The sequence below is a fragment of the Ammospiza caudacuta genome, chromosome 20 (genome assembly GCF_027887145.1).
Source record: "Ammospiza caudacuta isolate bAmmCau1 chromosome 20, bAmmCau1.pri, whole genome shotgun sequence".
In the NCBI taxonomy this organism is placed as follows: Eukaryota; Metazoa; Chordata; class Aves; order Passeriformes; family Passerellidae; genus Ammospiza; species Ammospiza caudacuta.
Window position 1 is genome coordinate 11,641,298 of NC_080612.1, and position 68,003 is coordinate 11,709,300.

The window sequence follows — 68,003 nt, forward strand, 5'->3', positions numbered from 1 at the left end:
AGCAAACCCTGGCACCGCACACCCCTGGGCATCGCCCGGCTTCCCTCCTCCTCCTCCTCCTCACACATCCCCGCAGCAGCGCGCCTCGGGGCCGGGGGTGCAGCCAGGAAAGCGGAGCAGAGAGCAGGGACCGGGCCATCCATCCCTGCCGAGTCCCGGGACAGCGCTCCTTCCCCCGGAGCAGCTCCTCGTCCCTTCCCCGCCGACCGCCGCGCTGCTCTCGGTGCTCCGGCCGAGCTGGCGGCTGATTCCCTGCATCCTCTTTCCCTCTTTTGGAAACTGAAGCGATCTCTCACAGGCGCTAATGACGAGCAGGCTCCGGCAGCGGCAGCGCTCCCGCCGAGCCCGGGGCCGGCTGGGGATGGGCCTGGCACGGCCCGGGCGGGACAGGGCATCGCTGCCACCCTGCAGGGCGGGATGGGCACTGGCTGTGGGCAGCCATCCGCCCAGAGCTTCCCCTTTTCCTTTTCCTTTCCCATTCATTTTCCCATTCCCTTTATGTTCCCATTTCCATTTTCCTCTGCCTAGTGAATGGTTTGTTGTCCCTGCAGCACCTTCCACCCTGGTTTTGCTGCGGGTCAGGGATGCTGGTCCAGCAGGATCTGGGCAGTGGGAGACCGTGGGATGCTCTGGGTCAGGGATGCTGGTCCAGCAGGAGCAGAGGGGGCCCGTGGGATGCTCTGGGTCAGGGATGCTGGACCAGCAGGAGCAGAGGGGGCCCGTGGGATGCTCTGGGTCAGGGACGCTCATCCAGCAGGAGCAGTGGGGGCCCGTGGGATGCTCTGGGTCAGGGATGCTGGTCCAGCAGGAGCAGAGGGGGCCCGTGGGATGTTCTCCTGAGGATGCTGGACCACCCCACGGTTCCTCCCGGCAGGCACACTCTGCTTCCAGATTCTGCTTCCGATTCCCAGAGATGTAATTCACTGTCTCTGCTTAGCGTCCCTGATCACTTTGAGAGGGAAGGCTGCGAAGAGAGAAACCAGAGAAGACAGAGCTCGGGAAGCAGCTGAAGGGAAATCGCCTGCGGGGAGCACATTCTCAGCACCATCAGCGCAGCTTATTTACACTCTCGAGGGCTCTCCAGCCCCACAGAGCTGCGAAATTCAAAGCCCGCTGTGGCACTGAGAGCACGAACAGAGAGGGGTTCCCGCAAAGCTGAAATATTTGGCCACAGTTTCCATCGCGAGTGGTGCAAGCACACGCTGGCCCAGCAGAACCGGAGCAGGGCTGTCAGCAGGAGGTGACAGAGGGATCCGTGGGGCTGGCGCTGGGCACAGTGACGGATCTGTGGGGCTGGCACTGGGCACAGTGACGGATCTGTGGGGCTGGCACTGGGCACAGTGACAGGGGACCCGTGGGGCTGGCACTGGGCACAGTGACGGATCTGTGGGGCTAGCACTGGGCACAGTGACGGATCTGTGGGGCTGGCACTGGGCACAGTGACGGATCCGTGGGGCTGGCACTGGGCACAGTGACGGATCTGTGGGGCTGGCACTGGGCACAGTGACGGATCCGTGGGGCTGGCACTGGGCACAGTGACGGATCCGTGGGGCTGGCACTGGGCACAGTGACGGATCTGTGGGGCTAGCACTGGGCACAGTGACGGATCTGTGGGGCTGGCACTGGGCACAGTGACAGAGGGATCCGTGGGGCTGGCAGTGGGCACAGCTGTGGATCTGTGGGGCTGGCAGTGGGCACAGTGACAGGGGATCCGTGGGGCTGGCACTGGGCACAGTGACAGAGGGATCCGTGGGGCTGGCAGTGGGCACAGCTGTGGATCTGTGGGGCTGGCACTGGGCACAGTGACAGGGGATCCGTGGGGCTGGCAGTGGGCACAGCTGTGGATCTGTGGGGCTGGCACTGGGCACAGTGACGGATCCGTGGGGCTGGCACTGGGCACAGTGACAGAGGGATCCGTGGTGCTGGAGGCAGGAGACATTCCCATCCTTCCCAACAATGCGGGAAGCGCCGAGGGAGCAGGAGGGAAGGTCTGAGTTTGAAAGGCAGAGAAGCACAGCCTCGGGAGTGTGGTAAATGGGCCACGGGCTCCCGGTGCCCTAGAAATTCCCCGTGCCTGCACAGCGGGGTGGCTGCTGATGCTATCGCTGTCCCAGCTCCATGACTAAGGGAGCTGCAAGGTATAAATTAAATAACACAACGCTTCACGCCGCCTGTTATGTGGGTTTGTCCCGAGCAGCGCCGCTTTAATTAAGATGGAGAGTTTACAAATCTAACCTTTGTTTATTCTGCTTTGGGGCATATATAATGTAAATATGTGTTTTCAAACACTGTGGCTTTTGAGACTTCCAGTTATAATTCTGGGTAAAGGAAAGCTCGTCAGGTTTGGCACGGGCTTGCCCTTTCTAAACGGAGCTGCTGCGAGTGCATCCCCCGGGGGCTCTCCCAGCTCCCGGCCCCGGCCTCGGGAGGCAGAGGAGGCGAAGGAGGAAAAGGAGGGCGCTGCCCACAGGGAAGTGGGCTCAGCTCCGCTTCCCTCTCGTCTGACTTCGCTGCGAGTCCCGCAGGTTTTGTTCCTGTGTTCCCTCTCGGCGCTCGAGCTGTGAAAACAAGAGCAGAGTTTAGGCGGCTACGTGCTGGTCGGGATTTCTCCGATGAGTCAGTGATACGCTTGGGTAGTTTTCTTAGCCTTTAATTGAAGTGAGTGTGAGCCCTTAACAAAGAGCTCTCCCAAGTCTTCCTTAATAAGCGTTAACAAAAATAACCGAGCGGCCAGGAGGAAAACAGCCAGGGGCGGCAGCGGTGTCCCCTGCCCCGAACGAGGGATCCTGGGGAAATGCCGGGGCAGCACTGGGCTCACAGCAGGGCAGGACAGGGCACGGGGTGGTCTGAGGGTGATCCCGCTGATCCCGCATCACAGCTGGGAAAAACATCTGGGATGAGCAGAGCGAGCCGGGCTGGTGGGGTGCTGCATTGGCAAACACCTTTGGCCCCTTTTCTTGTGCATTTTTCTCCAAAAAACCACCAAAAACTCCAAAAAGGTGTGCGAGGCTGCACAATTAGGATCTTCTGCAGAGCAAGGGCAATATTTTACAATTTCCAGTGATGTGCATCAGCACAGAACTCCACTGTGGAGCAGACAGGGGATCAAACCCGAGCAGGCTCCAGGCTCCCTGAGGCAGACCGACCCTTGGAGCTGCAGGTGCTCCCAAGCAGGCTGGGCCACTGCGGGCAGCCGAGCCCACACGTAGTCACAAACTTCCCTCTGGGGTCACACGGCTGAGAAACTCCTTTTTGTTTCAAACGCAAACACATTTTGACATAACCACTTGACTCTGGCGCTGGAGTTTCAAGGAAAAAAAAGCCGGAGAGGCGTGAAAGAACCGCAGGCATCTCTCGGAACAGAACAAGGACTGTTTTGCAATGCCCTGGGAAGGTGCAGAACCGTGCTGCAGGAGCCAGGTGCCCTGCCCAGCACTGAGCCAACACAGCCATGGCTGAGCCAGGGACCCTGATGTGTGTGTCCCCTCGTCCCTGCTCTGTCCCCATTGTCCCTCCTCCCTGCTGCACCGAGCTGCTGCTTCAGGACCGGCCTCTGCATTATCTGCAACAGGAGACAAGAGAAACCACCCGGGTGTCCCACACGGGAGGAAGTCACAGGGGCCAAATTTAGCCCTGCACGCTGCAGCCAGGGCGCCTCGGCCGCTCCTTCGTGCCGAGGCCTCGGATGCTCAGCAGGGATCCAGGCCTGAGCAAAGAGGATTGACCAGAGCTGCGGGAAAATAAATAATAAAGTGCTGTAAGCCTGCCCTCATCTCCCCAGCGGCAGGGAAGGCGAAGGGAGGTCAGGATTAAAACCCCCCTCCTGTGACAGTGTTAACCCTACCACACTCAGGTGTGGGAGAAATGCTGGGTGTCCCTCAGGTGGCACCTGAGGCAGGGCACAGATGTGCCCCGCATCCTTCCCTGTCCTGGCAGCGCCAGGGAGGTGCAGGGAGCCGTCCCTGGGCCCCGTCCTGCCGCCTGTCAGGGACGTGCTTGGTGTATGTAAACGCGTAATTAACGGTACGTATGTATTTAATTGCTCGTGGCTACGATTTGCATGCATGTGCTGCGCCGACGGTGCCTCAGGTACGGGCGCATCCACTCCGCTGGCCCGGGGGAGGCGGCGGGGCTGCGCAGGGTCACGGCAGCGCCCCGGCCCGGGGGAACGGCCGGGGCCGCGGGAAAGGGCCCGGCCCGGCCCTCCTGGAGCCCGGCCGGGCGGGGTGCGAGGCAGGGCCGGCCGGGGAGGCGGCGGCAGCCCCTGAGGGCTGAGGGCCGGCCCGGGTGGGCTGAGGACCGGCCCGGGTGGGCTGAGGACGATCCCGGCTGTGCCGAGGTGGCGGTGGCGGCGGCGCCGGGCGACCCCCAGGGCGGCCCCGAGTTCACACCCCCCTCCGCCCCCGGCGCTGCCGCCCGCCCGCACCCGCGGGCGAAGCCGCCCCCCGCCGCCCCCGCGGCTCCCTCCCTCCCTGCCGGCGCGGCGGGCGGGGGCGGCGGGCGGGCGGGCGGGGAGGGGAGAAGGGGCGGGCGGGCGGCTCGGCGGCCCCGGGGCCGAGCCGGGGCGGGCGGCGGCGGCGGCCCCGGACACCTCGGCCGCTCCTCCATCTTCTCTCGCCACAGCTCGGCTTCCCCAGCCCGGGACCGGCCCATTGCCAGCCCCGCGGGGGGGGCGGCCGGCCCGCCGCGCCGCCCCGGCCCCGCCGCCCGCGCCGCCGCCTCGCCGCGCCGCCCCGGGCCCGCCGCCCGCCCCGCGGCGAGGGGAGCGGCGGGGGCGGCGCCGCGGCCGCCCGGGCCATCGCCGCCCCGCCGGGACGCCGCGCCGCCGCCTCCCCCCTCTGGGCCGCAGTGGTGCAGCCCGAGGTTAGCGGAAGCGGCCGCTCGGCGCTGCCATGTTGAGCCGCCGCCGCCGCCGCCGCTTTGTTGTCGGCTCCATGTAGCTGCGGCCCGGGGGAGGGAGCGACGGGGGGACCGCCCGCCGCAGCCGCCGCCGCCGCCGCCCGGGGCCGCGCCGCCCCCGCCATGGAGGCCAACTGGACCGCGTTCCTCTTTCAGGTGAGGCCCCGCGGCGGCGGCGCTGCCCGCGCCCCCCCTCTCTCCCTCCCTCCCTCACGGCCGCGGCCCCGCCGGTCCCCGCCGGGCCGGGCTGTCACTCAGCGCGGCCGCCCGGCCCCCGCCCGCCCCCGGCCCGGCCCGGCCCGGCCCGACCCGGCCCGCCGGGCAGCGCCTCACCGGCCCCGCGGCTCCGCTTCTCCCTCCTTCCCTCCTGCACTTTCTCCCTCCGCCGCCGCCCCGCAGCGCGCTCCCTTCCCGCTTTCATTACAAACCACCGATATTCGTATTTGTATTTTATTTTTATTTTTTCCTCCGCAAAACATGAGATCGCGCTTTATTTTTTTTTTTTTTTTTGGTGTTTGCTTGTTTTTCTCTCCCCCCTCGTCTGAAGAGACAAACAACAACAGAAAAAAAAAAAAAAGCCACGAACAAAAAAAAAAAAAAACAACCCCAAGCTTCCACCGGGCTCCAACAAAACCCCGATGGAACAAACGCCGTGTCTGGGAGAATAAATTAATCCCTCTTTAAACAGCCTGACTCAGGGCCGGCTGACGAGGGAGCTTGTTTTCTTTTAAAATAGGACGCGAGCGGGCCGGATTTCTGTAAAAACTGGCGAAATCTAACGGGAATGGGGAGGAATAGGGACGGTGGAGCGTGCAACCCCTCCCTTTGCCAACTGAGTCACAATTTTCCCCCTTTCTGTCGGTGAAAGACTGACTTAAAAACACCGCTGTTTATGTAATTCCGGAGAAAATCCAATGTACCAGAAAAAAAAAATTCTGAAAAAAAACAAATCTTTGCCTGGCTTTTGTGAGCCTCGCGAGCCCTTTCTCACCAGATTGTTTTCTGCCGGATTTTTTTTTTTTTTTTTTTTTTTTTTTTTTTTTTTTGCGCTGGAAAACATAAAATGTGTGATTGCAGCAGCAGCAGCGGAGGGGAAAAAAAAAAAAAAAAAAAAGCGCCCAGCACATCACCTTTCTCAAGGTAAAATAATCCTCTTTGCACGTTCCCGGTGGCGGCCGCTCGCTTCCTCACTGTCCTCCTCGGAATTAAACCCAGACCCAACCCGTGACACGAGTTTGAAAACCTGAGTTGAATGAATAAATCCGCCAAGAGCGAGCACCATTCCTTTAGGGAGGAAAAATTGGTCCCTTGCAAGTAGCGAGGGATGAGTCACTCGCTCGGGTTCTGTGCCTCGGAAAACACGCCGGGAATGTTCCGGGGAGCCGGTACCGGGAGCCGGGCGCTGCGTTTGCCGCCTTTTCCTGGGGGATGCGAGCGATGCCATCGGCTTTGGCTGAGGTCTGGTGAATTATTTCTCACTCTAGTGGGCAGTTGTGATTCGCACGTAGGAAACTTCACGCTAAGAAGTTAATCTCCTTAGTTTAGGGCCATCTCCCTCCGAGCCGGGGCTGCTTTAGTGCCTTGCTGCCTCCCAGCTGAGCGTTTTCCAGGGGAAATTTTTCCTGGGCTGGCAGGACTGTATTGCAGCAGGCTGAGAAATGCCAAGTAATGCTTCAAGTACGTGTCCAGCTCCTCGCTGCTCGTCCGTGCTTTTCTGAAGGTGCTGAGTTTTGAAGTAGTGATGTCACATGCTGATTTAGGAGTCAGCTTTGCTGCTTTTAATTAAGGAGTCAGCAGTTTGCTTTCTGAACGTGCGGCTCGGAAGCATCTTCATAAAACTGTGACGTGGAAATTTTCCTCCGATTTTTTTTTTCTCTCTCTAAAGAATAAAGCTTTCAGAGCTCCTAACAAATGCTGGATATTGTTTCTCGAGTGGTTTTGTTAGAATCAATGATTTGGGATGCGAGCGTGCTGATGCACCCAGCAGAAAGCAGCACTGAGGTAGTCCTGATGTGACTTTCATTTTTCTTCTTCCCATTCTCACAGCAGCACGTCAGCCCCGATCCAGCTGATTAGTTAAAACTAGTTAAAAAACGTGGATTTAAAAGCCTGTCCCCAGTGTCAGTTAAATAACAAATGGAAGTGACTGAATATTCACACTTGTTCTTCCTGGGGGGAGTGTTAAACCAAGTGTGCGTTCCAGCTGGGACAGGATTCCTAAGGGACAGCTTAGTACGTGGAATATAAAGTTGTAATTTTTAGCCAAATGTTTTCAGAGGAGGTTTCAATGTCATAATTTTAGTCCTGTGGCAGTGGGCTGTGGGACTGTAAACCGTTCCTTCCAAATAAAGTTGTTTGATTGTTTTTAGGTGGCATGTTGATGAATTGTATCCCTTTCTAAAGAAACAATCGTGCTACTGAATAAGCAGTTCTTGTTTGGATCTTCTTAGTCCCAAAATGCATAGTTGGAAAGCCGCTTTTAGGATGTGCTCGGGAAGTGAAAGTTGTATCTGTTAATGTGAGGAGGACTCATCCATCAGATGGAGTGTTCAAGATATGACTCATGCTAATTTGTTGCTCTCACATTAAGGCTGAAGCACAAAAATATTTTAGCCTCTGGCATTGGAAGTTCACAATGCCACATCCTACACTCTGGGTCACGAATTGCAGGGTTTTTTTGTTTACTGCCCCCCCAGGAGAGAAGGAATTAGTGACAGAACAAGGGGATTTTGCAGGAGAGCCTGTCCCAGGCCATCAAAATATCTCCGAAATGTTGACTTGACGTTAATGCTGGGTGAAGTAAAGCCGTGGTCGGAGCCTGCATAACTGCGCCTGCCAGAGGCGTGCAGCAGGTGCTGGCTTCCCTTCTCCAACAGGGAGTTAAAAAAAAATGCTGCCTGATCCTTTTTTAAAGGGCTTTAACAGCCCTTGGAAAGTGAGGAGCACAGCTCGGGGCAGAGGGGCTGTGAGGAGCACGCTGCTGCAAATAATGCTGGCTCCCTCAGAACCGAGATAAGCACACTTACATAAGCAGCAGCTCCACAGCCTGTCGCTCGATGAATATACATTGTTTTATGTCCACTGTCTCCATCAGATCTGTAGGAATAAGTGCATCATTACCTTGAAGTGCTGACGATTCTTTGAGGCTTAAAAATATCCGTAAACTGCCTAAGTTTGAACCTTGTCCAAAGGATTTGGGCTCTCCATTATCCGATCTGCTAGCTCTGCCTTTGAAATTGTATCTCTGGAGCTGTCATTGGGTGCTCTGCAGTGTCTTCTGGTGCAGTTTAACAACATTGTTTAATGCCGATTTCAAGTTGTAAAACATTTCAGAATTTTTTAAAGTTAAAATTGTGTTGAAGTGCGCAACTTGCTCAGTATTGTGCTGTGTGTATCATGCAAACTCTTATTTTCATGCAATGTAGAAGTGTCAAAACCTTTTTAAAAATATGGAAAATAAAAGGTTGAAAATGCACATTGTCACTGAAGTCAGAGAAAAGTTTAATGGAGCTGCTGGGGCTTGTGCCATGCCCTGATTTAGCAGCGTCGCCTCCAGGAGAGTTCTGGATGCAGCTCTTCAGCAGTCACTCCCTGGAATAAACCAGCCCCTGGGGCTGTTGTTTGGGGTGGCTGCTGTGGCCAGGCAGGTGTGCTAACATCCAGCCTACCTGTTGCATCCTGAGCTTTGGCACAGAGGGATCTAAAAAGCAGATACAGATGGACAGCCTGGCCAGCTCCTCATGCTTCCCACAGGTTTTGTCTCCTGTCAGTGTCCTGTCAGGAGTCCAGGCTTTCTCCTGTGGACTGTTATCCTGTCAGATAGGCTTGGCGTGTTTGGGAACTTGTATTCCTTCCCATGTGGGTTAGTGTTGGTATCCACCCATGGCTTTTATCCAAAGATCAGCAGCATCACACTCCCAAAAAGTGAGATTGGAGTGATGCAGGAGCTGCCCCACAGCAAGGGAGAGATGCTCTGGGGGGGCTGCAGTCCCTGCTGCGATCCAGGCAGGCAAAGCACCCAGGATACAACTATAGGAAAACAGCCCAAAGTGAGCTTCTAGAAATACTGGCTTGTCCAGAGGACGTGTTGAAATGGATTCCCATGGGAAGAGCATTAGCCTGAGAGTGCTTCCCAGCACTGTCCACCCCAACAGATGTAAAAGTAGACAGGTCAGGGTCGTGCTACTGGCACAGTGTTTCATTCAGCTCTCACAGCTTTGAGTCATGTTACTCTGTGAGGAAAGCCATAGGAAAGGATCCTAGAGGGCTGCAGTACTGATCTGATGGGAATGCAAGTTTCCCCAAACTCGGCTTCAGGCCTGGCACGCTGCGTTACTAACGAGCCTGATTTAAAACTGGTCTGATGAGACCGAGGCACATCTTGAATACAGATGCACTTAAACTGGCTTAAGGTGCTGGAGTGATTTATTTTAATGCTCCATTAGGCTGAATTGGTCTGTGTGGTTTCTAAACCACATTAAAATTGTATCTGCCAGGGTTTTGTCCCAGTCTGACTGGATGAGTTTTAATAACAGTGTTTCTGCCTTAGAATAACCACGCGTGGTGCAGCGCAGCCGTGGCAGGCAGGCTGCAGCTCAGCTGAGCGCTGCTGCCTGCGGGCCCCCCTTCCCTTCCCTGGAGCTGCTGCCACACATTCTGTAGTTCAAAGTTAGTTGGTATTGGCTGCTTTCAGACAGCTTTCAGGGTTTATTCCCAACACTCCGAACCGTGTTCTCCAGCATCTCTAGATGTCTCCCAGTGTGTATCGATCAGCTTCTCTTCCCAGCACAAAGTAGCTGCTGACGAAGAGAAAAAGGCCCTGCCGCTATTCTTGTTAGTTCCAGACGCAGAGAACACAGTGGTCAGTGGACAAATGCATCAGGAACCTGCTAAATATAGAGATGTGGCTTTAGACAGCTCCCGATTCCAGTTGCTTTGGTTTCAGTGCTGGCACAGGGGTATGAACACTGTTTAAATAAGACGCCTTATCGCATCCTGGCTCTCTGTGCCTGCGGTTCAGTTCTCAGTGTGCACTAAGCTCGGCTTAAAGGTGGGGCCTTATTTTGCAACTCCTGTCAGTACCTTCATCCTCTCCAGAGATAGTCCTGATGTGCCATCTGATACGATCATTAGCAAAATGAGTTATCTGTTATGTAAAGATGAAATGCTGTTATTAAAAGATCTGACAAGCACCTAGTTGTCTTCTGTAAAAAGTTGCCCTCCAGAAACTGAATAATTCCTTGATTGTTGTACTGTGTCCTACACCTACCACAGGGTCTGCACAGCCAGGGCATTTACAGCGTGAGCGGTTTATCTTGTCCAAAACCAGCATTATGTAACCTTCCCCTGTTGTTCCTTCCATGGCTTTTGGTCCAGAATGTGCTTCCCTGTAGTTTGTAAATGTTCTCACCGTGCCAGAGCGAGCACCCATCCAGAGAATTTAAGTGTGAATGTTTGGTTTTAGGCACACGAAGCCTCCCATCACCAACAGCAGGCAGCACAGAACAGTTTGTTGCCTCTCCTGAGCTCTGCTGTTGAGCCGCCCGATCAGAAGCCGATTCTGCCCTTACCAATAACGCAGAAACCTCAGCCTGCACCAGAAACATTAAAGGATGCTATTGTTGGGATTAAAAAGGAAAAACCTAAAACCTCCTTTGTGTGCACTTACTGCAGCAAAGCTTTCAGGGACAGCTACCATTTGAGGCGTCACGAGTCCTGCCACACAGGGATAAAGTTAGTGTCACGGCCAAAGAAAACTCCCACCACAATGGTGCCCCTTATCTCGACCATCGCTGGTGACAACAGCCGGAGTTCGCTGGTTTCGACTATCGCAGGCATCCTGTCCACTGTCACTACGTCTTCCTCTGCCACCAACCCCAGCAGCAGCGCCGGCGCCACGGCCATGGCGGTGACGCAGACGGTGAAGAAGCCCAGCAAGCCCGTGAAGAAGAACCACGCCTGTGAGATGTGTGGGAAGGCCTTCAGGGACGTCTACCACCTCAACCGGCACAAGCTGTCCCACTCGGACGAGAAACCCTTCGAATGTCCCATTTGCAATCAGCGCTTCAAGAGAAAGGATCGCATGACCTACCACGTGAGGTCTCACGAAGGTGGCATCACGAAACCCTACACCTGCGGGGTGTGTGGAAAAGGCTTCTCAAGGTACCACCTGGCAAACCCCAGGCGTGCTCCGCTGTTGGCTTTTTGTGAGCGAGAAGGGTTAAGCTGTGGTAGTGAGGAGCTGGGAGAGGCAAACTTCTGAGGAGATTGGTGAGGGGCTAAAGAGCCTTGTCTGCAGTTAGGGTGGGGGAGTCTCCATCTGAGCAAAGTTGGAGTGGCCAGAAGTGGGCACTTTTTTAGGAGTGGTTTGAAATGGTTTCTCGACCTCATCCCGGGCCCATAAGATGTGTGTCTGTGTCACTGGGGGTGGGCACAGAGCCCCTTCAGCACTTTGCCATGGTCTGTGAATGGGGCAGGGCAGAGGAGCTGTCACCTGCTCTTACAGCAGGGTGGAGGGACAGCACAGGGGGAGCTTGCACTGCTGCCAGCCCTGTTTGTACCTGTGCTTGCAACAGAGAAAACTTCAACCTTTAGAGCTGTCGTGCTCTCACCTTTACACAAGGTGTGACCAAACGTGCCTTTGCCAGGTGTGTGAGGAGAACAGGGTTAAGCTTTAAACCACAGGCTGGTTTCGAGCTGTGAGGTGTTGCAGTGGAGCCCCTGGTAGGTGAGGGAAGGGATTTCTCCTGGCTCTCAGAGGGATGGGGCTGCAGGGAGCGAGCAGCTCGGTGTCAGCTCTGCTAGCCAAGCTGTCCTGGCTCTGTGTGTGTAACACTGTGCACTTTTCTCCTGTTCTCTCTTTCTTGCAGGCCTGATCATTTAAGCTGTCACGTTAAACATGTTCACTCAACAGAGAGACCCTTCAAATGCCAAGTAAGGGCTGAAATGGTTTATTAAGAGCAATACCTTATTGTGTCAGTGGTACTCAGGTGAATCTTTCCAGAGCTGTATTTACTCACGGACTTTTGAAAAGGAAGTTTAGGAGTAAAGCCACATTTGCCACCACACCACAGTGCTGGAGTTCTGGTGGAACTTTAAGAAGATACCATGGTTGCTTTTTTAGGAAGATTAGAGGCTTTTTGCTTTCTTGGAGAACAGCATAGTTGCTCTGTTTTACCATATGCTTAACTTAGTAGTGGGATTGTAGCAGCATCCTCAGCTTAGTGCTCATTTCTGGGGTAATGTGTGCAGTGTGTTTCTCAGCATGTTCAAATGAAATGTCTTTCTCAGCACTTCTATTTAAAATGGGTGGGAATGGTTCATTCTGGATCTGTTATTTTGCTGGAAGGGGAAAGCAAGTTGTCCTAAGTTGATGACTGAGACTAGGTGAAATAATTTGATTGCCCTTGAACAATTAACTGTTTTGCTTGGAATATCCATGCTTATTCCAACCCTGTTTCAGGGACTCATTAAATAAAATCCTTGGATAAAAAGAATAGTGTTAGGAAGAGGTTTTCTTTCCTTGTTCTGGGTGGGAACAGAAGTAATTGAGCAGTGTAAGGTACCAAGTTCATATTTGTACAGTAAAATTACATTAGAAACCAACTTTGCCTATTGTAGCTGTTTTCTACAAGCTCCCTCTTGCATTGGTGGTGGGTAAGGCGACCCACTGTTTTCAGAAAGCTCAAGCAGTGTAGAATATGATTTTTGTCCTGATTGTCTCAGAAGCAAATTCCATTCTCAGTCTCTGCTGAGTAGTTTGATTTTTGTTTCTCTATAAATGCAGGTAGAAGTTAAAGTTGTCAATGCACTTAGGATACTGTTAGGAGCTGCCAGGCTCCCAGAGGGCCTGTGGGTGATGCTGTGCTGCTCTGTGTGCCCCTCAAGTGTAACTTTGTCCTCCCTCTAGACGTGCACTGCTGCCTTTGCCACCAAAGACAGACTGCGGACACACATGGTGCGCCATGAAGGAAAGGTATCGTGTAATATCTGTGGTAAACTTCTGAGTGCAGCATATATCACCAGCCACTTAAAGACACACGGGCAGAGCCAAAGTATCAACTGTAATACCTGTAAACAAGGCATCAATAAAAGTAGGTGAACGTTTTACAAACATTTCTAATAACAGTGTGTGTGCGAAGGGAATTGCCTTTGATGACGTTAAACTCGGCTACGTGTCTGTCAGTCTGGGTGGGCACACCTCCTAAAAGTAGATCTGTAGTAACACAATGTGCTTCAGCTCAAGAATTGGCATGTGTGGAGTTGGTTTGCTGCACGGCTGTGCTCTCATCCCTTGGGAATGCCCTGAAGTTCATTACCCATCTCTTGAAAGGAGTTCCCAGATTTTCAGTGCTGCTTCATGAAATGTGCAGGTCTAAAAGCCCAACAGATAGTCTGGAGATTTTAGACTATTTAAGAACTGCTAAGCTTTGCCAGGTTTCAGGTCTGAAGCCTCATCCAAAGCTCATCAAAATAAGGAGAAAGATTTCTCTGCTTTCTCTGAGCTTTGACCCTGGGGCTCAGTGTTTCCTCCCTCAGGCAATAGCTGACAAGAAAAGGATTTAAATCCAGCCCTGATAGGTTTTGGGCATTAATGGCATCTGACTGGTGTTGTGCAGGAGGTCAGATGAGATGTTTGTAATAGCTCCTTCTAGACTTAAACTCTGGACCTCGGAATGTCTAGCAAGCAAATGAAGACTTGACGTTCAAATTTTCCCTATTAAAATACCTGTAACTTAAGTTAACCCTGCATGGTTAGTAATATGAAATGGGTTTTCAGAGGAATAAAGAGGCAGAAGTAAGGAATGTCTTTGGAAACTTTGTCCTTAAAGCCTTTAAACTGTATTAATTTACAACATCTTTGCAGTTCCTGTTACTCCTGGATAATTTGAAGGTACTGGGAATGTCTGAAATGCCTGATTGTTGAGCTTAGTAGGAAATTTGGATGTGAAATATTTTTCAAGGGTAGGGTTACAACTCTGGCTTCCCAGTCCAGTTTGGTGGTGCTAAGCCAGTTCACATGAGGCACTTTGAGCAGTTGTTAGAGGTGGAAATGATGAGCTGTACTGGGGCCAGAGAGTAGTGACAGGCTGATGTAAACTGAAATTTTTAAGTTATACTTGCAATAAAATGTAAAAAGGCTTTTTTTTATTTTTCATTCTTAAGCTGGAACTAAAGTTTAGCAAAAGTGGATTCAGTTTGAGTTCTAGAGACTAATTGGAGTCTTTAATTTCATTCTTCCTTAATACAAAGTAAATAATGACAAGAGAAGTCTGGTTTTGGCACTTAAAGTAGATGTTCTTGACTTACGTTTTCGTTTTTAGCTCTTGGAAAAGTAGTTTTATGGAGCACAGAATTAATGATACTGTTTTAAACACCTCTGTGATTTTGTTCTTGGAATCCTGTGAGATTCCACATGCTCTTTGTAGAAGTTGCCTTTGTGATCTCAGCAAAAAGCAGAGTAACTTTTCAAGGTGAATTTGTGTTCTTACTTGATTGGCATAGCATGCATGAGTGAAGAGACCAGCAACCAGAAACAGCAACAGCAGCAGCAACAGCAGCAACAGCAACAACAGCAGCAGCAGCAGCAGCAGCAACAACAACAGCAGCAACAGCAGCAGCAGCAGCAGCAACAGCAGCAGCAGCAGCAGCACGTAACAAGTTGGCCTGGAAAGCAGGTAGAGACCCTGAGATTGTGGGAAGAGGCCGTCAAAGCCAGGAAGAAAGGTAAACCAAACCAATATTGACTGGCTGGCTTGGTGAGATGGGGTTCACAGTCATACAGGGAGTTTGAGGTGTCAGGAAGGATGTCTTACGTGACAGTTTCATTCTTAGAAGTCATAGCTAAGAGAGAACAGGAGGAAACAGGCCCAGAGAAGGGTGTGTTAAATGACCTGCTCATGATTTACTCCTTGGTGTCTGTGCTTGCCTGCGTCCCTAGAGCCATCAGTTACAGAGGGAGCTTGTGTCTGCTCCAGCAGGAGTGGGGGCTTGGACTTGCATGTGGCTTTTGGCTGTGCTTGTGCTTATTTACCCCGTTCTCCTGTCTGTGCACACACACACACCCACACACACCCACAGACACCCCTGCATCAGCACCAGGGTGCCTGTGGGTGCTTTCTGTGTCCCGTTCATCTTGTCTCACCAATTTATTCCATCTGCTCTATCATCATGTAGCTGTCTTTGCATGAAGTTTTCTAGACCTCAGAGAGCTCTCTCTCTCTCTTTCTCTCTCTCTCTCTGTCAGTTGCTTTGTTTCATTACAAAGTGAGGTAATCACTGATCCTGTTTCTCATCAGTGCTGGCTCACAGCTTACCCGTGCTGCTGTAGTTGCAGTGGGATTGCTGTTGTTGGTTATTGTGGCAGTTTGGAGGGAACAGATTGTTTCAGTTTAGTGGGTTTAGGATACAGTAGTTTAAATTCTCCCCTTACTGCTGCTTATTTGTTTCACAACAGTTTGATTATTAATGCCCATCATGTGACTTCATGGATTACATGTTTTAGAAGTTCTTAATGACCACTGCTTACTGCTTCTTACTGCTTTTGACTGGCTGTTTTTAGGAATGTTTTTGACTCACCTTATTGTTTCCTTTTCTCTCAACCTTCCTTTCAGTTCTTCAATCTGTTTTTGTTTTAGGTTCTTGTTTGTGTTTTAGGCTGCTTGTTTCCTTTCCCCTTGTTATGTCAGTAATTGAATTCTGTGATCAGACAGTGCAGAAACAGCTTATTCATGTTAAAATGCAGTGATAACAGAAACATTACATATCATCAGGCCACTAAATAGATAAAGCAAATTATGTTTGATTTAGAAAATCACTGAGAATTATTTTCTGCTTGTTCTTTCCTATGTCTTGTTTCCTTTTCCTTTCTTATGAAGAATGTTGAATATGCTTTAACAGAACAGTGGTTTGGGGCAGGAGGGGGTGAGGGAGGTGGGTGGGTGACAGTGGTGTCACACTGGTGCTTTTAGCTTAACTGGGGAAGGGGCATGGGTGGGCTGTGTCTTTGGGTGTGACTGTGCTTGGAGGTGAAGTTAGACCAGTCAGTGCCATGCTTGAGCTGCTCTTTCCATGCTGGTTCTCCTGTGCTAGTTCCACTTGTGGTGGCTTTACAACACTAGATGGGATTTTTTTTTTTTTGTCTAGTACAATTTATTTTCACTTTTTTTTTTTTTTTTTTACTCTTTCCCTTCCTCTCCACCCCTCCTAGCTATGGACTTTGAAGAACCAACAGTAACCCTTGAATGGGGCTAATGTTGCTTTCAAAGTTAATTTGTATTGCCCCAGAGGCAAAGTGGACTCTTTGCTCCTGGCTTACCTCTGACACGTGGGTGTAACTGAGCTTGGGGTCCTGCCCTACAGATGTGGAAGCAGACACGGCTTAGTGACGTTGGTGCAGAGTGCATTTTCCCTGTTTCTGTAGCAGCCAGCCCTTCCCCTCCCTCCCTCCCGGTGTGGGTAGCCGGCAGGTGGTGCTGATGGATGTGCAGCGATTCCCGTCCCCCCGCTCCCCAGCGCGGCCTCCCGGGTCTCCCTTGCTCTGCACTTCAGTCCTGCTTGCTGCAAACCCCCCAAACCCCCCAAACCAACGTGGTGTGGAGCTGGAGCTTGTGTGAAAGCTGAGGAGCTGATGGGGCTTGAGGGATGTGCTGCTGGGGTAGCCTTGAAGTAGAGGTACTGTGAGCAGTTTAGTAGCAATAATTAAGACTGAAATAAGCAGGTAAATATTGAAACGAGCTTTGCTTCTCAGTCCCTAATAATGACTTTTTAAAACCTTCACAGAATGTCAGTTCACCTTTGAGAAGGCTATAGAGTACGTACCATTCGGTATGTACACTCTCTCTATTTCTACTGTTCCTCTTGGGAGGATGTTTTTGATTGTACAATACTGTTTTTATGAACATGGAAAAACCCTCTTGCTAAGACAACCTCACTTGACTTCTCAGGGGAAAAAAAACCTCAATTGAAATGATGTGCATGAGAGTTTGTGTTTCCTGTAGGCTATAGAATGTTAACAGTTTTAACTTACTAATAATACCTAAAGAAAACGATTCCAGAATTTGTACCCGTTCTTGTTCGGTTTTTGGGTTTTTTGTTTTGTTTTGTTTTGTTTAAATCTCGTCCGTGGTTTTTTTATGTGTTAAAAACTTTTTGTCTTTTTTATGTCTCATTTTTAGAAGCTGCTAACTTGTGCCAAACCTCCACTGCTGCTACTACGCCTGTGACTCTTACTACTCCATTCAATATAACGTCCTCTGTGGCTTCTGGGACTATCACAAACCCAGTCACAGTGGCAGCTGCAATGAGCATGAGAAGTCCAGTAAACGTATCAAGTGCAGTTAATATTTCCAGTCCGATGAACTTAGGGCATCCTGTAACCATAACCAGTCCTCTGTCCATGACCTCTCCATTAACGCTCACCACCCCGGTGAACCTGCCCACCCCGGTGACCGCTCCAGTGAACATAGCGCACCCCGTCACCATCACGTCCCCCATGAACCTGCCCACCCCCATGACGCTGGCTGGCCCCCTCAACATAGCCATGAGACCAGTGGAGAGCATGCCTTTCCTGCCCCAGGCCTTGCCCACCTCTCCTCCCTGGTAAACAAGTTCTAAACAGTATTAAAAAGGATTAAAATGGAATCCTTACCAGCAGTTCTTTTTTGGGTTTTGTTTGGTTGGGGGTTTTTTTTTGTTTGTTTTGTTTTTGTTTTTGTTCTATTGGGTTTTTTTTTGTTTTGTTTTGTTTTGTTTTAGTTAATAATAAATTCAGATTAAGACACTGGGGCAACACCATCAGAGACCACAGCAGCATCTTCCCCTTGATTTGGCTCACATGGTTCAGGTTTGAGTTTCACTGGAGCACTTCATTTAAGTAAGTTTTACATTGTAGCTGACTGATGCTGAATTAGAGCAGATACTTATTTGCCAGAGTTTAAAAAAAAAAGGAAAAAATACCAAAAAAAGGTAATTAAAAATCCAGTTTTATGTTTTATCCCCTCAAATTATAACTTAGAAAATTATTTTAATCTAAACACTAGCGAAGACCCCTCTGTATCTGCGACAGGGTGGATGGCTCATTTTAACCTGCCAGGCAAGTCCACTGTTTCTGAGCTAGTGTAGAACCTTTGTCTGTGTTGATGTTTTTTTGTTTGTTTTTTTTTAATGAGTAAATGCATTACAATGTTGTCATAAAAAAAAAAATGCATTTTTGGAGAAAATATGCATTTTACCTTTGGGAATATGGTAATTTCAGGCAGCATTCCCTATGGGAAAGGTGATACCAGCTCTGATATGCAAAGCATATGATAACTTATCATTCTAACTTCAACATATAATAGGGATTGTGACCTGATATTTGGAGATGTAAATATTACCCAACATATTACCCTAAGGGAATAGAGCATTGTAGTCAACATTTTTTAAAAAAAAACCTGTTATTGTTTGGTGAGAAACAGCCATGGCTGACAGAAGAGGAGTCGAAATGTAAACATGGTCTCTGAACAGTCAGACCCCCATGGGACTCTTATCTAGGAGCAAAAGGAGTGCTTGGAAACTTAAGGAAAATTGCTTTAAGCTGGAAGATTCTGGAGGCCCTGGGTGTGATTTTTATGCCCTCTGCCTCCCAGTCAGAGCCTGCTGATGTTTCAGCAGGGGACAGACGTGTTAGTTGTTCACTAGAAGTTTTGTCTTATATTAAATTGTATACAGTTTTTATTCTAACCACTAACTAGGTAGGATGCCCCTCCAGGACAAGCAGAGAGCATCTTTTAATTTCTCCCCTATTTCTTAATCAAGTGTTGTGCAAATCTGTTCAACTTTGTAAATATTTGCAAACATCATCATTTTTACGTTATTCTTCTATTGTGTTAACACATTTCTATCAATTTGTGAGAGTTCTGGGGTGCTGAGCTGTCCAGCCCAGAACTGCTCATAAATGGTCACACATGTTTAAGCTACATGTGCTTTTTTTTCTTAACCTGTTTATCTGTACATAAAGTAGAAAGCAAAGTCTAGGGAAACAGATATACTTTTTAGACTATCATGTCACATATTCACATTTTTAAAACTTTGTTTAAAAAAAAACAAACCACCCTAAACCCAACCTCTACATTAAATAATAAAAAAAAAAAAAAGAGGAAAAAAAAAAAAGAAATGACAGTTGAGATGTTTTTATCTTAATGAAGTTGAGAGCTCTGGAGATTAGCGTGTGCATTTTCACAGAGTGCTAGCAGGACTGCCCAGTCACACTGGACTGCTTCCGTTCCTCCCCGCCGTGTCCGTGCGAGCAGTGATTGCCAGGCTGCTGGCTCAGGTGACAGGTATCTGTATCCTTACGTGGAACTGTTCTAGGGGCTTGGACTACATAGTAAAACAAAAACAAACAAAAAAAAAATAGAGCTTAGTGTAAAATAATTTTATAAATGATCTTTTGTACTTTAGGACATCAAATTGTACAACTTTTGTATATATAAAAGCTTAGGAACTTTCTGTTTAGCAGAAAGGAAACACATTCCTACACTTTTAATGTATATGTTTGTTATAATGTCCATGTAAACATATGCCCTATGTTTGTGCCTTTTAATTAGTTTGTCTCAATAAACAAAAATGTAGAGAAGAATATGTAGCTATGACTTTGTTACCACTGTTCTTCCTCCAGGTGTGTAGAGGTCTTTGTTTTGGCCCTGTGTAGAGCCCGGCGTGCACGGCCAGCATGTCCCCAGCCCCGCTGCCCCGGCCCCGCTGCCACCTCCACACCGTCCTGCATGTTGGGACCTGTAGTTCCCCAGCCATCTCTGCCATCCCTGGCCACCACACCACCTTGCACCAGTCTCCCAAAGTAGGTAGAGCCTTCTGGGTCTGGGTAAACACAGCGATGACCCTTAGGTGAAATTTGGGTATCCCTGAGCTTAAAAAAAAACCAAAAAGAGAACAAGAGCATTAAAAGCCAATATGAAAATGTGTACTAGAAGTGGTTATCTATGAATTACTTACAATAAACAGGTGTGAGACTTAATTGTATGTTGTCAATTACTGCAGTATTGACAGTGGGTCCCTTGTACAGCCAGCTGTTATTTTTATCCCAGCAGTGTAGCAGTAGAATAAACACATTAAACACCGGCAAGGAAATTTTTCACCGTGACAGAGGCTTCCCAAACCACTAACCACGGTGCTTTTAGCGTGGTGTAGGAAAAGGGCTGTTTCCTTTTTATTTTATGTTGGTTCTGCTCGACTGTACCTGGTTTATGTCCACAAAGCTGCATTAGCTAATTGTCGACCTGTTTCATTTGTACTTGGGTAAACATTTGCTTTGTACCGTGTATTAATGGGTCCGAGGTGTGCTCCTCTGCTGTCTCAGTGCGGACGTTGCCTTCGCTCTGTAATGCCATCCTTGCAAATACATTAAGCTGTTTTTCTGACAAACAAAGGCTACCTGGTGCAGTAGTTTGTACGACGTGCATGCTCCCTGCTAAGCCGTGTCCGTGCTGGCCGGGGATCCGCCGGCACCTCGCAGCGCCGCCGAGTTCAGGCTCTGAGAAAATGGTGGACGTGAAGAACAGATGCTCCTGTTACACCGAGTTAGTTCCTATGCAGCTGATGCGCTTAGCCTAGTTTATTTCATGGAAACTTTTAAGCTGGATGGAATCCAACATCCAGGGAAGCCTATTGCCGCCGCTGGTTCGAGTGGGGTTTATATCGAGCCCATTCAGGTCTCCGATTGCAAGGAGTTCAATAGGGGGTTTATTTTTCTCCTTCTGAAGTTTCCGTAAGCATTCAGCGTGAGGTGAATGGCTTAGGCCGGCGGCAGCCCGGGAGCTGGATTTTGCCTTGGAAGGATGTGTGCTGTGCAAAGTCAGAGCAGGCAGATGGAGGGCACGGGAAGGCATCCTCGGGGCGAGGAGAGCGCGGGGAGGTGGCCGCAGGGACGTAAGTATTGCAGCACGGCCAGCCACGCTGCCAGGAATGGGGTGCAGGCTACACAGGGGCTGCTTTTCTCTTTATTGGAACACCCCAACACCTCCAGAGCGTGTTCAGGGTGAAGAGAAATTTGGGATTCAACCTTTTTTTCAAGCATTACAACTCAGTATTGTAAATTGGGAAAGTTCCGTTCAGTCATGATGGATCAGAGAGAAACACGTTTTAGTCTCAGCATACAAGTTTAATTCTTTTAGCCATTGATACAAATAAAACACTTTTTTCCCTCTTACAACAATTTTTTCCTTAGAGAGGCAAAAAGAAAGAAGTATTTAATGTGTTTGCATTTGTCCACAAGAGGTTTAAAGAAAACCACCCAGACCCCAGTAAGCTGCTGAGCTGCAGCAATCCCAGGTTACATAAAGGGGCCGGGGCTGCCGAGGATTAGCCGGGGCATTCCGGGTGCTGATAAGCCTCCAAGTTCTGCCTGCTCTTCCCTCGCTTTTATTTTAGAAACAGCCACTCTGGGCCCTATCCTGAAAACTGCCTGGGGTTCATTTTCAAGGCTGTCGGGGTTAGATTCCCACCAAAGAGAGAAAATTGGAATTTAAATAACGCTCAGGTTGTTCAAGCATCGAGCACTGTGGTAGTTTTTATCTCAGGGTCCCTGTACAGGAGCTGACTTGTTGAGAAATGAATGACAGTTTCTCACTGCTGGGCCCTTCCAAAAACTCCTGCCCTGCTTCATTGGTAGCTTAGTTTATCCATCTCAAAAATAGATTTAACAGTAATTTCAAAAGGCAGCTATTAAAAGCTCCTCAAGTTTTTTAATGCCATTGGGGTTTCAGTGCTTAAGTGGACCTTTTAACCAGTGCTTTTTAGGAGAAAAAGTGTGAGAATAAGTCTCCTTGTCTCCTAACTGTCAGAGAATGAAACAAATGAAACCTGATCCCCTTCTACGTATTTGTGTAATTCAGCATGTTTATACTTCTTGCTTATCTTTGGATTGTTCACTCACAGCTCCCAGCGCAGCAGCCGAGGGATGACAGAGGAACTACGTGCTAATTTTTATGTCAGAAATAGCTTTCACCTTTAAAGGCACACGCCTCAGTGGCTGTTTTCTAATTACAAAAGGAATGCCAAAGCTTCTCCCGCGAATCCATTTTACAGCTGTGCTCAGATTGGACTGTCAGCCCCTGGTTAAAATTGAGTGCTGAGGTCCTGACCTAGAAACAAACCTTTTTTGGTATTGCTTTGGAAAGAGTGTTTCAGTGCTGAGGAGCTGAGCCAGGCTGTCCAGCCAGCTCCCTCCACACGCCTGGCGACAGCCACAGCCTCCTGTCCTTCCTCCCATCGCACTCTGCATCGCCCGGAGCCCAGAGCAGGGCCACTGGGCAAGCCAGGCTGATGAGTCTGAGAATAATACACATTTTCTTGTTTTCTTCAGGTTTCTGGGCTAGTCTAGTGGAATGTGTCCCTGCTCTGGTGGGGGCTTAGAGTGGGATGAGCTTTGAGTTTCCCTTCCAGCCCAAACTGTTCCAGGTTTCTGTGATTTTTAGAAGTCCCAGCTTTTCCTTTAGGGAAGCATCAGTGCTTTCTGAAAACCAGACATTTGGCATCTGCAGTTCAGAGCATTTACAATCACTGCCTCACAAACCGACCCATTTAGTAAAAAATAGGGCATTTTCAGGATGTGTGAAACCTTGTGTTTTCCAGAGAAGTCAGAAATATTCCATTCACCTTTTCACCCAGTTGTTTTCACCAGCTGTCAAGATGAAACCATTTCTGTTCTGTGTTTTCTGTGCAAGGTTTGTTTTTCAGGGAATTACCAATTTTGTTGGAATTGGCTGAATTAAATTCACTATTTTAACTCTTCATAGTTGTGTATTTCTATGCCCATTTCTCTCTACTTCCTAGCATCATTAGCAGCTAAGATCCATATCAAAGGGATATAAAATTGCCTGTTTTCCCTGAAACAAGCCTGGATTAGGAGGAGATTGCAACCACCAAAGCTCACTGCAAGGCGCTGTGCCTTGAAAAGTCTGATCTGTGCTAACTTGGGGAAGAGAATGATGAGGCACATGTTCAGTGGGCGCTGAAAATGAAGGTTTGCCTCCAGTATTTCCACTCCTACTCTGTGTTCCCTGTCAGAGCCTTCCACATCTCTACCCAGGACTGCTCATCTCCCAGACACATGAAATGATGGATCAGGACAACTCCCAGCACAAAGAGCTGTCCTGTGAGAGCTCTGGCCCATCCCACAGCTGTGCTCGGGCTCCCACAGCCACAGCCGAGCACCCGAGCAGGCTGTGGCAGGGTGCTGTGGAAGACTGTGGTGCTCAGCAGTGTGGAGTTCTTCCCGCAGCATGTCTGGAAGGTTTGGAGAGCCGGGAGGGAAGTGGAGGCTCTGAGCTGCTGCTGTTCACAGTCTCGCTCTGGTCTCTGTGGAACGGGAAGTGTCTGCCCTGTGTAAACGGGCTCCTGTAATTTGTAAGAGGAGATCACTTCCCGTCCCGAGCTGTCAGCCAGAGCGTGCGATACAGGGACGGCTGTTTTCTGTCTGCTCCCAGTGATGCTGGCTTATAACCCGGCTGGGATCTGGGATGCTCAGCTGTGGGGTAGCAGGGCTGTCTCCCCTTCCTTACCAAGAGACCGGAGCTCCAGGCTGCAGAAGCCTGGGACACTCCAAAGGTGTGGAAGAGGCTGAGAGCCAGCCTAGAAATCTGGGATGGATCCATCCATCCATCCATCCATCCATCCATCCATCCATCCATCCCTCCATCCTCGGGATGCTGTTCCCCGCACATACTGGCCCCCAGGCCACTCAGGGCCGGAGATGCTGACCCCATGGCTGGAGGCGCTGGGGAACCCTGGGGACAACCCCAAGATCCCCAGGACCCCGTCAGGGCTCTCTCACCTCGGGGAGCGGCGGGGCCCGGGCGGTGCCGCCCCTCGCTGTCCCCGGCCCGGCCGAATCGAGCTCCGCGCTCCCCCCGGGGACACCCCGACCCCGAGGGACACCCCGACCCCCAGGGACACCCCGGTCCCGCGGGCCCCGCACGCCCCCCGCCCCCGCCGCCTCTCGGCGCGGCCCCGCTCCCTGCGCCCCCCCGGCCCGGCCCGGCCCGGCCCCGGCCCCGGCCCCGGCCCCGCCGCGCCGCCCCCCGCTGCCGGGCACGGCCGCCCCCGCCCGCCCGCCACGTACGTCTCCCGTCCCGGCTCCTTTCCATGGTTCCCGGCGTGACTGGAGCCGCCCGCCGCCGCCCCCGCAGCGCGGCGCCGACCGCCGGTAAGGGGGGGCGGGCCGGGGCTCTTTGTGCGCGGGCCGGGCCGGGCCGGGCCGGGCCGGGCTGGGGCCGGGCTGGGGCGGGCGGTGCCGCTCGGCCTGCGCGGGTCGGGCCCGGAGCCGCGCGGGCCCCGCCGGGGCTGGGGGAGCGGGGGCGCCGCCGGCTCGGCCTCTACCGGGGCCCGGGCGGAGCGGCGGCGGCGGGGCCGGGGCCGGGGCCGGGGCCGCGCCTGTTGCGGCCGCCTGGCCGCCGCTCCCGAGCCGAGCGCTGGGGGCCGCAGCCCCGGCACGGCCCCGCCGCTGCTCCGGCTGCTCGGCTCCGCCGCGGGCCTGGCGGGGCCCCGCGCCCGCCGCGCTCCGGAGCGTCCCGCGAGCGGAGCCCACCGGGCGGCCGAGCCCACGGGCGGTGTGGGGACGAGGGGGCCGACCCGAGTGGGGCCAGAGATGGGCCAAGGGCCATCCCGGGTGGGCCAGGGGCCATCCCCGTATGTGCCCAAGAGCCGTCCTGCGTGGGGCCGGGCGCGGGCAGGTCGGCTCGGCCTGGGGCAGGACCCGCGTCCCGCTCAGCCCCGGAGCATCGCCGGTCCCCGAGCGCGACCCCTCTGTGCCACTGGGGCTTTGGATTTGGTGGCCTCCTGCTGCTGGGCGTCGTCCCTGTGCCCCTGAGCAGCAGCACGCCTCACACCCGCCATCTCCGCCCGGTGGGCATCACTTGCTGCAGGAATTGGCCGGGCCCTGGTGTGCCACAGCCCTGGTGGTCACCTCCTGGTGACCAGGGATATTTGTGAGCCCCCGACCGGGTGTCCAGCTCAGCCAGTCCTCCGTAAGGATGGAGGGCACCATCCCGCCAGGCTGATCCTCACCTGGGGGTCCTGTCCAGCGCTGAAATTGCTGCCAGGGCGCTGTGGGCTGACAGCGATGGAGAAGGAGTCAAGTGCAAGTCACGGCTCAAAGCAGTGCTCTCCTGCTCCGTCTGTCTCCCAGGCGGGTTGGAAAGGCTCTTCTTTATTATTTTCTTAAAAAGCAGTGGAGTCGCACCTCCTCCTCACACCTCCTCCTGCTGCTGCCACTGACAACAAACACGGGGGCTGGAGCCGTAAGGATTTCCAGGGGAGAACCACCATCCCGGGCTGACCCCCGAGGCTGCCGCTGGGGCTGCCCTGCGGCTGGGGAAGCTGTGGCTTTCCTCACATCCTCCTCCTCCTCCTCCATCGCTAAGAACACAGGCTGGAGCGGCATCTGCTGCACTGAGAAGCTTTTTGTGGTTTTCACAGAGGTTTTCCTGTGGAAGTGCTCGGCGGGAGTGCAGCAGCGGGGCAATGAGACCCCGGGGAGCCCTGTGGGAGCGCGGATTGCCTGGGGCTGGGGTGGTGGGAAGGTTTTGGTGCTCATCGTGTCAGAGGAGCCCCTGCCATCAGCTCCTGTGGTGATGCACCTGTGGCCTTTCCCCCCGCGTTATCCAGCCACGCCGTGGTGAGGCTGTGCCTGATGCTGGCACAGCTTTGTGCACCAACCGCTGGCTGTCCACAGCCCTGGTGTCAGAGCCTCTGACAGCCAAAATTATTTCTGTCAAAGGTGCCCGTCCTCTTCCCAGCCACAGGGTTCCTGGGAAAGTTTGAACTTTTCCAGAATTTTATTTTAAAAGAGCTTTCAAATGAGAAGGAAATGAACAAAACCTGCCGACACCTGATGGCGTTGGTGGCGTGGCTGAGGGGCTTTGCTGTGGCACCAGAGCTGAGGTGCCCTGAACCCCGGGGAGCAGCACAGCCTGACAGGGATGCTGGGGCTTGTCAGCCTGCAGGGCACAGATGCTGGCAGTGGGAGTGGGAGAGCCAGGAGGGGATCAGAGGGTCATTCATGGTCAGGATCTGGGCCCTGAGGGTGAAATCCCAGCTGGGATGTGTGGGAAGGGAGCTCTGCCCTAACCCTGGGAGTGAGCTCGTCTGTGGGGTGCTTGTGGTCAGAGCTGGGAGGCTTTGGGCAGCTCAAGGTGATGGCGATGATAATTGATAACTATAAAATAAGAAAAAAACTTGAAATAATAGCCCTCTGTTGTTGTGGTGGCAGCATCTCTGTCACCATGGCCAGGGTGGTGGAGGGACATTGCCTGGAGCCTCTGCCCTGCTCGGTGGCACTGGGTTTGCAGCCCCGGTGTGGGGACCGGGTTTTTCCGGGTCTGTTTTGGATGTTCTGCCCGTTCCCGGGGCCAGCACGGGAGCTGCATGGGCACAGCAGCGACCCTGAATGGAGTGGGAAGCTGGAAGGAGAAAGCAGCCCACCGAGCTGGGTGGAAAGCTGGCTGCAAACAACAGGAAATGAGAGCAGGGGGAACATCTGGCTCCGGCTCTTGCACCACTTCCGACGAGCAGCTGCTGCCTGCGGGCCACAGCGGCTCCCTCCGCTCCTCCGGGCTGGCCCCGGGCTGGCCCCGGCTGTCCCAGCCCCGGGCACCGCCACCCCGTCCCCACGGCCCGGGGCTCCCGGGGCTGCCGTGCCCGGCCCGCCCCGCCCGCCGCCTCTGATGCGGCCGAGTGGCAGCGCCATTGTGGCCTCTTTGTGCCTCCCTCGGTGCTCCAGGTCCGCACAAAACCTGCCATGGAAACCGGAGCCAGCGCTGCCCCAGGAAAGCCGCAGGCGCAATTAGGAAATGCAAATAGCAATGCAAATCCCCGCCTCGCCTTCCAGGGCTCCCAAAGCCGCCCCTGGGCCGCCGATGTCCCACCGATGTGCCCGGGCCATTGATGTCCCCACCTGTGGGGATGGGGAAGGTGTCGGCAGGGCCAGGCAGGCAGAGAGAGCTGCAGCGAGCTGCTCTCGGGCTGCCTCGGGCCCTTTTCCTGTCTCTCCGCTCGTGGTGGCAGGACCGGGGCATCTCGGCCGTGCTGAGCGGTGACTCATAGGTGACAATATGACATTGACATTTTTTCCATCCTCTTTGTTGCCCAGCGACAAGCAAACAAACAAGTGTGTCTTCAAAGCCGCAGTGGCTGCCCTGCAGGGACCATCCCCTGGCTGGGCCCAGTCCCTGGGGTCTGCCTGGGTCTCTGGGGGTTGTTTGGGGAGGTAGAAGGTTTTTGGGGAGGTAGAGCTGTCCCACACCCCTGCTAGGACGGTGTGAGCCTGGCAGAGGCAAGGCAGGCTGCTCACTCAGCAGTGAGGACCCTACACAAAAGCACACTGAGAATAGATGGGAAAGGAGATAAAATCCACCCACAAAGAACTCCAGGAAGCACAAACTCTCCAGGTCTTCCTTTCTGGGTGGCACTGGAGACCTGGCTCTGCCTTGGTCCCCAGAGCAGTGTGTGTGGGTGGAGTGGGGATAATGGGGCTGGGGAGGATGGACAGCGGAGCAGTTAAGGGTGATGCTGATCTGAGCCATTCCCCTCCCTGGAAGGAAGCAGTGAGGTTTTCTTTTCCATCTGCTGGAGGAGCCATAACTCAGAGCGGAGATTGGCATGTGGAGGGCATCATCCACAGCAATAATCCATGTGGGGAATGGCAGATCCTTTATGCCCTGGTCTGGGCCTAATCTACAGCTGTGCCACTTAAAACCAGGCCTTGCTGATGGCTTTTATTTTTCCAAGCTACAGCCCCTGGGTGCTTTCCTATCGGCGGCTGGAGTGGTGTGGGATGTGCATCCCCATTAGTGGTACGTTTCTCCAGCCCCAGCCTGCTTTTATTGCAGGGAAATGAGCTCTGCCTCCTGGAAGTGGTATTTCTTCCTTCTGCCTGACAGCTGGTCGATCCCTGGCCTCGCTCTCAGTTCCCCAGGGAGGCACAGCCGATGGGCACACAGACACTGCAGAGGGGCCTGGCCCTGTCCTTGCCTCTGAAAGCAGGGCTGAGCAGGGGAAAACAGGGAGATCATCTCCAGAAAATGGAGATTATGGTCCTGGAGCTCTGCTGGTGGGGATGGGGACAGGCTTTGGGGAGGATTCCCAGCTCCTGGAGCCCAAACTGTTCCTTCTAAAATCCTTGTGCCTTTTACTCTCCCTGGCTGGTGATTGCCGCAATCGGTGCAAATCAGCTGGGTTGGGGTACCTGAATAGTACCTGAATTAGTCATGCAAACTTAAAAATAATGAAAGAGAAGCAAGATGGGTTTTTAAGAATGTGACCTGTTGTGGTGGCTGGACACAGCACGTGGCTGTTGGCAAAAGGAGAAATAAGCAGAGCCATTGCTGGGGGTCTGGGTGCCTTTGCCCCCCAGAACTGTGCTGGCACAGGAATGACTCTGCTGCTGAGGATACCGAGAGTTTCTCTGAGCTTTGGCCTGGCCTCAAATGCAGGTTGGTGTCCCGTGTAATTGCTGTGATGTGCTGTGATGGAGCAAACCCAGCCTTCCTCCTCGTGCCAGGGCTTTTCCCTGTGCCGGGATGGAGCAGCCCGTGCTGGCTGGCAGGAGGGGGCTGACGTGGGGCCTTAATTAAATCCCTGTCCCTGGTGAGGTGTAGCCTTTCCAGCAGGTTCTCCTGTGCCCAGCAATGTCACCCAGCAGGAGGGAGGACAAAAGCCCGGTGCAATGACAGTGTGACACTGTGTCCCAGGACAGCGAGGGCATGCAGTGCTGCATTGTTGGCTCGGCACTTTCCCAGGATAGCTTGCATCCACCATATGGCTCAGTGACTCATGAAAAACCCTCTGTGTTTGTGTTTCATTAGTCCCCCTCTCCCCTGGCTCTTGTGAGCGTGCTGCTGAGAGGCTCTGTGGCTGAGCTGGGCTGTGGCTGGTCTGCCCTCAGGCTCATCCTGGGTGTCAGGGGTGGATGGGTGACCTCGGGGTGGCCGCTGCATGGCAGGTGGACATCAGGCAGTGACACTTTGTGCCCTCTATTACTGCTGTGGTGCAAGGGATGAGGGAAGTGAGGGGGGAATCCCTCCTCCTCCTCTCGCTGGGGACCCCTGAGGCTGTGGATGTGGTGAGGGAGGTGCAGGACCTTCCCACCACACACACGACATGGAAACCCAGCGCCTTTCGTCCTCCCTGGCTGTGGTTTGGTCCTCGAGGGAAGGGGGATCACAGCAGCCACTCTGTGATCACCTTTAAATCTTCTCAGCAGCCCCTCTGGCCAGGGGCCTGTCCTGGTGAATAATTCACCGTGTGCTGGCAGGGAGAGTTTTACTCCACTAATTTTGTTTCCATAGAAACTCGTGCGGTCTGTGCTCCGGAGCTCCGGGTGAATCAATACGGGATTTTTCCTCTGCGTGCTGAGCGACGGCCCTTAAACCCTGATGGCAGGAGAGCAGCCCCAGAGAGGCTGGGCCTGCTCTGCACAGGCTGTCCCTGCCCGTCCCTGCCCATCCCTGCCTGTCCCTGCCCATCCCTGCCCATCCCTGCCCGTCCCTGCCCGTCCCTGCCCATCCGTGTCCATCCCTGCCCGTCCCTGCCCGTCCCTGCCCATCCCTGCCCGTCCCTGCCCGTCCCTGCCCATCCGTGTCCATCCCTGCTCATCCCTGCCCGTCCCTGCCCGTCCCTGCCCGTCCCTGCCCATCCCTGCCTGTCCCTGCCCGTCCCTGCCCGTCCCTGCCTGTCCCTGCCCATCCCTGCCCATCCCTGCCCGTCCCTGCCTGTCCCTGCCCGTCCCTGCCTGTCCCTGCCCGTCCCTGCCCGTCCCTGCCCGTCCCTGCCCATCCCTGCCCGTCCCTGCCTGTCCCTGCCCGTCCCTGCCCATCCGTGTCCATCCCTGCCCGTCCCTGCCCGTCCCTGCCCATCCCTGCCCGTCCCTGCCCGTCCCTGCCCGTCCCTGCCCATCCCTGCCCGTCCCTGCCCGTCCCTGCCCGTCCCTGCCCATCCCTGCCCGTCCCTGCCCGTCCCTGCCTCTGTGGGATGCCCAGGGCCCCATCCTGCAGAGATGCTCTGCACCAGCCTGGGGCAGGCTCAGCCCAGTCCATCCCAGTCCATTCCAGTATGTTCCTGCCATGCAGAGGGATGGAGGGGAAGGTCTGCCTCTACTCTTTCTCCCTTTTTCCCTCCTATCCTTTAATTTCCGTGACCCTTGACCTATAATGGCAAATTAGCAATTGGAATCAGCCACACTAATTATCCAGGGAGTGGGGTTGGCCCTGCCCCCAGCCCGGTTCGTGTTCCCCCCTCCCTTTATTGCTCACTGCCCAAACCTAACCCAGAAATTGCCCTGCAGCAAATCCTCCACAGGCCCTGAGTCCCGTCCCCAGGGAATGCCACACACCTTTGTGTCCGCAGGAATTTTTATTTTCTTTCACTCCCAGCTGCTTCCCAGCTTTTGTGCCGAGCTGGGAGCACAAAGGGAGGAGAGGGATAAGCAGTTCCAGACGGGTTCGTGTGACATACGGCGCGAGGGCTTTGTGCAGTGCCTGTGGGGGGACAGCAACGGGCACGGGGTGCCTGAGCCTCCCTCCTGCCAGCCTTGGCATGGGGAAACTGAGGCAGGGAGCTGGGCACGGGGCTGTCCCGTGGGATGGAGGCAGTGCTGGATCCTGGCTGTGCGTGCCGTTCCAGAGCTCTGAGCTGATGGTTCAGCTGGGCCCTGCGTGTTTGATGTCGGCGGTGAAAGCCAGGGGAGGAAAGGTCGCTGACACCAGCCACCTCCTGCAATAATCTTATATCAGCCTCTCTGCTTTGGGCAGCCTCGTGGATCTAATTTATGACACGGTGATGCAAGGTGGAGTTGAGGAGAGTCGCAGTTAAACCGTACAAAGGGATGCCGGGTCACTTTAATCGCTCACACTTGCTTGACCTATTTTTTTTTAATCCCTTCCTGGAAACCTTATTTCATGTTTGAATTCCCTCAACTATTTTAGGAATGTCGTCCTGCCAAGATCAAATTACCTTCAATGAAACCAGTGCAGGGCGGCCTCCTCGCAAGGCAGGCGACTTTTGGACGAGGATCCAGCGCTGCCTCATTAATGTGGGCTTAGTTTGGGGCGGGGGCTGCGGTCCTGCTGCAGGAAAGGTGTGAGAGCCAAGCGGGGATTAGCGCTGCACAATGCCCAGGGGCAGGGGGTGGCTCTGCCTGCCTTGGCACCGGGGGCTGGGGGCACCGGGATCCCCTGGCAGCCTGGCACTGGCAGGGGAAGGTGGGTGCAGGGGTGCAGCCCTGCCTGGCTCTCAGCTCAGAGGGTTTAGCGGGGTGTTGGTGGCTTAGGAGCCAGCTGGGTGCTGTGCGGGGCCACATCACAAAGGGCTCCCATAAATCTGTCCTGAGGGAGGGCACCCGGGAGAGCAGTGGGTGCCCCGAGCTGCATCCCTTACAGGTGCATCCTGAGTGCTCAGGGTGCTGCAGTGTCCAGGGCTCCCAGGAAAGCAGGAGAGCACCTGGGCAGGGATTGGCATCGCTCCGTGGCTCTCCTGGTTCCTCTGCACTTGCCCTGGGAGCCAAAGAGGAATTTCCTGCTGCAGAGAGGTTCGTGCTGCGCAGGTTCCCAAGCAGGGCTTACTTGTGCTGCCTCCCTGATTGCTTTTGCTTTTGAAAAGGGCTTAAACCCGGCCATTTTAATACTCGGTAGAACAAGTATTAAAGGAGATCCTCAGGTGCTTGTTTGTTTCCATGAAAAAGGATTTGCTCTGAGCAGTTTTCCCAGGCTGTGGGCCCAGGAGGGGTGCACACCATCCCCTGAGGCAGAGAGGGAGGTGACAAGGGGATTTAGGAGAGACTGGTAGGGGCCCATCCTGCACATCCTTGGCACGTTTGCTGGTAGCGAAAAGCGTAATTTCTGTTCCTGATCATACACTTTTCATCCCAATTTCAGTCCTGTTACAGTCACACCTGCAGCTGCTGAGCAGTCACGTTCCCAGACTTCTCGTTCCCACATTGAGCAATCCCCTTGCAGGGGCCTGGCTGCAGCACAACTCAGCACATCTGCTCTGGACACAGCCACTACTTCTGCTTTAACATCCTTGAGTTTTGAGACTTCTTCCAAGAGTCTTCCCTACAGGAACGAGGGGAGCTGTCAGCCCTTTTCTCCAAATACTCCTGTGATGGAAATGCTTCTGCACGTCTGCTCTGCATCCCCAGCTGAGGCACCACGGGCCTGGGCTTGCAGCCACCACGGGATGAGCGCCCTGAGGGCTGGGGGTCCCTGCCCTCGGTGGTGTCCCCCCGTCCTGGCTGCAGAGGGGGTCCTGTGTATTTTCAGGGGGATCCATGAGCACAGCGTGGCAAGAGCAGGGGAGAAGGAGCTGGGCAGTGTCTGAGCAGTCCCATCTGCTGTCTGAGCCGCAGCAGACACTGGGGAAGGGAATATTCTGGTCTGCACTCGGTGCCAAGGCTGTTCCCTGAGCAGGGAGGGCTGTGAGCCATCAGCCCCGGTGCTTTTCCAGCTGCTGGCTCTCCGGTGGGGCTGTGCTGAGCCGAGCAACTGCTGCTGCCAGCCCCACATTCCCGTCTGACCCACCCCCGGGATTATCCAGCTGCTCTTCCCGGGCAGCTGAGGCCAGCAGCCTCTCCAGAGCTTCCCCTGGGGCTGTCCCTCCATGGAAAAGCCATTTTTGGGAGGTACAGAGTGCCTGCTGCAGGATGCCGGGGGCACAGAAGGATGTCCCTGCCAGGCTGTGGGCATTATCCCTCCCCAGGAGCCTGACTGAGGCCCTCTCCTGGCTCTGCTCGTCCTTGGCTCTGCCAGGGGGGCTCTGAACTGTGCAAGGCACTGGCAGCCTGGGTGGCAGAGGGTGAGCCCCTGGGCTGGCAGGGGGAGCTGCCCCCCAAGGCCAGCTCCTGTTTGGTTGTATTTTATGGGTGTGAGTGGTGAGCTAAAGGCAGGGGCTGCAGCCAGAGGTGTGCCAGTGCCTGAGCACAGTGTGCACTGAGGCAGCAGTCGTGTGGAACGGTGTCCTGTGCTGTCCTGGCTGTGCAGTGACACAAAACAGCATTTTCAGTGCCAGCCCTGTCCCAGCATGTGGAGGCACCGGATAAAAGCTGGTGTGGATGTGGCATTGTGGCAGCCCTTCCTATCCCAGTGCTGGCCCTGTGACCTGTGGGATGGGGACACGCAGACCAGGAGCCTGCAAAGCCTTTAAGCTCCTCCTGTGATGGGCGCAGCAGAAGGGCGGAGGATTATGCCTGGGTTTGGAGGATGAATAACAGCATCAGGCTCCTTGTGCAGGCAGCAGGGCAGGAGCTGTTGTCAGGCAGCAGCCAAGGAGTCATCCCAGGCTGGTTCTGCACGTGGGGCAGGAGGGCAGAGGGGCCCAGCTCATGCCCTGAGCCCCTGTGCCCTCGTGGGCTGAGGGCACAGCCAAATTCTTCTTTCCTTTTTGGGAAATCCAAGGGATTTTGCTTTTCCTGGCATCTCCCCAGCCCCTCACTGACATCACAGAAGGAAGGGCCAGGAACATGCTGAGCCCTTCCCCAGCTGCCCCGGGTCCTGCTGCCTCCCCACTGCCCACCTGAGCCCTGTGCAGCCAGCAGGGGCTGGGGGAGCTCAGGATCCGGATACCTGTTGGTGTTTGAAACCAGCTCCTGCCCACAGTGCCACCGGCTTCTCCCTGGGTTTTCACTCATGCTGATGCATGAGTGATTTGCATTTCTTTGGATTAGCAGCAGGACTTTGAAAAATGGGTTTAAAAGCCTCCAGGGCATGTGAATTGCCCTGGTCTGTGTGTCCCCTGCCAGCCCCGAGTTCCTGGGGTGTATCTCAGGGCAGGGAAGGTCCCAGCACATTCCCCTGGGACTCTTTGAAGCCAGATGTGCAGCGGAGCCTTTCTGCTGTAAAATATCTTGTCCCCATCCCTAATTCTGTTCAGATTCTGACCAGAGGATTTCCATGGCTCAGCAGGTGTCTGTGCTCAGTGCCACTATCCAGCACTTCCAGGAGCTGTCCCAGACTCCCGTGCAGTGTTGAGGAACACCTCCCCTGAGCTGGTGTTGGCAACAGGGGGATTGCCAGTGCCTGGCACGGCTCTCATGGTTACAGGGAAGCCTTTAAATGCACACTCAAAGGTCAGATGCTGGGAGACAAAGATTCCCCAGCCCACATACTTGGGTTGCTTTATGGAGATCTGGAGAATTCCAGCCTGATTTTGGGGGGTTATTGTGCTGTTTGAGGTTTATGGGCTGGCACAGCATTGCTGAGGCAATGGTTCTTCACAGAAACTCCCATCTCCATCCCTGGATTGTGTCTGTGTGTGTATCCAGCATAAGCTGTGTTCCCGTGGGTGTCCAGGCTCGTGGAGTAGCCAAATCTTGTAAGGAGGTGTGTACCCTGTGAATGTGTTACAACTCAATTTAATACGTGACTAAACCAGCCATGCAATATTGCAATTAAAGTATAATTCCAGAGGTGTGAACAATGCTGGTTCTTGGCTGGAGTGAGTCAGGGGAGCGGAGGAGGAAGTGAGCAGCAGTGTTTTATTAATTGACTCCAGCGGATTTATTTGTCCTCAGTGAATAGAGCCGGGCAGAGCTGTCGGGATTGTTCCTGCTCTGCTCCACGCCTGGCTCCTGGCAAGCTGATCCTGGGGACTGAATTACTGGGATGGAGACAGTTCCTGGCTGAGTGACCACTTAAATGGATATTATTAGTGAGCAGGAGCGAGCTGGGGGCTCCTGGTGCTGTTTGGAAATGGGCCCTTGTGCCCGACAGTGATTCTGCTGCTGCTTTTCCCTGGGTCCTGTCCTGCCTGGCAGCAAATGCCACAGGAGGTGGCACTGGATGGCCCCTGGCACCTGCTCAGCCCAGGGACCAAGGTCAGTGACTGGTGCATCCAAATGGAAATGCTTCCAGGATTACAGAAAAGCCAGGAAGGAGAGCAGGGTGTGCCTGGAGCAGGAATCATCCCTGTGATTCCTCTGGTACCAGAGAGCGCTGTCCCTGGGATGAAGGTGGAGGTAAATTAGCAATGGGGCAAAAGGTGAATTTCTCCCCAAGCTCCTGCTGAGTTCCCCATGTAATGCAAGTGTGTTTTGTTCTCAGCTGCCTCTGGAAGCCCCTTGGAGCAGCTCGGGGCTGTGGCTGTCACACATGGTCTTGCTGGGCAGGGGAGAGCCCAGGTGACCTTCAGAGGTGACTGCTCCTCTTAATGGCTTGGAATCTGATTATACCATTTTGCTAAGAAATGTGCTTGGCACGTTCTTCTGCATTAAATACCATTTAGGGACAGTTATCCTGAACTCTCTGCCTGCCGCTTAGGAAAAAGCCTTTGAAAATGATATTATGGATCAAAAGTGTTCCTGGGGTAATTCTGTTTCAAACAGTGGAGTTAATCCAGAACTGAATTTGGCCCTGCATTTTCAAATGAGAAGCAGTGGCTGTATAATCTGTTTATGGTTTTAAAGTGAATGTTAATCTTGGATTTGGTAGCTTTTCCAAAAGGTCGATTTGCCGTGCTGCAGAGCATTTCAGCCCCCTGCCCTGACACTCTCTGAGCCGACTCCATGTTTTATTTTAAAGAGTGATTTTACTGTGTTTATAAATACATGTCAAACCTGGAAACGTTAACTCTGGGCAGTGGAAGTAATGCCATTTTTCTTGCCTTGCATTTTGCTGGTACAGCTCCTGGCACGGCACGTCCAGGCTGCGGCGTGCCGGGCCCGCTGCAGGGATGGCTCAGTCCCACAAGGATGCAGTGGGATGGGTGGAACGGAGCAGAATGTGCCCTGCTGAGACAGGGGAGCCTCTGGGTGCTGTCCTTGGGTGACTGTGTCCCCTGGTGACTGTGTCCCCTGGGTGTCTGTGTCCCTGGTGACTGTGTCCCCTGGTGTCCATGTCCCCTGGGTGACCGTGTCCGTGTCCCCTGGGTGACCGTGTCCCCTGGGTGTCCGTGTCCCCTGGTGACCATGTCCCCTGGGTGACCGTGTCCCCTGGGTGTCCGTGTCCCCTGGTGACCGTGTCCCCTGGGTGTCCGTGTCCCCTGGGTGACCGTGTCCCCCGGTGACCGTGTCCCCTGGGTGTCCGTGTCCCCTGGTGACCGTGTCCCCTGGTGACCGTGTCCCCTGGGTGTCCGTGTCCCCTGGTGACCGTGTCCCCTGGTGACCGTGTCCCCCGGTGACCGTGTCCGTGTCCCCTCCGCAGGTGGCAGGATGCAGCCGTGCGCCGGGGGCTGACGCGGAGCCGCCGGCCGCGGGGAGCGGGAGCCCCGCCGCCCACCCATGGTCGCGGCTGGCAGCCGGGGCAGCCCCCGGTGAGCAGGGGCACAGCCGGGCACAGCCGGGCACGCCGGGCCCACGCCATGACGAGCCTGTTCCGCCGCAGCAGCAGCAACGGCGGCTCCCGCGGCGGCTCCTCCGCCCAGGAGCTCAACAACAGCCGCCCCGCCAGGCAGGTGCGGCGCCTGGAGTTCAACCAGGCCATGGAGGACTTCAAGACCATGTTCCCCAACATGGACTACGACATCATCGAGTGCGTCTTGAGGGCCAACAACGGCGCCGTGGACGCCACCATCGACCAGCTCCTGCAGATGAACCTGGACGGCAGCGGCTGCGAGGACAGCTCCGACTCGGAGGACAGCATCCCGCCCGAGGTACCGGCCTGGGGCTCCCCTCTGGGGGCTCTGCCTTCCACGCCTGGGGCACGTCAGTCTCATCCTGCCTCCTCCTGCCCAGCACGGTGCTACTCAACTGCTGCAGGCAGGCAGAGGTTGCAGTGCCCGGGTCAGCTGGGCTGCTGCACCAAGGGTTGGCTTGGGCAGTGCTTCAGGCTCAGGCCAAGTGCTCTCCTCCCTCTCACTCACCCCAAAACCCATCAGGAACCCTTCTGCTGCTGTCAGAGAGACTCCCTGGGGCTGTGTGCACCAAGGCTAGGCTCAGCCACCCTCTTCCCTTGAAAGCAGTACCTCCAAACTCCACCAAACTCCACCAAAACCCCCCTGGGTGCAGGAGGCCCAGTGCCAGCAGGTTGCCCCATCCTTGCAGCAGCATTCAGCCTGTGCCATCCCTGTTTTGCTGCTGCACGTGGGGCTCTGGCTCACTGGGGAACATTGCCCTGTCCTGCCCTCACCCCGTCCTCTCACCGTGCAGATCTTGGAGCGGACCCTGGAGCCAGACAGCTCGGACGAGGAGCCCCCTCCCGTGTACTCCCCTCCTGCCTACGAGAGCCAGGCCTTGGGCAGCCGCTACCCCCGCGCCCCACCCACGCCCCCGCCCAGGTGAGACCCTGCCCCGCACAGCTCCTGCTCCTGGGGCACCCTGTGCCAGCACCCGGGGTCAGGCTGCGCTCCTGGGGCACCCTGTGCAGGTCAGGCTGTGTCAGCTGCCCCTGGCACGGCTGTCTGCCCTGCTTCTTATAGGGTCCAGTGAGACAAAGCCAAGGGAGATGAATGAAGCTCACAGCTGGCTGAGAAATCCCTGTGAGGGTCTGAACCACCAACAGCTGAGGGGCCGGAAAGCCTCTCTGGCAGCCTGTGGAATGGCAAAAATCAGCTCGTGGGCGGGGAGCACTCGCTGCTGCTCTGGAAAACACCAGGTGCTGGGCCAGCCCCACCCTGGCTGGCTGCTCACCACACACTTCGGCTGGCTCGCTTGGCCCTGGCAGCACTGCTCTGGCTGTGGGACAGCAAGTGTGAGCCCTGGGCACCTCTGTGCCAGCCCTGCCCTCTGTGCAGGCTGGGTGTGACATTGGGAGAGGGACGTTTGTCAGTTTTGTGGGCAAATCCCTGCAGTGCTGGGGCTCCACCGGGCTGGTTTTAGGAGGAGAAGGAAAACCCAGCATGCAGAGTTGCAGGGCAGGGCTTGAAATACAGCCCCCAAATATTCCAAATGCTCTAGGAAAGCTTTCCCTCTCCAGAGCTGATGGTAACACTGCAGGTTTGGGGATGTGTTGGGGTTTCGTGGTTTCCAGGACTGCTGGTGGAGCCAGGCAGGCTCTGCTGTGCCAGGCCCTGCTGTGCCAGGCCCTGTGCCATGCTGCCACAAGGTGTTGTGCTGTTGTTGGTGTTGTGCTGGTGCTGGTGTTGGTGTTGGTGGGTTTCTCCTCAGCAGAGGTGCTCCTGTGCTTGCCCCACAGGACGGACGTGGCCTGTCCCAGCAGCACCGTGCACTACAGGAACTGGAACCCACCACTGCTGGGCAACCTCCCCGAGGACTTCCTGCGCATCCTGCCCCAGCAGACTGCCCCAGCTGGCACACAGGTGAGCTCGGGCACCCCTTCCAGCCTGCTCTTGGGGTGGCACGGACACCATCCCAGTGCTCAGCCTCCCTGAGCTTGCAGCATCAGCACACTGGGTACCAGATGTGCACTAACCCAAAAGTTCTGGAGTGTGTCCTGTTCAAGAGACCAAAGTGGGCAAGGTGTGAAAGAGCTCTTAGGAAAGCTTTGATCTTTTTCCTGCATTATCCCAGTGATTAGTGCCAGAAATGCCACTTGCTATAAGCACCTAATATTTTCAATTATTTGAACATCTTGCCCTCTGCTCTGGTGAGGAGCAGCAGGACCAGTAATGCTCCTAAGGAGAGCAGCACTGCCAGGGCACTTGAGGGCTGCTGCAGTGGAATCTGGGTGGGAAACCTAGTGCAAGCCAGAGGATTTGCCCTTGGGAAATCAGAGTCCACATGTGCTCCATGGCTGTTTTACAAACAACGTTTGGGTGCCAGCAGCAGGGCAGGCAATGGGCAGCATCCCGTGGGGAACAAGCAGCTCCAACACGTGCTGGGCATCATCCCTCAGCCCTTTGCTAACACAGGAACCCCTAAATGGCTCCAGCACCCTCCTGGCATGGGGGAGCTGCAGGCACCCTGCTCCTCACTCTCGTTTTGTCTCCAAAGGCAGCCTGCCACGTTTTCATGAATGATTGCCCTGCAAGTTGAGCTGCACGGGCTCTATTACCTTTCTGGGAATAGGAGCGTGCCAATTCATTTGGGCTCAGGGGGAGGAGAGGAGCAGCTGCCCTTTTCTTTCCCCAGTAATTGTGTGCTTTTGCTTTTTATGGCTCTCTGGGAGCAGCTACAAATCAGATAAATATTGTAGGCAGGGATGAGGCTGTGCTGCTCCCCAGGTGTGAGGTGTGACGTGCCTCGTGCGGGGGTGTTTGTCAGCAGGACACTGCAGGCTCTGCTCTTTGGAGATGGGAGACAAAGCAGCGATTCTCGTACCTCCACACCAGGTTCTGCAATGACACAACCCCATGGCTTAGAGTTAAAAGTCCCTGCCAGCCTGTGCTCTGCTAAAGGAGCTCCAGAAGGCTCCCACGTGGGATGTGTGTCCCCTCTGCCCTGTCCCCATTCCCAAGGGGCAGAGGCAGTGCTGCCCTGTCCCCGTTTGTCCCTTTTGGCCCTTTGGGCTGTTGGGCAGAGGAGGGAGGGCCCCTGTGGGAGCAGCAGTGGGTGTCCCCTGTGGGAGCAGCAGTGGGTGCCCCTCTGGAGCAGCACTCGGTGCCCCCTGTGGGAGCAGCAGTGGGTGCCCCTCTGGAGCAGCAGTGGGTGCCCCTCTGGAGCAGCAGTGGGTGCCCCTCTGGGAGCAGCAGTGGGTGTCCCCTGTGGGAGCAGCAGTGGGTGCCCCCTCTGGGAGCAGCAGTGGGTGCCCCTCTGGGAGCAGCAGTGGGTGCCCCCTGTGGGAGCAGCACTCGGTGCCCCCTGTGGGAGCAGCAGTGGGTGCCCCTCTGGAGCAGCAGTGGGTGCCCCTCTGGAGCAGCACTCGGTGCCCCCTGTGGGAGCAGCACTCGGTGCCCCCTGTGGGAGCAGCAGTGGGTGCCCCTCTGGAGCAGCAGTGGGTGCCCCCTGTGGGAGCAGCAGTGGGTGCCCCTCTGGGAGCAGCAGTGGGTGCCCCTCTGGAGCAGCAGTGGGTGCCCCTCTGGGAGCAGCAGTGGGTGCCCCCTGGGCTGGGGCAGCTGCGGTGTCACACGCAGAGGGGCAGGAGGCCGAGCTCGGCCCCGGGGCTGCTGCAGGCACCCCGAGAGCAGCACCCAGCGTGTCCTGTTTGCCTCGGCAGGGCTCCCCCCGCTGCCGGCAGCCCGTGCCCCGGGGCCAGGGCTCGCTGGAGCAGGAGCGCCGCTGGAAGCAGTACCTGGAGGACGAGCGCATCGCCCTCTTCCTGCAGAACGAGGAGTTCATGAAGGAGCTCCAGAGGAACCGGGACTTCCTGCTCGCCCTGGAGAGAGGTGAAAGGCCCTTCAGAAACTTCTGCTTTTTGGGCGTGTGCCCTGCTGTGGCTCTGTCTGCTGGCAGCGGTGCCCTGCCCGTGGGATCAGGGCTTGTGCCAAAGCAGAGCCGGTACAAGATGTGGCCAGGCTGGGTCAGCGTCTGCCCACACTGCCGGGCTGCTCCCTGGCCTCCTGCTCTGCCCCCCTGCCCAGCCCTCTGCAGCATCTCTGGCAGAGCCCAGCAGAATCCACGGCAAGGAGCTTTGGGAATGGCCTCTGAGCCCTGCCCAGCCCTGCCAGTGGTGCTCTGCAGGGTCCTGGCAGCACTGGCCCTGCAGGAAAGCCACGGGTGTGCTGGCGTGTGCTTGTGGTGGGTGGGCAGCTCCTCTGCTGCTGCGGGCTCCCACCCAAGGGTTTGTGGTCACTGTGCTGAAGCAAAGCCCAGCTCCCTCCCTTGCCAGCAGCCATGGGCTGTGAGGGGAGCGGGGAGCAGAGCCATGTGCTCTGCCTCCAGGGCCTGATCGAGCGGGCGCTGCGCTTTTTGTGTTTCAGATCGATTGAAATATGAGTCAAAAAAATCCAAGTCGACTGGTGTTGCTGTCAGCAACGACTTTGGTTTCTCCTCAGTATTATCAGGTAACTTCCAAGGCATATATGAGCATTGTCTCTCCACAGCAGGATCCCCCACAGCCCTGCATTCCCATCCCTCTGCCCAGCTGCCCCCAGAGTGGCTGTGGAGGAGGAATCTGCTGATGACTCCCTGCTGCCCTCCCAGCACAGACAGGAGCTGGTGGGTCATGGGGGTGGGTGCTCCTGCCCTGTGGAGGTGCTGCTGCATCCTGTCTCCATCCGTCCATCCATCCATCCATCCATCCATCCATCCATCCATCCATCCATCCATCCATCCCTGCCCTCCCTGCCTGGGCTGGAGCAGAGGATTGTGCCTGCAGGCATAATGACTGTTCTGGGTAATCCTGATTAACCTCGGAGCACAGCAGCTGCCCAGAGTCAGAATTAGACTGGTGTCTGTCGATGGCCCCATGTGGGGATGGGCAGGCCTGGGCAGCCTGGCAGGGCTCCAGCTGGGCTCCCAGACCTGGGGAACAGGGACATGGCTCTGGGGTCTCTGTTCCCTGACCCAGCTGGGCTTCCTCCTGATCCACTGGGTAGCATCATCCAACACCCAGAGCACACTCAGAGCCCGGGGGAATTTGGAGCTGCTGACTCTGGAGGGAGGTGCTGGTGCTGGGGCTGAGCCCCTGTGAGGGTGTGCTGCCAGCCCACGGCTCTGCACTCCTGGTCCCAGGGGTTGTGTCCCCAGATGTCCCCATCCACAGCCATGCCACTCTCATCCCACCTGCTCTGCCCCTCTGCCCTTGGCTGCTGCTGGAAGTGAAAGATTTGTCACAGCCCCCTCTCCAGGCAGGCAGGCACTGCCGTGAGCCGTGTTTGGGGTGTTTGCCTTGCAGGTGAGGGAGCTCCCTCTGGAGCCAGCGAGGCCGGCGGGGCCGTGTCCGACGATGCCTTATTCCGAGACAAGCTCAAGCACATGGGCAAATGTGAGTGTGTGCAGGGCCCGGGCTGGCACCTGGCAGGGCTGGGGGGCAGCTGGGAGTGGGGTGGGCAGGGGGAATGGCAGCAGTACCTGGCACTCGCCCAGACTCAGGCACAGCCTGATTTTCCCACCGCAGATTAGAGCAAGGTCCTTGGGTGGCCCCAGCTGGGCTGCAGGCACTGGGAACACTGGGAGGGGTGGGTAAGGAAGGTCATGAAAATCCCAGAAAAAGGGGAAAACATGGGCACCTACCACCAGGAACCAAAGTGTCCCTGTCTCCCTCCCCGAGTCTGGGCCTCACCACAGGGTGTTGGGTGTGGGTGGCTCTCACTGCCCTGGCCCTGCCCCTCTCCTTTCCCCTGCCCCTGGCAGCTTTGGGAGGGGTTGTTGGGTTTGGGTGAGACCCTCAGGCAGCTCCTTCCTTCCAGCCACGCGCAAGAAGCTGTTCGAACTCGCCAGAGCCTTCTCCGAGAAAACAAAGATGAGGAAATCAAAAAGAAAACACTTGTTGAAGCACCAGGTGTATCCTGAAAGGGCTGTGGGGCAGGGGAGGCTCCCCAAGGGCTCCTGTGTGGCTGGAGCGTGGGCTGGGAGGGGTGGCTGTGGTCCCTGGCCACATCCTGGCCCCACAGTGGTTTTCCTTAGCGGAGGGAGCAGGATGGGGACAACAGCCTCCACAGCAAATCTTCTGGATGACGTGGAAGGACATGCATATGGTAAGGAGTGCTGTGCCAGGCTGTGCTGGGTGTGCTGGGCTTGGCAGGCTGGGTCCATGGTGCCACATCAGCCCAGGGCTGGCTCAGGTGTGAACGCCTGGCAGAAATACCCCTGTGGGCCAGAATCTGTAAAGAAACTCCCCGAGGGCCGCTGGGAATTGTCTCTCTGAGCAAGGACACCCTGCCCTGGGGAAGCTGGGCTGCCTGCCCCGGGCTGGGGCCGCGGTGCAGGGGTGCCCTGGTGTGGAGGTGCTGCAGCCCCACCTGCTCTGCCTTGCAGATGAAGAGTTCCAGGCACGGCGGCAGCAGCTCCGTGAAGAGGAGGAGGCGCCGAAGGAGGGGCAGTAAATGGTGAGAGGCACCTGGGGATGGGTGGGTGATCACCTGGGTGTGCACGGCCCAGCATGGCTGGAGGAAGAGCCTGGGCTTTCGGCTGGGTCCAGAGTGTGTCTGGGTGGGGACAAGCCCCATCAGTGGCCATGAGCGCTGTCACTGTGTGGCTGAGGCTGAGCACGGGCTGTTCTCTTCCCTCCCTGCAGGTCCCAGCTCTGGGGTTCCTTGCTGGCACAGGACGTGCACGAGGCTTCATCAGGAGATGGCTGCAAAAGGAAAAACCCACCCAAGAAACCACCCAGATTTTGGCTGTTCCCCCTCTGCTGCTGTACTCCTCTGAAGTACAAGTATCGAAGTGAGGCACAATGTTTTCTTACCAATGGTTTGAAAACGACTTTTCCTATCCAGAAAATCAGCCAAAAAGGAAAAAAAAAAAAAAAAGGCAAAAAAAGCGCGGGCAGCTGCCGCGAGTGAGCGGCTGCGGCTGTGGAGGAGCCAGCGAGCTGGGGCTGGGCAGGGGCAGCCCCGCCTGCTCCCCGGCCGGCGGCGCGGGAGGAACGAAACGGAATGGAATCAGCGCTACTAACGAGGATCCGGTCCCACGCGGGGTCTGCCCGGCCGGAGCACTCCTGAACATATCTGTAGTGGTCTGACGTGACTGCACTCTGCGCACACCGGAACAAAAACCACGCGAGAAAGGGAAGCTAACAGCCGTTGTCTATTATTGCTAGGAGTAATGAGCAGAGATTCAGATCAGGTAATAGTCAAATAATATAAATTGTTTATAAAGGAAAGGCCTTCTTTTCCTAGGCATTTCACTTTGAATTAAACCTTTGCCTTGGCATTGCTACAACTGCCTTGAAGTTGGGGAGCTTTGTGGGGCAGCACCAAGGGCTGGATTCCTCACCGGTTTAACCCTCACTGCTGGAGCAGGGGCAGCACCAAGGGCTGGATTTCTCACCAGTTTAACCCTCACTGATGCAGCAGGACACATCCCACGGGGTGTGGGGTGCTGGGGGTGCCTGCTCACCTCTCACTGTAGTTGAGAGGCAGAGCCCAAGCCAGGGGCTGGCAGGGCTGGTGGAGGTGTTTCCAGCACAGAGTTTGTACCAGGGCCTGGGGCACTGCTGGGCTTGGTGCGGGGCAGGAGCAGAGCCCCTTCCTCGTGCCCGCAGCGCCGGGATCCTGCAGCTCTCGGAGATGCTGTCAGGCTAAAAATAATTACATAAACAAATTCCTTCGCTGTGTAAGTAATGAGTGACGAGCGTAAAGTCAGAATCCGCTCCCGCCAGCACATTTTCTTCTCCTTTATCGGCGCAACGCTCCCTGCCAAATGCAGGAGGTGGCTCTAGACGTGCCTGTTACACTGCCTGCCTCCTGCCAACCAGCACAAATGTTGCAGGATCGGAGCTGTGAAGGCGGCAGACGCAGGAGCCCCAGCCATCAAACGCTCACGCAAGTGTTTTCCCTGCCTCTCGCAGGGTTTGGTAACAAAAGTCCCCCTTGCAGGCGCTGGCTCCCTCAGGCTCCTCTGCACTCCCCACGGAGCCCGCGTGCCTTTGAAGTGGACGCCAAGATTTGCTGCCCCGGCGGCGCTGCAGCTGCTGCACCTGTTGAGCGCTGCTGCCGTCCCCTCTGGCCGCGCTGGGGATCAGGGCACCCCCTGGGCCTCGCTTGCCCTGGCTCCTGGCCAGCGTAGGGCTGTTCCCAGGTGTCTGGGGCTGTTCCCAGGTGTCTGGGGCTGTTCCAGGTGTCTGGGGCTGCAGGGTCTCTGTGCTGTCTCTGTAGTACCAAACTCTCCCGCAGCACCGGCGCTCAGACGAGTTCTGGGGTGCCGAGGGCCAGGGCAGGTGCTGTGGGCTGGGAGCACCCCGGGATGCCAGCAAGCCTTGGGTTCCTAAAATCAAAGCAGCAGAATTCCCACCCCACCCAGCCCATACCAGTTCTGGTATCCTCTCCTTTGCTTTTGAAGGATGGAGGAGCAATCTTGGGTTGTGGCAGCACGGTGCCAGGTTAGGCCACCTCAAGCCATGCTGGGGTCCCACACCGTGGGCAGCACCCCTGCTCCTGGTGGGGTGCACAGCTGTCAGGAGTGGGCACAGAATGCCCCAGGCTGCCCTGCCCAGGGTAGGATGTGGGGCTGGAGGGGTGCAAGGGGCTATGGGGGAATCAGGGAACGGAAAATCCTTTAGTCCCTGGGTGGGATTTCCATTCTGAGAGAGCTGAGGAGAAGGAGGGGCTCCTTCCCTGCCCTCCTGGCCCTGGGGGCCCTGAGGCTGCCGTTACTCCCTCCCAGCCCAGAGCAGCTCTGCATATTTGGAAGAAAATCAAACTTGGAAGCGGATCAGGCTGTCACCATTCCACGGCAGGCGGCGGTGCCAGTACGGTTTCCATGAGCGCAGGAAGCACCACGGCCGGGAGGCAATTCTGGAATTCTGCTCTCCCTGACCGGGAGGGGCTGCCCCAGGGCTGGGCTGGGTCCTGCCCTGGCTGCAGGGATGGGTGAGCTGCCCTGGGAGATGGCACAGGGCCACAGGCCAGTCCTGTGCACCGCTGGCAGCTGGGACAGAGGGGGACACTGTCCCTCATCTCAATCTGCTCGGTAAGGGACACCTGGGTCACCTCTGCCAGCCAGCCCAGGTGTGCTGGGAGCATCCCCGGGCCAGCAGCTGCCTCTGCTTTCTGCCTGAGCTCGTCCTCTCTGCTCCCACAGAGAGAGGGGCAGTGAGAAAGGGTGGCTGGGGCTGGGAGCAGGGGAGGGGACAGCACAGGGGGCTCAGTGCCCAGCCCTGCCGGCTCTGACCCTGCTGGGCTCCTGCACCAAAGCTCCGTGGCCACCCAGGCCTGGCACAGGGCTCTGGGCACGGCCCTGCCACCACCACCCCCCAACAAGCTGCCCTGACACATCCCAGGCCAGGCACAGCCTCTGGGGGATGTCACTCTGTGGCCGTGTCAAAATATCCTGGAGGCACGAAGCATGGTTTTAATGGAGGTGGAGAGGGGGTTTTGTGTGCTGTGAAAAACAAAAATCAGGTTTATGGAGTGGAAAGGCCACAAATCCGGCTTGGGAGCCAAAATGCGTTTCTTACATAAAAATGTACAGTTCTCAGTGATGTTTGTATCATTTCTCTACAGAAAGGTTTTGAAAGAGCAAAACAAACTGATCTGTGACGTTTGTGAGTGTGGCTATTTTAGAATTTTATTTCCATAAGTGATTTTTTTCTTAAAGATGTTTAATAGTAATTCCTATAATAAAGTCCTGTTGTACTCTTAACACTGTATATATATTTTTAACAGTGTTTATTTTTCTACTCTTTACAGGGGGGAAGAAGAAAGAAAGGGGGCTGGGAAGGGAAGGGGCAGGTCTAGCTCAGCTCCAGGAGATGCAAACACCCAAAATCCGATGGGGCTCAACTTGTGTCCAGTGGTTTCCTCAATAACCCAGGAGCTATCCCTGGGGAAGCACAGGGAGCATCCCCCTGACCTGCAGGGACAGCACAGAGCCCCCCTGTCCCAGCAGGATCGGAGCTTTCCAGCTGGGGAACTTTCCCTGTGGAAGAAAAGCCTGGATAAAGTCAGGGCATTCTTGCCTTAAATGTCCAAAGCTGCTCTCCCTGCAGGACAGGGCTCTGCTCTCCATTGCTGCTCTCCCTGCAGGACAGGGCTCTGCTCTCCATTGCTGCTGCTCTCCCTGCAGGGCAGGGCTCTGCTCTCCATTGCTGCTCTCCCTGCAGGGCAGGGGCTCCGATCCCGGCCGGGGATCCTGCCGGCCCTCGGTGTGCCATGGAAGTGTGCTGCCCCCTTCCTTCGGCAGCCTGCGAGCGGGAATGGGATGGGATGGGATGGGATGGGATGGGATGGGATGGGATGGGATGGGATGGGATGGGATGGGATGGGATGGGTTGGGATGGGATGGGATGGGATGGGATGGGATGGGATGGGATGGGATGGGATGGGATGGGATGGGATGGGATGGGATGGGATGGGCTTTCCTTCCTTGCCCTCGGTTCCCGAGCTGCCCCCGGAGCCCGGGAAGGGCCGCCTGCAGGGACGATGGAGCTGCTGGGGCTGGGACTCAGCCTGGGACGCTCTGGGGCCGCACTCTGCCTGCTGGGGCTGGCCGGGGCGGGCTGCGGCCATGGGCAGCCCCGGGCAGGGCTGGTGTGGGTCACACTGTCCCTTGATGTGGATCCCATGTCCCCTGTGCGGATCCCACTGTGAGGGTGGCACTGTGAGGGGTGTCTGAGGGATGACACTGTGGGGGTGGCAATTGTGAGGGGTGGCGCTGCGAGGGACAGCAGCGGGGCACGGCTGCGGGCCCAGCCGTTCTGTGACACCGCACCAGCAAACAACAGGAGGCGAGGCCGCCCCGAGCCCCGGGACTGTTGGCGCTGCCCGGGCTGGGGCCGAGGCCGTCGCGGCACACCGGGGCCGGTCGCGTCTGTCGCGACAGCGCCAAACGCGTGGGGGCGACCCGGCTCGGCCATCGGCTGGCGCTGCCTGGGCACCTTCCCCCGCCGTCGCTCGGCACTCGGCCGCGTGCCCTGGCGGGCGCTCCGGTTCCGGTTCAGTTCCCGTTCCATTTCCGGTTCCGCTTCCGGGAGCGGCAGCGCCGGGCCGGGCTCGGGGCCCGTGCGGCGGGGCCGCCATGGCCGCCACGGCCGGGAGCCGCACGCAGAAGATCGGGAGCGTCTTCAGCCGGTGCGGGGGGGTTCAGCCGGGCCGGTTGCCGGTTCTCCGTGAGCGCGGCCCGCCGAGCCCCCCCTGAGCCGCGTGTCGCCCGCAGGACGCGGAACCTGGTGCGCATCGGGCTGCTGCGGAAGCCGCTGTGGCTGGACGTGTACGCCGCGTTCCCGCCGCTGCGGGAGCCCGTGTACCGCGTGCCGCGGCCGCGCTACGGGAGCGGGGACCCCGTCGCAGCCGTGCTCTACCGGGAGGACACCGTGCGGGCGTGCGTGCGGGAACCGGGGAACCGGGGGGGCTGGGTAAATCGGGCTCGTTTGTTTTGGTAATAAATCGGGGGGGTTTGGGGATAAATCAGGGTGATTTTTTAAAATAAATCGGGGTTGTTTTGTGGCATAAATCAGGGGTGATTTTTTAAATAAATATCGAGGTGGGTTTTGGGATAAATTGGGGTGGTTTTTTAATAAATCGGGGCGGGTTTTTTAAAATAAATTGGGGTGGTTTTTTAATAAATCAGGGTGGGGATTTTTAAAATAAATCAGTATGGTTTTTGGGACAAATTGGGGTGGGTTTTTTTTTTAACAAATCAGTTTTTTTTAATAAATTAGGGTGTTTTTTTTTTTTTTTTTTTTTTTTAATAAATCAGGGTGGTTTTGGGGATAAATGGGGGTGGTTTTTGGGATAAAATGGGGTGATTTTTCTGCCCTGCCCTGTGTTTCTAATGGAGGTGGAGGCTCCTCTGGGCTCCAGAGCTGCTCTGAACCACGGCTGCTGTGATTAACCTGAATTTATTAACACAGTTTACAAAGAAGCTCTGTGGAATCCCAGACAGGTTTGGGCTGCCAGGGCCCCCGAAGGGCACCCAGTGCCACCCCTGCCATGGCAGGGACACCTCCCACTGTCCCTCCAAGCCCCAGTGTCCAGCCTGGGGCCCTGCCAGGTGTTCATAAAGGCTCCTGAGAGAAGGAGGAACAGTTCTGTGCATGCTCTGACTGTGCTCTGTCTGTTTACTCCTGATTTAGTTGCACAATCTCAACAGTTTCCTTTTCTGAGCAGGAAGTTTTACAAAGTTTATGGCAATGGCCCCAAACCTTTTGACCTGACGCAGTTAAACTTCAAATCCACCTGCCAGAGGTAAGGTGATAATCAAACCAGAAAGGTTCCTGAGGCTGCCCCTTCTCCCCTTCAGTCAGGGAGCCAGAGCATCTCCTGAGTGTAAAACAGCAACTTTGCTGCCCAGGTTTGTTGAGAAATACAATGAACTGAAGGAAGAGGGGAAGATTGAAGAGGAGAAATTGTTTGAAGAAACAGGAAAAGCCCTTTTGGCCAGTGGGATCCTGTTACAGAGAAGAGGAGTGGACAGAGTGAGTAAGAAATATCCAGAGTTCCTTGGCTGGGGGATTGACAAAACTCCGCTCCCAGGCCCTCAGTGCTGAGTGAATGCCAGCCTCAGCACAGCAGGCACACGCCTGATGGTGCTGAAATGCCTTTGCTGTGCAGAGAGCACTTTCCTCCTGGCCATGAACAGGTCTGGCCAAGGCTGAGGCACCTGGGGGCCAGAAAAGATGTTTTTCTGGGGATTGAATTGAATAACCATTCAAATAATCCATGGTGTATCTGTATAGAGCATTTGGAGCTTTGTGTATTTGCTGTTGTATCTTGAATTTTTCCATGTTTCAGCTGGAGCTCAGCAGCCTCTCTGCAGGGTGGTGACATTTTTTTTTGCGCTGTGCCTCCACAGCAATCTCAGCGTGAATTAAACTCCCTTTGGGCACACAGAGGGCTGCTGCTCCCCTCAGTCACCCTTCAGAGGCTTTCCCCCCTGTTTGATGGGATCTTTGCTGTCCTTCCTGCAGGGTGCTGCACCCAGGGATGCTGCCTCACAGCCCCAGCTGCAGGCCGTGCCGGGGGAGCTCCAGGACGAGAGGAAGGACGGGCAGGAGCAGCCACCAGAGCTGGCAGGGACACAGAAGGACAGTCCCTGTCCCTCCTGACAGCCCTGTCATCCCAGGAGCCCTCCCTGGGGACATCTCCCTGAGGAACGGGGTCCTGGTGCCCTCCAGGCTCGTCCGTGGCACACTTGCTCCCCTCTGTCCAGCTCCACGTGGATAAACTCACAGATAATCTTATTTTGTTTAATGTTCACAACTGTTTTCTGAAATCGAGTTGGAAAACACTGAGTGTAAAAGTGGAAAATTAAAACGTTTCCTTTAAAATTGGAGTTCTGCCTGTTCAGGTGTCTGGTGTGCAGTAGTGAAGATGTTTCCTGCCGGGGGAATGCAGATCCTGTGTGATGTGTTCCAGCAGCTGTCTCAAGTGTCATCTTTTTATAGCTGATCGAGGAAAGCTGCTATTTATGGCAGTGCTGTAATGAGCTCTTCCCATCCCACCATTTCCTTAAATTCAGAGTGGGATGAGGGCTGCCACTACAGAAAACTGGGAGTTGGCAGTTTTTAGTGGCTCCTGATGGAATTGGCCGCCTTGGCAGAGTGAACGTGGGACGGTGCAGCTGTTTGCTGAGGGAAGGGTGATGCTGCTGGGACAGAAATCACAGCCAGCCTTGCAGGGACTGCGAGGAGTTCTGTCTGGGCTGCACATCCGGGGCTGCCTGATCTCTCATTGAACATTTGACTCGGGCTCTATGAAATGCCAACTGGTTTGTGTGTCTTTCTTTGAGATTTTTGTTGTTTGTCTTTCGTTTGTGATTCTTTAACATCCCAGACTGGCACCACCCCACTCCCAGGTGTGACTGATGTCCAGCCCCTCCCTCCCTCCCTGCCCAGGTTGGTGCTGCTGCTGGGTGGCAGGCAGGAGAGCTTGGTGGCAGTGAAAAGGGGGCGTGAAATGCCCCTGGTTTGGTTTCTGTGCCTCCCTTCACTCCTGGCAGCAATGTGAGTGCAGAACTGCTCAGTTATCCTTGGGAGGTCAAACTTCGCTCCCAGTTCTGCTCCTGGAGAAGAGCTAAACCCTCTCGGGGTTTGTTACAAAGGGTAAAGATCCCCGTGTTTTAGCACTGATCCATTTCCACATCCAGCAATAACATTGAGTTTAGAGCCCTCCAAAGCCCTGGGGTGTGCCCTGAACGAGCTGCTGTGCAGAGCACCTGAGGAAAAAGTTGGGATTGGTTTTATTTTGTGTTGAAAAAGCCAATCCCCTTGGGTTTGCCCTCGGGGGCCGCTGTGAGCCGGGGCAGTGAACTGAGGAGTTTTCCTGCTCGTGCCCACCTGGGGCGGTGATGGGCGCCAGCTGCAGGTGGTTAATTAACCGGGTGGTTAATGACCACGGCCGCAGGTGAGGGCGGCTGGGGCTGATTGCCTCGTGCCCAGGAGCCAAAGCCCGGCGGGGAAGGGCAGGAGGCCGCGGCCGTGAGGGGCGGCCGGGTGCGGGTGAGCTCCGCGCCCTGCCCCGCTCCTGGCCCGGCGCTTCGTGCTGCGCTGCCCTGCCGAGAGCACCCCGGGCTTCCCAAACAGGTACGTGGCTAAAGGTGTGGGAGAACCTGGAAATCTGTGTGGGAAATGTGTGCGGGATAACGTGGAAATCTGTGCGGGACCCTGTGTTTCAGTAGAGGGGAGAGAGGGAGGGAGGGAGACTCGTGCCGCGGTGTGAATGTGGGAATGCTCTGCTGGAAGCTGCCAGGGCAGGGCAGGCTGTGGGTGATGGAGAAGTGGTTGGAACGTGGAGAAGTGTTTCAGCGCCGTGGATTTGCTCTGTCTGGTGGTGCCGGGGATCCCCACGGGGTTGGGGATGCGAACTCTGGAGCATTTGGTGCAATTCGGATCAAACCTGTTAAACCAGCGAGTCTGAACCCGCGTTTGCCGGGCCAGAGGGCGATGCCGATGCTCGGGACCCTCTCTAACTGCGGGGATTTAATCAAGAGGCTGTGGGCAGCAGCCGGGGGTGGTTTATCGCTGTTCCGGGGCGCTTTCCGGGCAGCAGGAGGGGCCGGAGGGGCCCCGCAGCCCCGGTTCCCCGGCGCTCCCCGCTAGGTGGGAGCCGCGCTCCGCGCTCCCGGCACCGAGCGGCTCCCGAGCCCCGCCGGGCCCCGCAGGCGGGGAAACCCGGGCGGGAACCCCGGCTGCGAGTCACGGCTTCCACCGGGAAACATCCGAAAAGGCAGCGGGGTGGGAGCTGCGGTGATGGAGAGTGCGGGATCGGTGCCCCGGGCAGGGGTGCGGGATCGGTGCCCCGGGCAGGGGTGCGGGATCGGTGCCCCGGGCAGGGCAGAGGCTGCCCCCGCAGCCCCAGGGCTGTGCCCCGTGCCCAGCACAGCCCCTGCGGTGCCGTGCTGTCCCCGCTGCCCTCGGAGCGCTCGTTCCTGCCTGGCCATGCCCAGCCCAGCCCGGTGACCTTTCCTGTGCCAGTTCCTGACCATCCTGCAGGGGCCAGCTCCTCCCTGCCTGCCGGGCTGTTTGCAGGGACGGTGAATGCCGAGGATCGCTTACACCGAGCCCTGACTCCCGAGGCTCCAAAGGCAGGAACGCTTTGCACAGCCAGGCTGGAGGTTGCCCAGGGCCAGGTCCCAAAAACGCGTGCTGGGAGTTTGGGGTGCAGAGCTGCCTTTGGAGGGGTCACTGAAGGGATTTCCAGGGATGCTGCAGCGTTCCTTACACCAGTGTTTCCCCAGACAGTGCGGAGGTGTCCTGCTGGAACAAACACCTCCAGGGCTGCAGAGCCGGGCTCTGAGCTTGGGCTCTGTTTAACCCTCAGGCAGCAGCTCCCAGAGCCCTGCTCAGCCCCTTCACGTGTTCCTGGGCCGTGGATTATCCCCTGGTATGTGTTGAGGGCAGGGGAGCTAAGGATTTAATAGGATCAGGGCTAATGTTTGGAGCAGCCAAAATAATTCATCAGCTTTGCTGGAAAAGCAGGTGATCTGACCTTGCCAATGCCAAGCTTCACGAGGCAGATAATGAAGGGTTTAGTGTTTAAGGAACATGGCTCCGAATAAGATATAAAATTGTTGGCATTGCCACTCTGTGGAATCCTCTGGGATTTGCCTCTGCTCAGCCCTGCTGAACACACACACTTGCTCTTCAAACCTGCCCTGTTCTGAGCTTTGGAATATTCCAGAAATCTGTATCTGTCAGGAAGACGGCTGTGGAATCAGAGCAGGGTGCTGGCTCTGCTGTGCTGTGTTTGCACAGTGGGGATGGCACAGGACCTGGCTAGCGTCGGTTCTGCCACCTGCCTGGTTCTGGTTCTAAACTGGGGCTTTTAAAACAAATTTGGTTTGGTGTTTCTTGTAGGGTTTTGCTTCTGCAGCACCAGCAACGTCCATGGCACAGAAATTCCTGGTCCTAGAGTTCTGGGCTGTGTGAGGTGCAGGACAGGAGGGTCAGAGCAGCAGGCTGAGCTCAGCAGTGCCTGACAGAGCTGCTGCTGCTGTTTCTCCAGTAAATGCTGAGTCCTGGCAGGCCCTGACCCCTCGTTGGTCAGTTCTGCCCCAGGGATGGCCAGGCCCCTTTGGCTGGGTCACCTGGTGGTCCTGGGGGACCCCAGCTTGGCGTGAGCTCCCTCTGGGCACAGCAGTGAGCTCAATGAATGCTTTGACAACCGTTCCAGGAGGGCCAGGCTGTGTGCGTCCCATGGCTCTCAGCCTGGCTGCCAGGGGCTGCTTTGCTGGCAGAAAGGGAAGAAGGGCTGCCCCAAGAAATCACTGTGGCCCCGTGCCCGTGCTCTGGCCTCGGTGTCGGTGTCGGGGCTGCTCCCCTGGGGCCGGTGTCGCTCCCCGAGCCCTGGTGTGCAATGTCCCCATCCCCAGCACTGATCCAGGCTGTCCCCACTGCAGCCCGGGTTTGCAGTTTCCCCATCCTCAGCAGTGATTCTGTCTGTCCCCATGCTCGGGGGTCCCACAGCAGCCCGGGTTTGCAGTTTCCCCATCCCCAGCACTGATCCAGGCTGTCCCCATGCTCGGGGGTCCCACAGCAGCCCGGTGCCCCAGCTGCCCTTGGCTCTGTGTGTCCCCTGTGCTGCTGCTGCCTCTCTGCATATTGCAGGCTCATTCTGATGTGCGCTAATGCTATTATCCTCCAGAAATTGAAATCAAGTCTGAACCTATAATGTTTCACTGGGAGGGAATTGGGGTTATATATTCCTGTGTACAGCAGCATTCTATTTCAGTCATAGCATTTAATTATGATTGGTGTGTTAGTGCCCACCAGAGCATAACAAATTGTCATTATGTTATTCTGCTGAGTCTAATTTAATTGGCAAGTTGTCACAAAAGCAATTATCCATCATTTATTTTGTTGCCATAACCACATCTTGGAGAGCACCTGCTGTCTGAAGTGGAAAGGCTCTGCAGTCTCTTGGTCCTGGATTTCTTCCACTCGCCTGACACAAAGACACCATTTCCTCCTCTTGTTTAAAAACACGTTCCTGGCTTCCCAGCGTGGGCTGGGGATGCTGTGGGGATGCTCTGTGCAGGGGGAGCCCTGTTGGGGACATCCCGGGGCTGCTGTGACCCACGGAGACCTTGGGCACAGCCCAGGGTGTGCTCAGGTGTGGGAGCCTCTCGTCGCCTCTGCAGAGCTGGGATGAGCTAAGGAGAGAAAGGAAAATTTGAAATGAGACATTCCCTGCCTGGAGTAAATACAACTCTTGGCTTCTTGCAAATAATTTTGGGTAAAAACAAGGAAGGGGGGGAAAGCCCCTGAGCTGCTGGTGGTTCATTTTGGTGTCTAAGCACACAGAGGTGTTTGGGGGAGCAGAAGGGCTGCATGGGAGCCTGGCTGCTTCTGGAGCTGCTCAGCACAGGAACAAGCACCAGGTTTGGGGCTGGGGCTGCCCGTGCCCACCCTGGGGCACCTCTGCTCCCCTGGCCGCCCTTCCCTGGCTCCAGGGCCGCTGGAATCCATCCCAGAGCCTGCCAAGCTGGGCTGCTCCCCTCGGAGCCAGTCTCAGATAAAGCATCTCGGGGAGATTAGGAGCTGGCAAGATTAGTGGCTCCTTATAATCCAGCAGGCAAAGCAATCTCAGACTTCCCAGAGCAACCCCAAAGTGCTGATTTTCTCCTTCCTGAGACGGCACATGGTGGCTGTGACCCGTTCACTTCTGAGATTTCGGAGATTGCATCCCAAAATCCTGCGAGGCTAATGCAGACTCATGAACTCAAAGCCTGTGACTCGCTGTGATAAATGGGTAAATAAATGAAAATCTGTTCTGATGTCTGTATTTCTGAGAGTTCCTCCCCTCTCCGCCCTGTCTGTAATCTCTTCCCCTCTGGTAGTTCTGATTAGCTGCTAATGAGGAAAGATGATTTTGTAGTTAAAACACAGAGAGAGGGTTTTGTTCCTGGTTCTGCTTTTTAAAAATTTTCCCTTCCATGCCTTGATTTTCCCAATCTGTGGGCCTGGGTAGTGTTGATTTAAGGTGGTGTGAAGTTAAATTAATCCACATTTGCAAACCAATTTGTTTCAAAGGGAGGGGTACAGTGACTTGGGAAGGAGGGATCATAAATTTTCCCTCCTGCTGAAGATGAGCACTGTCCTTGTCTCATCTCCCAGCAGTGACAACCTGGAGCTGCCCGAGCTCTGTGTCCCCAGGTGTCCCTGCTGTGCTCTCTGGTCACTCCCAGTGCTGGGGTTTGTCCCTTGTCCCTGTGCTGGCTGTCACCGAGCCCGTGGTGGCTCTCAGCAGAGCTGGGGGCTGTGGGTTAGACCTGCAGCCATGCCAGCAGGTATTTGTGTGTCTGATTTATGGGTGAAATTCCCCGCCGTGGAGGAGGCCTGAGTGTGATAAATAACTCATTGTAATGTGTTATTTAGCAAATTATAATGAAAAGCAGAAAATACACAGAGGGGAGCAGACAAACGCGTTCCCCAGCTGGCAACTTACTGATGGTTTAGAGCCAGAAAATGGATATTTAAGAGCGTTTGGGAATTTCCATGGCTTCCCCTGGAGACAAATCACCTTTCTGCAGATGGATTTACTGGGTGCCCTGCTGCTGGGCTGGACCCTGGCGGAGGAGATCGCCCCAAAGCTGGGGAGGGGAGTGGACCCGAGCTCTGTGTCCTGCCATGATCAGAGCTGATCCCCAGGAGGGAAATCAATCCCGTGGATTCCCTCGGTCCTGCAGCTGTGGCTGCTGCAGGAGGGATGGGCACGGTCCCGGAGCAGCGGGGCAGGGGGACTGGGCTGGGTCTGTGGGGAGAGCAGGGGGTGAACCCCAGCCTTCCCAGGCAGGGTCCTCCTGGCTCTCTATCCTTTCCCGAGCAGTGATTCCCGGCTCTCCATCCTTCCCGAGCAGTGATTCCCGGCTCTCCATCCTTCCCGAGCAGTGATTCCCGGCTCTCCATCCTTCCCGAGCAGTGATTCCCGGCTCTCCATCCTTTCCCGGGCAGTGATTCCCGGCTCTCCATCCCTCCCGGGCAGTGATTCCCGGCTCTCTATCCTTCCCGAGCAGTGATTCCCGGCTCTCCATCCCTCCCGGGCAGTGATTCCCGGCTCTCCATCCCTCCCGGGCAGTGATTCCCGGCTCTCCATCCCTCCCGGGCAGTGATTCCCGGCTCTCTATCCTTTCCCGGGCAGTGATTCCCAGCTCTCCGGCCTTTTGGAGCCGAGTTTTTCAGGCTCTCCATCCTTTTTGGGCCGAGTTTTCCCAGCTCCCCGTCCATCCCGGGTAGAGTTTTCCCGGCTCTCCATCGTTTCCCGGCCCGAGTTCTCCCGGCTCTCCATCCCTCCCGGGCAGAGGTTTCCCGGCTCTCCCGGTTTCCCGTGTCCCGTTCTCCGTCCCCGCCGGTCCCGGTGCCGGTGCCGCGGTGGCACCAGGGGGTGCTGCCTGATCGCGCTCGGCGCTGCGGCCGCCACAAGGTGACTCTGCTTTACCTGTTCGCTGTTTTATCCCGCTGTTGTCCCGGTTTGAGCGCTCCCATCTCCTCCCCGGCCGGACAGCGCTGCCGGTTCCCGGGGCAGCACCCCGTGCGATGCTCTGCGCTCCTCGCTGCTGGGATATTTAAAAATCTGAGACTGGGAGGGGGGAAAGCACATCCCTGTGAGGCCGAGCTGTGCCTGCGGGCCCGGGAGCTCGGCACGGCTCTGCCTGGCCTGGCACGGCTCTGCCTGGCCTGGCACGGCTCTGCCTGGCACGGCCGCTGTCCCGGGACCATCCCGGGTGTTCCCTGCCGGGAGCGGCTGCCCCGGCCCCGCTGCCCCCAAGCTCCAGGCGCTTTTCCAGCCGAGCTGGAGCTGCCTTGGAAGGGCCGGAGCGGGGTTTGAGCGCTGAATTTCCCGCTGGAGGCTGGCCTGGGGCTCCCGAGGTCCCTTTGGTCCGGGTTTGTCCCGGGGCTGGACTTACGGAGGGGAGAAGATAAGAGACTCGGGGAGAACTTGACTGGGTGACTAAGATAAATTCACTGTGCTGCAGGAAATCGAAATGTGAAATAAAGATCTCAAGCGAGTGAAATATTTAAAGAGATACAGGAGCTGGGTGTGCACGGGAGCCGCCGGGACCGGCCCTTATCAATCCACCACCGGCCTGGCTGGATTTTATAAAAGATAATAGGGTGGAGGGAGAATTGAAATAGAAACTATCCATTACCGGAGCCTGAATGACAGCTTCTCTGTGCAAAGTAAGATCATAATTAACAGCACAGAGACTGAAAGTTTTCTGCGTTCTGCCGCTGTTTGTTTTCCTTCCTGGCACTGTGGGGCACGGTGGGCACACGGAGGGGCCCAGGGGGAATTTCTGAGGTGCCACAGCCTCTTCTACAGGTACTTTCCACGTGCCTTTATTGAGGGGCTCTCAAAAACAGCAGCTTTTAAAAAATGTTCTTGATTTTGCAATTCCTTGGGTTAAAAAGGTTATCTCAGCTCCGCCTTTTGCTGCTGATGGCTCTTCACTTTCTCCAGCCCCCAAAATACAGCCAAGATGACCAACCCTGCTCTGTGGGACACAGAGAGGATTGGGAAAGCAGTCGCATCCTCTTAACCCCTTTCTTTGCTCTGCTCCAAGCCCCGCTTGCCGTTTCTGGTGATGAAATCCTCGTGAACGCCCGCAGGAGCCAGGTTGTGTTCCCTGCCTTTAAAACGTCCTTCAGAGCACAAAGGCTCGCCTGAAGACGTCCCCGAGTGTTTTTCCTCCTGGCTCATTCAATTTGGGAGCAGCGGCAGGAGCGCTGCTGCCATTGCTCCCGGAATTCGGGAATGTGGAATTGCCACGAGGAGAGGAATTAGCGGAGCACTCGGAGTTGCAATGAGCGAGGATTGGGTGGATTGGAATGCCTGGGAGCTGTGAGCAGGCATGGCCAGCCTGGCAGGGAAATCATCTATACAGGCATTAATGGAAGAGCTGAGAGAAAGGGAACAGCAAACTCAGGCTCGTGGTGCTGGGAGGGAAATCATCCTAATTTGCTCGTGTTTAGTAACCCCAGACACAATAAATGGCACGAGAAGGGACGTTTGGAGAAATGTGTCTTTTGCCTGTTGTGCGGGGCTCCATCTCTGCAGACAGTGCAATCCTACAGCTGGGCTCCAGAGCTGCTGCAGGCTTGGTCAGCGCCCAGAGCAAACCAAACGGAATGTCCATCCTCCCTCTGGTGTCACAGGGCCCAGGGGTCTCAGGTGCCGCTGAGAGGGAGCTGGGTCAGTCTGTGCCCTTGGTTTCTCCCTTCCAGGGTCAGTCTGTGCCCTTGGTTCCAGGGCTGGAAGTCGATGGTCCCCGATGTCCCTTTCAGGCCGGAGCTCTGTGGCTCTGTGACCTTGGAGGGAGCAGTGCTGGTCCCAGCCCACCTGGTGCTCCAGGGGTGATGTGTGAGTGCAGCCCCACCATCTGCCCGTGCCTGACAGGGCCCAGCAGCTTGTGGTGCAAAATGGGCTGGGCTGGGCTCATCTCTGAGATGAGACGGCTTAAAAACGCCCGAGGTAGAGGAAATGGGCGCATCGTCGTTGTTATCTTATCTCTGCCGGGGACGTGCTCAGGATCGGTGCAGATGTGCGGGGGGAGCTGCCCGGTGCCCTTCGGGTTTGGAAATGGGGCAGGCAGAGCCGGTGCTGCTCCTGCCCGTTAATTGGGCGCGTTAATTGGGCCCGTTAATTGCGCCCGTTAATTGCGCGGTAAGCTTTGCACAACCTTTAGGAGCCCCTCGGCTGTGCCAACCCACAGCCGGAGCACAGAGCATCGCTGGGGTCAGGGTCCCTGGGCTGGGGGACATGCGGGAGCCTGGCCCACCCAAAATCTTGTGTGACCCCAAACTGTGCTCCCCAAGTCGGTCTGGGTCCCTCCTGCTCCCCTCCGGGCAGAGCCGGGGCTGGGCTGGAGAGGCAGGAGCCCCGTGTCCCCCCATGTCCCCCCGTGTCCCCTGTGTCCCCCATGTCCCCCCATGTCCCCCCGTGTCCCCCGTGTCCCCTCGGCAGCCCCTCCCGGCCCTGGAATCAATCCCGGCGCCGCCAGATTGCCCTGTCCGTTCCAATGATCCTTAACTCCGTTTTTCCCCGAGCAATCAGCGGCGTTTTCTCCCCGTCCAGGTGGTCCTTTCCCATTTCGCTCTCCGCACCCAGGGCAGTCACATCTCATCACGCCTTTTCTCAGGCCATTTGTAGCTGCAGCTTTTCCTGTTGCCATCAATTTATCCGCGGCCTCTCCCTCCTGCTCCGCTCCCCCCGCGCCCACCGCAGCTTCTGGGCATGAAAATCAACCTGGGAGCCCCAGCAGGGGAATGCAAACCCCCTGCCCGCCTGCTTTACTGCTCCCCAATTTCCTATCCCTCAAAAATGCTTATTCCTAGAGGCCCTGTTGGAAAGCAGAGGGAAATGTGGATTTTTAGGACTGGCTTAGTGGCTGCTGAGGAGGTAAAGACTGAGAACCTGCAGTGATACTGTTTTACCAGAGGCTGAATAATAATAGAATAAGTGGATATTGGGAAGGGATTCTCCCTGTGAGGGTGGGCAGGCCCTGGCACAGGTGCCCAGAGCAGCTGGGGCTGCCCCTGCATCCCTGAAAGTGCCCAAGGCCGGGTTGGACAGGGCTGGGAGCAGCCTTGGGATAGTGGGAGGTGTCCCTGCATGGGCTTTGAGGTCCTTTCAACCCAAACCTTTCCATGATTCTATGGATAATATAATATAATATAATATAATATAATATAATATAATATAATATAATATAATATAATAATATAATATAATATAATATAATATAATATAATATAATATAATATAATATAATATAATATAATATAATATAATATATTCAAGCAGCATCCTTTGGCCACCTTTCCAACTCCTCATGTTCTGCCCTGCCAGCTCCCTCCTGCTCCCCTCTAAACAAGGTGTCCCTGCCCATCCCTGTGTGCTAAAGGTGATTTCTGCCCCCTCCCCATCCCAGGGCAGGATATCTCAGAGCCCTTTCTGCTCCCAGCCCCTTCTGAGGTCCATGCTCATTAAAACAACTTCGTGCCTATTTAAACAACAGTTTTTTTCTGGTCCTCAGCTCGCCCAGGCTTCGCCCTGGACTGAAAATCATTGAGCGGCAGATTGCAAAACACAGGATCGTCTGTGCTGGGTATCAGTAAAAAAGACAAATTCCAGGATATGGGGATAAAAGATCACTTAATTGGGAACGCATCCTGTCTGCCCCGCGCCGAGCATCAGCAAAACGCTTTAAGCGTGTGATTAAACACAAGCGTGTCCTCGGCCGCTGGCTGCTCGGCGGTGTTTGCTGAGCAGGGCTTTGCCGTCTCCTGCCTTTCCTGGGGCACAGGAATTAAACCCGGGCGCTATCACCTATTAATAAGGCCGCAAGTGGCCACGGCAGCCCTTGTGCCGAGCAATGGAGCTCATCATTTTTCTATATAGGAGCAATTAGGCTGCACCGGGAGGCCTGTGTCTTTATATCATCACCTAATGGCAGTGCAGAAGCGTTCCAGGGGAGGAGAGGGGGGAAAAACCGCATCCATATTTAATTGGTAAAGTTATCACCTTCGCTTCAGAGCCCGGACTTTGGCCACGTTCCAAGGCAGATCCATTTCCCCCGGCTGGGAAGCGAGGAAAGCGCCCTTACATTGAGCTTCTGCAACCAAACAGCGTTTGGGAGCTCCCGAACGCGCTCCCGACTGCAGTAAATAACCCATGGGCTCCGCTCTTTGCGGCAAATGAAGATATCTTTGAGCTGTTAGGTTCCTTTCGGGTTTTTTTAAGGAAATTATTTGTCTTATTATGATTCTCCAGCCCCACGCTTGCCTGTCAGATTGAATTTTTTATTGCGCTAAACCGCAGAGCCATCTGGAGCCCCTCGCATCCCAGAGCAGCCTGGCCCTTCCCTTCCCTCCCAGCCTCCTGGTTCCTCCCAAGTTCTCTATTTTCATGGCGAATCGTGCATCCCGTTGTTGTTTCCATCCAGGTGTCCCTGGGTGATCCCTGGGCTGTGTTTGTCACACCCTGGTGGGGCAGGGGGCAGTTCCAGGCTCTGGCTCTCCTTGGCCATTTGAATCCCTCCTTTGGCAGCTCCTGCATCCCCTGCCAGCCCCGAGGGCTCTGGGATGGGGAGGGGACAGAAATCACCTCCAGCACCAGGGATGGGCAGGGACACCTTGGTTAGACTGAGCAGGAGGGAGCTGGCAGGGCAGAACACGAGGAGTGGGAAAGGTGGCCCAAGGATGCTGGCAGAAATTGAATATATCATCATTATTGTTATCATGGAGTCGTGGAATTGTTTGGGTTGGAAGGGACCTCAAAGCCTACCCAGTGCCCATGGCGGCCCCGAGGCTGAACTGAGATAATTTCATTTCTGTCCTTGTGCCCTTCTCTCCTCCTTCCCCAGGGGAGTTGGGGGTCCCTGGGTGTCCCTGTGTCCTTCCCTGGGTGCCACCATGTCCTTCCCCACAATGTCCCTCCCCGGGTGTCACCATGTCCCTCCCAGGTGCCCCTGTGTCCTTCGTGGCTCCTGACCCACCCAAGTGCCAGCAGAGCCCGATGTTCCTACCCAGCTGTCGCTGTCCCTGTTGGCACGGTGGCAGCAGTGACAGTGACACAGCCAGGGCACCAGGGCAGCTCTGGCCCTCGCTGGCTGCCCCTGGTGTGCAGGGACAAACACCCCCAGGACAGAGACCCTCACCAGCTGCCCCCCTTGGCCTGGCCCCCAGCCCTGCCCAGCTGGCAGTGCCCTCACTGTGCCCTGGGGAGTCAGAGACAGAGGAAAAGAGAAAAAGGAGAGGGGAAATATCGATGGCTTCCATCTCCTCCAGCCCAGTAACTAGTTTTTGACACTTCTCTGCCACTCCAGCTTCACAAAGCCACAGCTCTCTGAAGATTAATTGATGTAGGCCACTCAACCTATTTTCAAACCCCTTTCAGTTACCATTTAAAACCTTCTGATTTATTTTTTTTGATAAAGTCACCGAGGCTTTTTATGGATTCTCAAATGATTGTCCGGCTTGACAAATTGGATTCTTAAAGCCGGTTCTTTCAAGAAAAGGATGTGGTCTGACAAGACAAGAAACAGCTCATCTTTGCGACAGGGGGATAAATAAAAAAAATAAAATCAAATCCCATTCTTCCAGTCAGGTGTAGCTCAATGGGTGTCTTGCTCCTGGCTGATAATCTTATCTGCCTCTGATGGGAAGGGACCCACACAAAGGGGCCTGGCCGGGCTGCAGGGCTGATACGGTGCTGATGAATGGCTCTGTCCGGGCTCAGGGCTGCAGGGAAAGGTGATTAATGCCCGGGGGGACGGCCCGAGCCCTCCCCTCCTGCTCCTGAGTGTGCTGATGGATCGGCTGTGCCGCAGCTGGGCTCTGGGGACACCCTGAGCTGTCCCACCCTGTGGTGGCTTTATGGGGCTGTCCCCATCCTGTGCTGTCCCATCCTTTGCTGTCCCCATCCTGTGCTGCCTTTGTGGGGCTGTCCCCACCTCGTTCTGCCTTTGTGGGGCTGTGTCCCCACCTCGTTCTGCCTTTGTGGGGCTGTCCCCACCCTGTGTTGGGGTTTCTGGGGCTGTCCTGGCAGTCTGTGCCCCCTGGCTGTGCAGGGCCCTGCGGTGTCACCTGGGCCCTGTGAGGATCTGCCATCTCCAGGGATGGGGCAGGGCAGGGTGATGTCCTGGGCTTGTCACCCCACACAGGGACAGGGCTGGAGGGTGTCCCTGTGTCCCTGTCCCTGCAGGGCACGTGGGGTGAGCTGAGCTTCTCTGTCCCTCCCACGCTCCCCATTCTGTGCCTGCCACGCCTGGTCACGGTCACTGAGTGTCCCTTGGAGAGCAGGGCCAGCGTGTGTCACCCTGGAATGGTGTCACCCTGGCACGGTGTCACCTTGACCTGGTGTCACCTTGACCTGATGTCACCCTAACAAGGTGTCACCCTGGCATGGTGTCACCCTAACACAGTGTCACCTTGGCACAGTGTCACTCTGCTGGCCTTGCTGTCACCCTGACCTGGTGTCACCCTAACATGGTGTCACCCTGCCCCAGTGTCACCCTGACCTGGTGTCACCCTGCTGTCCATGCAGGGCCCCCTCAGTGCCCCCAGGAGCAGGGCACAGCCCTGGCAGGCAGGGTAAGGGACAGCCCCTCTCTGTCTGAGTAATAATTTCCATTTTTAACTGAGTGCCCTCACTGTGAGCATTCCCCACCTGGCACCCCCTGAACCATGGAAATTCTCCCCACTCCTGCTCCCTGCACCCAGCAGCTCTGGGTGATATTTATATCTTATTAAGGTTATTTATTATCATGTCCTGTCCGGTTCTGTAGCACAGGGAGATCATTAACCTCTCCTGCAGTAAAGAGAGCTCTCCCTGTTGTTTTCAAAGCCATTAAAGCTTTGAAAATGCCTCTTCCTTATTTTATTTTTAAACTGGAGAACCTACAGGGCTGCAGAACAAACTGCTGACACAGGCTGGTGGAGGGAGGGAGCACAGACCCTCCTGCTGGGTCCCAGGGATTGCAGAGTTTGGTTTGTCACAAACACAATTCCCAGGAATTGCAGTGTTTGGTTTGTCAGAAACACAATTCCCAGGAATTGCAGAGTTTGGTTTGTCACAAACACAATTCCCAGGAATTGCAGAGTTTGGTTTGTCAGAAACACAATTCCCAGGAATTGCAGAGTTTGGTTTGTCAGAAACACAATTCCCAGGAATTGCAGGCTGAGCTCAGAGCCAGGACCAGGAAGGAGTTTTTGGTTTGTCAAGAACACAATTCCCAGGAATTGCAGAGTTTGGTTTGTCAGAAACACAATTCCCAGGAACTGCAGGCTGAGCTGGGTTCCAGGAAGGAGTTTTTGGTTTGTCAGAAAGCTTGGTTTGTTAGTTTTGGTTTGTTTGGGGTGCTGGGCAGGCCCTGCTGGGGATGTGCAGCCACTCTGGGTGTGTTTTGTGTCCCACCTGGGGATGTGCAGCCACTCTGGGTGTGTTTTGTGTCCCACCTGGGGATGTGCAGCCTCTCTGGGTGTGTTTCGTGTCCCACCTGGGGATGTGCAGCCTCTCTGGGTGTGTTTCGTGTCCCACCTGGGGATGTGCAGCCACTCTGGGTGTGTTTCGTGTCCCACCTGGGGATGTGCAGCCTCTCTGGGTGTGTTTCGTGTCCCACCTGGGGATGTGCAGCCACTCTGGGTGTGTTTCGTGTCCCACCTGGGGATGTGCAGCCTCTCTGGGTGTGTTTCGTGTCCCACCTGGGGATGTGCAGCCTCTCTGGGTGTGTTTTGCTCAGGATTTGGAGCGCTCCTGGTTACAGTCCTGCCTGCGGCAGGAGGGATGCTCACACCCCACAGAGTCGCCTTGCCCACCCCAGAGCCGCTGGGATCAGCTGTCCCCGTGTCCCTGGGAGCCCAGGCCGCTCCTGAGGGCTGCTGTGGCAGCGGCTGTGTCCTGTCCCAGTGCTGGAAGCACACCCACACCGCGCTGCCCGCACGGCTGGGGGCAGAGGCTGCGGTGAGGGGATGCTGATCAGTCTGGGCTGTTTGCTGGCCTGCCCGTGCCTCTCGCAGCCAAGGAGGGGCTGCTCGTCGGGCTCTTCTTGAAGTGCCATCGTAGAGAGAAAAGCGTCCCTGGATTAAAAACAATGCAGCGATTCCTTGCTGTTCCCTTCGGGGTCTCCCAGGAGGAATCTGCTCCCTGGGGAAGCAGGAGAGGATTTTCCCCAGGGCTCTGGGTGCCCTGGCTGCACAAAGCTGCTCCTGTGGCTGTGGTGCCCCTCGGGGCAGGCGAGTGTTGGCTTTCCTGCTGCACACACAGTGAACTGGGGTGATATTGAGAATTAGGGGCTGTTTCCACCTCCCCAGGCAGCTGCAGCTCCAGCGCAGGCTCATAGCACCTCCATCCCCAGGGGTTCTGCAGCTCCTCCATCCCCAGGAGCTCTGTATCTCCTCCATCCCCAGTCCCAGAGCTCTGTAACTCCTCCATCCTCAGTTCTGTACCTCCTCCATCCCCAGGAGTTCTGTGGCATCTCCATCCCCAGGAGCTCTGCAGCTCCTCCATCCCCATCCCAGGAGCTCTGCAGCTCCTCCATCCCCATCCCAGGAGTTGTGTAACTCCTCCATCCCCAGGAGTTCTGTAGCTCCTCCATCCCCATCCCAGAGCTCTGTCCAGTGCCAGGTGCTGCCAAGAGTGAGTCCCATCACAGCTTGGGCTGTTTCCATCCCACCACGGGCACCCTTGCCTGCAGAGGTGTTTCTGGCTCAGGCTGGACCCTGTGGGAGCAGAGTTTCTCCCCAGGAGCCTCCAGCCCCAGTGCTGGGGTGGTGCTCATGGAGGGAAGGAACAGGAGCTGGGGATCAGAGAGGAAACCAGGCCGGGAAATGCAGCAGGCAGGTTGCAAAAGGATGATCCAAGCAGCTTTGATGTGGAGATGTTCCCTCCTGGAGCAGCTCTTCATCAGCGTCAGGAGATGACAAACGAGGCGGGGAAGGCGCGGGGCTCCTGCCGCTGCGCACCGAGCGATGCTGCGGGTACCAGCAGCTCCCAGCCCGATTAACCACGGAGAAAAGGGAGAACGGGGGCTCTCTGCTCCTCTGCTCCTCCCAGAGCACCATCACCGGGCCAGGGGAGAGGGGAAACAGGAAAATTGCACGTGGGCACTTTTGGGAATGCTCACCCCCATGCAGGCAGGTGCAGCAGGGCAGCCCCGCTTGGCTGCAGGTTTGGGAGGAAAAGCTGGAGCTGCCCTTAGACAGGCACTGGGAGCTGGAATTGTCCCTGCAGGGGCTGCCAGGCCAAGGGTGGCACAAAACAACGGGGCAGGTGAAAAAAGAAATTGGAAAAAGAGGAAAAATCAAACCAGAGTTTTTCGCCGTTACCTTGTTCTCCTTTTTTTTTTTTTTTTTGAAGAGTTCCCTTGAAGCCTTGTCTATATAAATGTTGAATTATATGGTTCTTTGACTCTTTACTAGAAATTGCTCTGAATTACTTTTTTTTATATAATCTGTTCCATTTCCAGCACTCTGCCATGTCTGGCAGAGGAATATCTGGAGCTGTTGACTGGCTCATTCTCCTGCTGCCAGGCAGCCTCTAATAAAGCTGCCCTCTGGTTCCACTGCAGGGCAGCAATCTGTAATGAAAAATTTATACAAGTGGTTGGGAAATGGAGTTGGAATCTGGGTTTCAAGTGTGATTTCATAATACTCCAGGCATATATATATATATATATATATATATATATATATATATATAATATATATATATATATACACATATATATATATACATATATATACACGCACATATACACATATACACATGCACAATGTTTGGGAATTTGGAAATAGAAGGGATCTTTTCCCAACAATCAATGGGATCAGTGGGAACAAAGAATGGGATCAGTGGGAATGTTGGTGGTTCAGACTTCCCCCTTGGAGCCCTCCAGTGATGGTGTGAATTTGGGAACCAGAACAGCCCTGACGCTTGAATATTTTGGACATGCACTCCCATGGAATATGGCTGGAGCTGGGGTTTTAGAAGGGAAGCACTGGTGCTTGTCTCCTTCCTTCCTGTGTCCATGTTTAAATATTCCTCATGGTGGTTTAAATATTCCTCATGGTGCTTTGGGCCGTGTCCATCAGTGGGGACCCTTCTTCGTCTCCTCTGTGTGTTTCCATGTGCTGCTCATCCAGGCAGGTTCCTGATGGGATGGGGCCATTGCGGTGTCCCTGCCCCTGGAGATGTCACTGTGCCCTGTGCTGTGTCCTGTGCTGTGATTTGGGCAGTCTGTCCTTGCCAGCCGCTGCTGTTTGAATTTGGCACATCCATGCTGCACACGCAGCCCCAGCCCTCTCTGGGGCTGATCAATATTTAATGTGGAATTTACCAAGATTGACTCGAGGATGCGTTTAAAATTGGAGCTGTAGCCGTGGGTGGCAATTTCCGAGTCGCAGCAGTGCAGTTTGATTATTTAGAGAGATGGTGTTTTGCACATTTAAAATAATCCCCGGGACCGTGGGGCTGTGGCAGCCCCTCCTCCCCTAAACTGTTGACTTTGCGATTGTTTTGTTTGTTGGTGTTCAATATTGATCACCCTGGTGCTGGCTGGGCCGGGCTGAGGGGCTCAGGGAGCTGCTGGTGCTGGGCTGCAGCTCCTTGGGCCTTTATTGTGGGCAGGAGTGAAGGGTTTTGGAAAGGGAGATTGCCCAGGGCACCCTGGCTGTCCCTGCTCCGTGTGTGTGCCCCAGGCAGGGATGCAGAACTGTTTGGGGACATTAAAATTGGGGCTGGAAATGTTCCAGGCCAGGCTGGATGGAGCTCTGAGCAGCCTGAAGTGTCCCTGCCACGGCTGGGGAATGGGATGATCTTTAAGGTCCCTCCCAACCCAAACCCTTCTGTGGGTCTGTGGCATTCAGACTGGGTGGGTTTCCAGGGCAGACCCCCAGGCTGTGCCCCTTGCTGCCATCCCCGCGCTCGGGGCCAGGCTGGCTCTGTCCTCCCTGCCCAAATTCTGGCTTTGATCTCATCCCCCAGGCCAGGCTGGGCCGTTGTGCACTCCCAGATGGAATTGCAGTGGTGGTTTGTTGGGAAGGAGCTCCTGGGTGACCTCAGGGATCCAGGAGAGCTGTTCCTGTGGCTGTTCCTGTGCTTGGACCACCATGGGATGCAGCTGAGCTCCCTCTGCCATCCCAGGGCACAGGGCACAGCCTTGTGCCCACCGTGGGGCCAGGAGTGCTGCCTGTCCAGGAGAAATGCAAATCTGGGACAATCAGCCTCTGCAGCAGCAAAGTGGGATGTGATGAAATCCAATCAGTTAATGACCCTTCACAGCACTGGTTTGAGAATTGCAGATGAATGTGCTTTCAAATAACTTTTTTTTTTTCCTTTCCTCCTCACCAGAATTATTCCCCTGTGTTTTTCTCTGAAAAAAAAAAAAAAAAAAAAAAAAAAAAAAAAAAAAAAAAAAAGTAATTTTGGTTTGTGCCTAGCAGAAAGGGCCCCTGGGTTCAGGGCCAGCAGGGCCAGACCAGGGGCTCTCAGCACAGCTCTGCCATTGCCTCCTCGTGCAGTTTTGCTGCTGAAAAGGCACAAAGGCACCTCCCTCCCTTTGGGTGTCCCCTGGAGGGTCCCTGGGGTTCCCATTTTGGGGTGCTGCCCCCGGGGCTGCCCTGGCCCTGAGCCCCGCAGGAACAGAGCAGCTCTGCACACACGCAGGGCTGATGAGGAAGAGGAGGCTGCGGGACCCGGATGGCAATCAAGGCTAATTTGTGCCTTTGCTATCCGGAGTAATTTCGTGC

General features: G+C 55.5%; 3 protein-coding genes across 4 annotated transcripts; all 3 read left to right on the forward strand.

Moving 5' to 3' along the window:
* The first annotated feature begins 4,827 nt into the window (after positions 1-4,827).
* On the forward strand, positions 4,828-19,519 carry VEZF1 (vascular endothelial zinc finger 1). 2 transcript variants are annotated; one of them, XM_058817834.1, is made up of 7 exons: positions 4,828-5,055; positions 10,364-11,061; positions 11,769-11,832; positions 12,809-12,992; positions 14,404-14,625; positions 16,681-16,725; positions 17,076-19,519. In XM_058817834.1, the coding sequence occupies exons 1-7, from the start codon at positions 5,023-5,025 to the stop codon at positions 17,501-17,503; spliced, it is 1,674 nt and encodes a 557-aa protein (XP_058673817.1). In that variant the 5' UTR covers positions 4,828-5,022; the 3' UTR covers positions 17,504-19,519. The 2 variants fall into 2 exon arrangements, with proteins under 2 accessions (XP_058673817.1, XP_058673818.1); XM_058817835.1 differs by lacking the exon at positions 16,681-16,725.
* A 4,495-nt stretch (positions 19,520-24,014) lies between these two features.
* Positions 24,015-44,594, forward strand: CUEDC1 (CUE domain containing 1). The gene is made up of 11 exons (XM_058817849.1): positions 24,015-24,103; positions 36,087-36,534; positions 37,031-37,158; positions 38,016-38,139; positions 39,936-40,104; positions 40,639-40,722; positions 41,556-41,645; positions 42,070-42,163; positions 42,299-42,357; positions 42,638-42,708; positions 42,897-44,594. The coding sequence occupies exons 2-10, from the start codon at positions 36,244-36,246 to the stop codon at positions 42,703-42,705; spliced, it is 1,107 nt and encodes a 368-aa protein (XP_058673832.1). The 5' UTR covers positions 24,015-24,103; positions 36,087-36,243; the 3' UTR covers positions 42,706-42,708; positions 42,897-44,594.
* A 2,686-nt stretch (positions 44,595-47,280) lies between these two features.
* MRPS23 (mitochondrial ribosomal protein S23) lies at positions 47,281-49,569 on the forward strand. The gene is made up of 5 exons (XM_058817921.1): positions 47,281-47,391; positions 47,477-47,641; positions 48,430-48,507; positions 48,614-48,737; positions 49,230-49,569. The coding sequence occupies exons 1-5, from the start codon at positions 47,339-47,341 to the stop codon at positions 49,365-49,367; spliced, it is 558 nt and encodes a 185-aa protein (XP_058673904.1). The 5' UTR covers positions 47,281-47,338; the 3' UTR covers positions 49,368-49,569.
* Positions 49,570-68,003: the final 18,434 nt, after the last annotated feature.

Coding starts and splice junctions, on each gene's coding strand:
- VEZF1 (XM_058817834.1), top strand. CDS start 5,023: ATGGAGGCCAACTGGACCGCGTTCCTCTTTCAG. Junction 5,056..10,363: donor GGACCGCGTTCCTCTTTCAG/GTGAGGCCCCGC, acceptor GTTTGGTTTTAG/GCACACGAAGCCTCCCATCA. Junction 16,726..17,075: donor TATAGAGTACGTACCATTCG/GTATGTACACTC, acceptor TCTCATTTTTAG/AAGCTGCTAACTTGTGCCAA.
- CUEDC1 (XM_058817849.1), top strand. CDS start 36,244: ATGACGAGCCTGTTCCGCCGCAGCAGCAGCAACGGCGGCTCCCGCGGC. Junction 40,105..40,638: donor CCTGCTCGCCCTGGAGAGAG/GTGAAAGGCCCT, acceptor TTTGTGTTTCAG/ATCGATTGAAATATGAGTCA. Junction 42,358..42,637: donor CGTGGAAGGACATGCATATG/GTAAGGAGTGCT, acceptor TCTGCCTTGCAG/ATGAAGAGTTCCAGGCACGG.
- MRPS23 (XM_058817921.1), top strand. CDS start 47,339: ATGGCCGCCACGGCCGGGAGCCGCACGCAGAAGATCGGGAGCGTCTTC. Junction 47,392..47,476: donor ATCGGGAGCGTCTTCAGCCG/GTGCGGGGGGGT, acceptor TGTCGCCCGCAG/GACGCGGAACCTGGTGCGCA. Junction 48,738..49,229: donor AGAGAAGAGGAGTGGACAGA/GTGAGTAAGAAA, acceptor TCCTTCCTGCAG/GGTGCTGCACCCAGGGATGC.